The following is a 72089-nucleotide window of genomic DNA, read 5'->3' on the forward strand; positions in this document are numbered from 1 at the left end:
ACATGAAAAAAATAACATAAAAATAAAATATACTTAAAAAAAAAATTATAAAATAGAGTTATTTAAATTACAAACTTTGGTTTTAAATTTTAACAAAACGAACTTTGTAAAAATACAATTGTTTTTGTGTGGTTCTATATAAGTTTGTGTAAAATAGCAGTCTTGACTAAATTTCTCATGTAACAAATAAATTTTTTGAACACACATTGTTGCTCCGCTTGCCAGTCAAAAAAATGTTTGCTGTAATAATAGGTTGCTAAATTCAATCCTGCGACTTAGTGAATGATCTGTTAGATACCGGTACTCTATTTGTAATTCTAACACAAGTTGTCTTCTCCTGAATGTATGTATACTTGTCTCTCAGCTCAGTAGTTGCCTTGCCTCGCTTGAGCACACATATTTGTTCCTCTGTAGTATGAGTTTTAGCCAATTTTCTATTACCAGTATATAGAATCTTTTGGGCATCGATTGTGAATTTTTTACGCAATCTTGAACATTGTAGTCGTGTTTGTATCAACAATAGATTGGCCAATCTCAGGCTTCAATATAATGCTTATTTAACAATAGTAATAAGCGTAACTTAAGCATAAATAGAATAAAGAAAATTTTTTCTAAATAATTCGTAGTATATAATGTATATCTCGTCAGGATGATAGCTATCAGAACTGTCCTCGAAAACCTACTAGTGTAGTAGGCCTACTAGTACTTGACCAAATGGCCTTATCTCCTTTTGGTGAAAAGCAGTAATAGAGTTATATAATTTATCCCATCTGGCCTTTCTGGCCCGCTGCCTTTCTGATAAATAGCATAAACAGGGTAGTAATAGTTCACCCGCTTGGCCTCTCTCTCAATTTTTTATTAATTGAAAATAAATTTTTTGATTTCCATTGTTCTATTACTTTCAGAAGCTCATTTTATTCTAGCCGTTTAATAATAATAACTTCTATATGGCTTATTGTCAGCATTTTGCAAGCTGTGCAAAAGTTCTGACATTTTATAGTGCAACAGATTGGCTGTGGGGGAGATCATGAGCTCACTTTTCTGGAAAGCCTGTGATGTTTGAAACACTTAACCATTTTTCTGAGTGTAAAATTTATTTAAGTGTCTCAATCTCTTTCGTTTTTAACTTAAAAAATCTAGAAAAGTTCTGGAGTATGTATTTAGCACTATTCTTTCTATTTATCTAAATGTCATATTTTTAAATAACTCTTTTTAGCTTTGAAATATTATTTTAAAATTTAATTCTCAGAGGCTCTGCTCACTGCTTGAAGGCAGCTCCCAAGGAACTTCCATGATTAAAAAGAATACCATGGAGACATATTTAAAAAAGACTGTTTGTAATGAGTTTGATAGTTTCTGATGACCGCTTTGACATCGGTAGTGTGAAATAAAATTAGCATAGAACACAAAGGTAAAAATCAACATAAAGTAAAAAGCATTAAATACAAACATTAAAATGTAGGCTCAAGCCAAGCAATTCTTGGTTATGTGACATACTCTATATCTTTTTTGTATCTCAGGGATGTACGCTCTCTCCTACTCCGTATACGCTCTTTATGAAATTAGATAGCAGTTCTATTCTCACGTCTTTCCTTCCGATGTTTATACAATATTTTGATGTGTTGTGTTGGATTTGATTAAATATATATATAAATGCATATATTATGGTGAGATAGAGTGATTTGTGGTTTACCCATCTAGTTAGCATCTGACATCCTTTGAGTAGTCTGGTGTGTTGTGTCTAGGAGGAATAAGTAATCAAACCTCTTTTCTGCAGATATTGTTGTCATTATAAAGCATTGTAGTTAATAATTTTGTTGACAAAATAAGCCTTGTGTTTTCTTCCAGAACTGATATCTGACATACTGATGAGAAAGCGACGCTAGTAACAAGCATAAAATAACATCTAACTATTCAACAACTGATTTGACATTATCATGCTTGTCAGCTATCATTAATATGCATTTCCTAGATAATTTTGATTTTATCAATGTTGAGTGTGATACCATCGCAACTTTACTATTTCAACAATGTCTACACTTCAGGAATGGTTCAAAATTCTCACTAGCTGGTTGGCAGAATGAAACGAATTCTTGTAAAAAGGGATTATTAATTATAATGTATAATAATGCTGCTCAAAAATATTTATTGTAAGCCCTAACAAACTCCAGTGCATTTAAGTCATTCATACTAAGAACTAATTACATGTACATACACTTTAAAATTATTTCTTTATCCGAGAGAGCTATTCTTATGTTGATTGATTTATAACAATAACGAATGGTTGGCTGTAACTCTGTATGGAGAAGAAGCATTTGTTCTTGTTTTATCAGCCAGATATTAGGAATTGTTGGTAAATAATTCCCTAAAATGCTCTTGTAAGGTTAATTTTAATGCTGCAATCATTGCTATTTATATGCATGGGGAACTCAAGGTCACATAGAAGAACCAACAAGTATACTTTTACCTACTGATACAATAATTTATATATTATCACAAGGTGAATCTTTCCATGAAAACTCTATTTTCGTAAAAGGTTTGCATATAAAAAAATCAAAATAAGAGAAATTTTCAACTACTGAGATTATTAACTTATAGTCCTGTCCTACAGGGCTACTGTAATTTATTTGCTAATTGGAAGGAGAACACAAATCTCAAAGTTGTTAATGAGACACAGCCAAAGAAACAATTGGAAGGATTAATAGAATCTTAAAGGTTGACTTGCAACAAAATTCACATTACAGTTACACTGTATTTGGTATCAAAAGATTCACCATGTCTTACTCTGCTGTGTAGTAGGTGCCAAATATGTGGAAATAGAATTACAAGCTCTTAAAAGCTCAAAAACGAAAAGCCGCCGTAGATTGGAATATGTTTATTTATCTGACATAGTCATTACAGTTTGGTTATCGTCTTGTCACATGATGTTCTAACATGAAATGAAAGGCCAATAAAAAGCTCAATATAAAACTTATCGTATCACTAGTTTATGACAAACACTTCGGGTTTTACCAAAGACCCCATATCAAATATAGATGCTCGCTAATTCACCGTTTTGTTTCGGGATTATCTAATCATCTAGGCATAATCTGATCATGTGACTCAATACTTCGCAAATAATTTTTGCAGAACTTTTCGATTATCACAGGTGACCAACAGGCTCATCATGATTATTAGACAATGATATGTACTCCTTTGGGCTAAGGTTAAAAAGTTTAATGATTTTTTACGGTAAGTTATAAAATATCAGTTCTAAAAGTGACAGCATTACAATGACAATAAAACAGACGCGTAAGAACAATAGACATGGTTTTATTGAATGCATGAAGTATATTTGTGAAAATATTTCGACGAATGAGGTTGCATGAAAGTGTAAACAGAAACCTTCCTGTAACAACTATGTCACATTTGAGCCGTTTTGGAAAGCGAATCCAAACTACGACGGTCTCGTGTGGCTGCGATTAACTGTTCGTTTTTTTAGCTTTTAAGAGCTTGTAATTACATTCCCATATATTTTGCACCTATATGTACAGCACAACAGAGTAAGGCATCGCAAATTTTATGATACCAAATAACTGTAATGTGAATTTTGTAGCAAGTCAACCTTTAACTTTTGACCTTCGAGTAACCTGGGTGACTGAATAGACTGACTATTTTAACTACTTCCCATGCTTTACTACCATGCTTGTTTCGTGCAAGATGATGAGTAGGTAAATCTGCCAGCTCACCTTTGGTTGTTTGCAGGGTCATTGCAGCAATATGGTGGTTTTTAAAATGCATATACTGTAAAACCTCTAATTGATCGTTGCCTCTATTTGAATGGCATCTCTATTTGATCACCACTCTAGAGGAAGGGTAGGAAAATAGAACACCACGACATTCATTTAGAGGTTTTATGGTACATGTATAATAAAATTAGTAGTACAAAAAAGGCAATTTGACGAAATAAAAAAACAATAAATAATAAATATACGACTATAACACAAACAATATATGTGTAGCACATTTTATGTTTATGTTAGTTTTTTGTGGTTGTATTATTTGACCTGGTGCTTGTAGTTGACCAAGTTGTGATAGTTGACTTAGTCATTATGGTTGTTTTGGTTGCCATGGCTGTTTTGAAAAGTGTGGATTTATTACCAGAAATGATACTATCAGATAGTGGTGCAGCCAGACTTCATAAAAGGGTAGTCTTATTTTTGCAACCATTTGACAGTATGTTAATCAATGGCATAAGGCAACAAACAAGTTTTGATATATTCACACTAACAAGATAAACTGCTATTTCTACACTCTTATTAGCCATTCCTCAAGAAGATACATGTATAGTAAAATACAAAATGTCAGTGTTTACCATATTTATAACTGCAGCAGAGTGCTAAAAACTCAATCTGTCTGGGATGCTGCATTGCAAAATCTTCAAAATTTGTGTAGATGTCAAAGAGATTCCTTATGGTGTAATTTAGAGAAAGATGCAAGTGATAACAGAACAAGTGTTTAACAAACAATTATGGAGCTCACTATATTATCGTCTGAACATTAAACAAATAAGTAACTAGATAATAAAATCCCAAACTACCTTAGTAAAAGTAAACCAGAGTTTCCTTGCAAGCCTCTTTGAAATTCATAAGAAGAGTTGTGAGCTTGAGCATTTAAATATGATAGAGTGGACAACTTCCATTACCGAGCAGATTTTTTTCTCCATTTTTTGAAACGCTTTTGAACATGCATTCAACTTTTTAACCTGTAAAATTTGTGTCTAATTCCACAATAATGTGATTGAGAAGAGGAAGAATTATTTTGATTTTAGACTACTGGAATATAAGATCTTCCATGACATCAGACGACACTGCATTGCCTCTGTGTCATCCACGTGCAAGTTATTGTCATGATCGAAGTTGCATCAGCTAAATCAGGCAAATATTTTACCATGTGGTACTACGACTTATGATCAGTACCAGCAGTAGATTGCTTTAAGCCTTTACAGGATTACTAGCTGCATTACCCATGTTCGGGAGCAGATTTACGTAAAGCAATAGGTTTATTGAGAGTTGTCTTTCATATTGTAAAACAACTCCAAATATGCAATCTACTGAAATTTTTGTGCTGATCAGACTGCATACACATATGCAGTCGTACATGTCAAAGATGTTGGAGATAAAAATGAAAATCTGCAATGTCTTTTACAATTAGTCTACAATGCATGTCTCAAACCACTCAATACGGAGTTGTCCTATTTTTGTACATAGAACTGATACTGAAATTGTCATTGCTAGGCAAACTGAAGTTCTTCAACTGGCAGTATTGAAAAGTTTTACATATTTTAAGAAATTTCAGAAAATATTTTGCTATTGCACTGCTAAGCTATCGCCAGCATTTATTGAATTGAGACTTCTACATGCTTGAAACACTAATCATGACTCACCAGTTCTTTGTCTATAGCCTGTGTTCTGACATGGTATATACAAACTGTTCAGCAGTAATGTGGTTGTGTTGATAAAATTTATTATCAATAAAATCTACTATATAAACTACATATATGGCCTCTCGCCTTTCGAACGTAAGGCATTACATCTGGAGCATTATTGGACATTCATTTCATAAAAAATCCAGACCTATACTATGTTGCAGTATTGAAGTCAAGTGTGAAGTTTTTTGCCCATGCACGCCGCCTGGTAGCAACTGCTGCAGTTAGTGCATTTTGCTGTTGTCGCCAATTCATCTGCTCTAGAAATTCACCTCGCTGAGCAGCTGCTGTAGCTAATGCATCATGTTCTTGGCGCCGCTGCATCTGCTCAGAGGTTTCTGCACGTCTAGCCACTGTAGCTGTTATATTGTTTATACAACTGTAGCTAATTTTGATAGGGTTGCTGTTGAATATTTTTTGTAGTGGGTGCCTTGTTGTAAATTCCTTCTTGCCTAGTTTAATGAGAAGTTTACCAATGTTAGAAGAAACATTATTCCTGTAAGGTGGGTTGTACCATGTAATTATTCTGCTCCGCTTGCTTTGTCTGTTTTCAGATGTTGTTTGCTGTTGTTGATATGTTAGTTGGTGGTCACATCCACTCTTAGTTAGTGCTTCTTAGTAGATATTTGCTGTTTTATTGAAGCACTCAGCATCAGATGAAATTGTAAAGAGCCTCTTATTTATGCGTTTTTGGATGTTTTTAATTATGGCAGGTGGGTGGTTAGGTCTTTGTGGACATACACAGGCCTCTCATTGGGTTTGAAGTTTGGCATGTGCTTACCATTGTTTAGGTTGGGGGTAACATCAAGAAAGTTTACAACTATTTTATTAGCATTGATTGTAATCTTTAGTCCATATGAGCTGAATACATCATGTAAGTTTTTTTCATAGACTCTGCATTGGGTGCTGAATCTTCTAATATGCCTTGCCCAACATCTCTGTACAATTTGAAGTTGTTACTATACTTTGTTGTGATCTGGTGAAGTATGTGGTGAAACTTCCCATTGTTACGCCGACTAATATCATCAGCTGATATTTTTCCCAGTGTTCTCCTTCACTACATATGATTGACTTTTTGGAGTGTGTGATGATGTTTCTCTTTTCCTCGGTGATGTTAGCAAACTTGGCGGCAAATTCTAGTGAAGCTATTAGAAATTTCACATTTATTGATGGATAAAACTTAACCACTTCAAACTCTTGCTCATTCATTGAGTTTGACATGTTTAATGTCAAATAAAAAATAAAATATAAGCAAATAGAGCCGCATAAAACTAGACTTTTATCACTACAGCCGATATGAATATGTAAGATAGAGACAGGCTCTCCCGCTATATTCATCATTTTGAACAAGTCTGGGCACATCTTACTGAGAGCAATTTCACTGAGATCAATTTTGGTCAATTTTAATCTTCAACTATCTTGACTGTGAGATCGCCTAAAACAACAAACACCATCTCAAATGGTAGAAAACATCAATACTTATTGTTAAAATCAATTAAAGTTCGATGCAATCACATCTTTAAGTTGAGTGTTCAGTATTTAGGACTTTATCGGAGAAACAGTACCCTCGATTAGTACATCTTGACTAGCACCTGCCTCTTGCTAACTTACTATGAGTGACATTGGCTAGCAAGTGTCTATAAGTACGCAGTCTTGTTGTTAGCTCAGTGTAAATGGCTCATTCTCTAGCATATTCAACATACTTACTCAGGTCTCTAAATGGTTTCATTAGGTAATAAATGTTTGTGATTAATCATTAATGAAACAAAATATACCACATTCTACTTAGTACCCGGTTATTAATCAATGAGGGATATTTGTGTTAAGCTTTATTTAATTATAACAGCCCAAGTTTTATAAAAAAAGTATATTACTTAAAATTGTGATTTATCACGTTGCTGCCGGTGGCCAAATAGTGAATATTTATAGGGCACGAGGCTGAGCAATTCTACTCTATATAGCCTATATGTTTCATTACACAAGGCTTATATGTAATTTATGGTGCCAGACGCTATTCTGATACTAGAAATAGTAATGAAATGCTTATAATTTTATTGGATGAATTTAAAATATTTAGTTAAAGTTTATTATCAAACTGGCTGGTAATAATTTTAGTTGACTTTGCAGATGCCTCTTTTTAGTCATTCTAACAAGATAAACTTAACTTTAAATAAAACAACAGCAAGTTCAACCAGCCATATACAATGCGGTAGAACCAACCAATTATGATGCTGCTGTAACAATTAGCCCATGTTCCTTTATTCCATATATGATAAATTTATCATTAGTCTCTGTTTGAATAACTCTTATTCAGCTCAACGAATCAAGAAACAGTTGACATTATCATAACCAGCTACAACCTGTAAAAAAGCCTGTAGTAGTCCGAACATGTGACAAACAGAATAGCAACAAGTAAGTATAACATATCTATCATGTTAACATTTGTTGAGATTTTACTTACTGGGAATAAAAGGAATGGTGAGGAGAGACACTGAGTCAGTGTTATTATAATATAACTCTGACCTACTTAAACTATTACTCTCTACCTTGAAGAGACTCATTTAGTCTATCATGTAGTTAGGTTAAGGTCTAGAGGCTTTGATCTCACTCCTCAGCCATAATCAAACCAGGAAACCTTTCCTACTGCAGATATTTTATGTTTCTCAGCTCTGCCAGCGTCGGACATCTCAGGCTTCATTTTTATACTCTGTAACTATCAAAGGTTTATCTGCAGCCACTCTGTTATAGTTGGCAGCTTTCTAAGTCAGCAGTTGAGTCACATTTTGTACTCATTATTCTATAATATTTTAAGGTATGAATCAGCTAATAGAGTGCAGTCCATATGTTACAGTTGAAGATGGAAGAATTACTGAAAGATTACATTAGAGATAAAAAAATAGAGATCCGTGCATTGATGTCAGCTGTTGATAGCATCCAACCAGCTCAGTTACTAAATCTACTGCTAAATATCAGAAATAACTCATACACAGCTGTGATGATAGCCGCAGAAGAAGGTCATACAGAAGCATGTCAACTGCTTCTCTCATCAATCAAAAAAACTGCTGACGAGTTGCTCTGGATGAAAAGGAATGATGGACTGACAGCTCTACACATTGCTGTATTGAACGGAAACAGTGAGTGTGTAAAAATACTGATGGATACAGTAAGCGATGAGAAAAAATACGATTTTGTAGCTGAGAAAACTGAAGATGATAACACAGCTATAGCAGTTGCTGCAGGATGTAAAAATAGCAAGTGTATAGAGTGCCTCTTCCATAAGTTCACCTCACTACAGATAGACTCTCTATTAAACATACAGGATAACGACCTCGATACTCCACTACACTGTGCAGTATACAGTGGGGAGACGACTGTTCTGAAAGTCATATTAGGATCCACCTCTCTACTGGCTGTCGCTTCACTCCTCAAAATAAAGAATGCACTTAACAGGACCCCACTGGAGGATGCTGAGTTTATGGAAAAAAAAGAGGCATCTGAGCTGTTGAAAAGATGGAAGAAGCAGCCAGTAATAGAAGGTAGGATTTTTAAACAGCGTGATACCAGCTACTCACATGAACTGTTCTACTGCTAAAATCTTCTCCAGTCCCAGCAATACTTCACTAAAAAGCTAAACTAAATACTATCAATTTATTCAATATATACATTTACTGTTGAACGCAGGGACATAACCTGGAGAATTCCATTTCTATTTTCCTGTAAACTCGCCGAGTCTTGCATTGACAGAGCGTTGCCTGTCTCCAGCCCCTAGCTAAACAGTTTATAGCCTGAGTATTTAAATTAATAACAATATTCAAAACTAATAAGATTGAAGTGATGTTTGCAGCTCTTCAAATTTCAACTCTTTGTGGCAGACTCAGTAGTTTGGCTATTCTGCTCATTGATATTTCTGCCATTTGAAATGTTTGAGAAGTAAAAAATTTATTACAAGATATTTTTGCTCTTAGCCAACTGCAAATAATATTTTATTAACAGAGCATCTTGTGGAGCATCGAATAAATTTCTAATAAAACACAATAGTGGTGATACTGTAGTTACTGTATGCAGTGGTAGACTGGTGGGTCATTCCTTTAAGCTGAGGTTGGAGGTGAAACATTACACTCCTTTTTATGAATAGCTAATCATCTATGCAGCAGTTTTTGATGGAAAGTAAAAAGCATTATTACCATCTTTTATGCAGCTGTAGATTATCTTCAGCATTTTAAATGTTAAATATTTTAAGTTCTTAACATAACATGACTCTATTTTTGTTCATGTTTAGTAGTAAACTTAATGACTGGCTAAATTACATGTTGTAGCAGCCTCATGCTTAAACATCCAAGCTTAAAATTTGTAGCAATACAAATCTGGGATATAAAGATTTTAGTTTGATTAGCTGTTTTCAATTGATGTAAACTATAAGAGAATGTGTGTTTCCATTTTCTATGGCAGATGCTATTAAGAACAGCTAGTACGATGTTGAGTTTTGGCAAAACTTTATATACATGTAAATTTCTTAAAAGATTTCTAGGACCAATAGGACAGCTAGCAATGAGCCCTTCATGCTGCGACACAGATTGCTGTCAGGGAAAATGACTGGTGCATAATGCATGGTGATTGTCATCAGCTGCACCTAGCTGCATGCCTTCAGCAATGAGTTTGACGTAATTGCTGCTGTTCACCAACTTTTTAGGAACTCAACTCAATGCCAAGCAAGCACTTTTCCAAGAATTGAAAAGGCCTCTCAATTGGTCCAAAATGTTTCAATAGGCGCTTAAATAAACATCGTTTTTATATGACACAGCCATTAATATTATTTTTATATAATTGTTCTGTTACTCCATCAGAATATGGAAGCTTCAGGTTGTGTATTTGTTTAGCATAAACTTTGTTTTTATTAATGAGAGGTATAACTAACACTAATATTCACATAAATGGGATATATTATTAGCCGTAAATAGCCATTTGCTATGCTGCATAATCATTTGTTGAATGCCCCGATCAGCTGGACTAACTATACTTATAGTTATAATAACATATTTAATATAAGTTACCACTTCTATACTTTTAGCTCTCGTCATCGCTCAGGAGAAGATAAGTGATCTTCAGATGAGAGACAAGGAAAAAAGTAAAGGTGTGTATGATTCTTACCATAAGATACTGTATATTGACTATGGTGTTAATTTGCATTATCTGGATATTGTTATCCCGATAACATTACACCAGTCTCAAAGAATCATGCTAATACTGGTTTTGTAGCTCTGATCTTTGGTATAAAGATCAAAAGTTTATTAGCAGATTTACCATTGCTGTGGATCATTATAATTACTGTAAGACAATGTGTGCTTCAATTTTTTATGAGAGATGCCAGCGGGAACAGCTAGTATGATGGTGAGTTTTGTTGGAAATTCCTATTTGCTGATGCTGCTTAGAGATTTCCTTACCTTACCAAACAACGTCCAACTTAATTTTCACAGATGCATGTAACATTAATTCAAGTAAGACTAGTAAATGCGAAATAAGGTTTTATTTCATTCAAACCACTCTTATGTTCGAACAATGTTTTTTCTGATATTGACTCTGGTCAATAGGACAGCTAGCAACAAACCTTTCGCACTGCGGTGCATTTATCCATCATCAAACTGGCTCAGATATAGCAAGCAGCAATTGTTTATTATTGTACCAGGCTGCAGGCCTTGAGCGCTGACACTGACACGATGGCTGCTGTTCACCACTTTTTGTGTGGTCACCTGAATGCTGACCTAGCGCCTTTTAAAAAATGGGCATTCTAGGAACTCGTCAATTGTACCACATCTCAACTGTCTCAATCCTTAACTCATTGAGCTCCCGGATGGTGTGCGGCTTATTAGTTGCTACTCTAACGCCTCAATCGGCCCGCCTCCAGGAAAGCGAAGGTGCGTGTATGCAGTCAATCTCACCTTTCGGGTCCTCAAGCAAATAGGTAGCTATGACTAGTTACATAGGTTGACTGTTACTAGTATTGCACAACACCTCGCTTCTTAAGAAAAGCGGCAAGCTTAGCAGCCCACCTGCCTTTTTGCCTGCCTGTGCCTGCTTGCCACCCCTGTCTGCTGGCGCCTGCTTGCCAGCGACGCCTGCTTCTGCCTACTTGCCAATCATGTCTACTGGCACCTGTGTCTACCTGCACCTGGCTGTGTCTGCTTGGTCGTGCCAGCTCATGCTAGCTTGTCTGCGCTTGAATGCCCGCCAGCCAGTCCGCCTGCCCGCTAAAGCTGAGTAAAAGACGATCATTCAATTTGCTACCGAGTTAATGACAATTGCTTCCTTTTGCCGCCTAGCACACAATGGTCGTACATTCTGGTCGCCAAATAATTAAGTCAACCTTCTTGCCTGCAAGCAATATGCCAACTCATGCCGAGTCGACAATTGTTTACACTCTTTTGCCACTGAGCCAACAATTATTGCACATTTTTTGCAACCAAGTCGGCTATGATGGCACATTTTGGCAGTCGAGTATTTGACTTGATCACGCTCACATTGGGTCTGTGGGTCAGCCTGTGAGAATATTTCCCAGTCAGACAACCCACCTGATCAAGCAGATTATTGAAACTTGCCTCTCGAGGCTTGAGTCTGAGCTTTGCTGCCCATATCTGTCAGGCCTCTTATTTTAGGCTTGTGCCTCTGTGCAGCCCTAAATTTACACCCCTCTACCTCTACATCCCTTTGCCTCTACACCTTTCTTTTACCTCTAAGCCCCTCTGCCTTTACAGCCCTCTGCCTTTACACTTCTACTTCCGCTCGTGTCTCTATCGCTCTGTGTACTAGCTGCAGGTTTTTTCACTCTGTTGTAGCATTGGATGAGGCTAGACAACAGATAAAAACACTGCAAGAAAAATATGATCAGAAACTTTCCGCTTTACAGAAAGAAAGCGACCAGAAACTCTCATCTCTACATAAAACAACTGAGCAGCAGTCAGAAGGTAATTTTGTATGTGGATGTTTTCTTAGTTCATTGTTAGCATAGGACTATCAGAGAGAGAAATCAGTTGCTTCTGTTATTGGTAATGAATTATATCTGCTAGACTAGTATGTACCTTCTTACCTCACACTACTATTACCACTAAATTACCTGCTAGTATTATATCTGATACTAGCTTTCATATCCGCCTAGAGGTCTGCTTCTACATGACTATTATAGAGCTCCTAGTATTTTTATGAGAATAAGTTGATGGTGATTGCATTCCATAATACACGAGAGTTTACTGATTGTCAAATGTAATTAGATGGCATTCAAGCAAAATGGTCGCAGTTCAATTTTTAGACTGACTTCAATAGATTGCTAAATGTTTTTTATTGGTTTTCATCTTGCTCCTCAGTAAAAGGAACTTTTGCTTGTATATATATAATAATGATAAATATCTGTTTATTTAGATATGACTAGGATGAAGAGCAGGCTGGAAGAATTTGACAGGTATCTAAAGGCTCCAGGTGATACTCATTTCTCAAGTAATCAATGTCACGATCCAGACAGTTAATACCAACTTAGCCCTTTCATCTGGACATAAATTGTGTTTAATTATTGTACTGCTATATATGTACATAGCAAGTTTTCACTTGTATCCTCTTGCCACTTGAGTATATATCTACTCCTTGAGGTATTATTACTAATTGTGGTCAGCAACATTTTATCTCATTGTTTTTTTTGTTTGAGTATTTACTGCTATTTATTTAATTGGCAAAATTTGACTGTCTGTACTCTTTTTATTTGGGTTTGAAAATGACTTGAGCATTTTCATACCCAAATAATTACCTTCTCATACTGGACCACAGTGAATGATTTTGTAAAGCTTGAGCCAATAACTAGATGTTCTCTAACCAGAATGTTCTCTAGATGTTCAAGGACCAGCAAGACAATTTGAACCTACCAAAAGATTGACAGCATCTATATTTGAGGAATAGTGTTTCCACGGTTTTCCTACACATGCTAATTTTTCATGTGAAAGACGGAGTTAATCAGGCAAGAGGCCAGAGGAGTAAAAAACATTTCACCGTGAACATTACCTTTTCATTGAATGCACTCAAATGGCTGTCAGACTTGGCTAAATAGACTTGCATTGTTTTGCTTTAGGAAGATAAAAGTTATTGGAAGGTAACAAACCATGAAGGGCTTATAGCAACTCATAGCGGGATGACTTCATTGTTCTTATTTCTATTCTAAAGACAAAGGAATATGATTACAGTATAAACACATTCAGTATTGTAATAATGCAAAATGGTGCACCTCAGGCTTAAAACAAATGTTGCCTCCATCTCATGAATATTAAATTTCTCATAACTTAGCAACAACCAAACAAACTGGTACCCCACACGACTTGCTATTGTCCCAACAGTGTTTAAACCCGCATCATATGCCTTTTATAACTTTGTGTAAAATGTTTGATAGACAGCTAATAACCAGAACAGCTTATCAAACGAACAGTCTTAAAACAGGCAGATGATGTTTGTAGATGATGCATGCAAATGAAATAGGTGGTTGTAGGTATGAAGGTCTCACCATTATTTGGCACAAACAACATTCAGATTGATGAATTATGTGTAGATAAGTCTATAAAAAGAAGCCCAGCATCTTTTTTCAGGGCTTCTGCTGGTTTAGTTAGCTATTCATGCCATTCAAAAGCCTCATGAGTTCTTTAAAATTTGTTATCCCATATGTTTGTATATCAATACAATTGTATTTTTACAGGTAACATAATCATAAAGGTTACCTTTTTTAATAAAGGCTAACAAAGGACTATGGATAACTATTATAACTTTCCTTGTTTTTCTCTCATTGTTCATAACCTGCATACCGAACAAATGTTGGTATTTGCCTGTGTACATATCCAGTTGTTTAATTGCGTTATTATGAACTAAGAGGAAGTGGTGATTATACAGCCCAACAAAATTTAAGAGTATAAAGGCGTAAACACACTGGGCAATATTTACTATTGTACTGCATGATGCCAATTTGCGCTGGATTCTGCCGGGTGAATTGATACTGATCGATAACGATAGACTTGCTCAATCATAATTATATTGGACACAAGGTGCAGTTTGACTGATTGATTGTTTTATTTAGAATTCACTGCTCTGGCAGCTAGTCTTTTGTTTCAATGTTTACCAACGTACAGCAATTACGTTCTGCCATTTTGTTATGACTGAAACATCATCATAATAAACACTGAATCGTTCATATATTTATTAGGAGCACCCAGTCCTGTATGACACAACACACAAGTATTATAATGACAACTAGTTGAAAGCCAAAATGTGGAAGTCAAGCATTGTGCAGGTTGACCATATTGGGAACATTTATTATATTAAAAGTTTAAAACTATTTTATAGTGATTCATATGTAAACAATTATTGTAAAATATAGTCGTTATAAATGTAAAATTGTTTTTTTTCTCGTGTCTTATTGCAGTGTGCAACTCGTTAATGAGAGATAGGCCTGACAAGAGCAGATGTTGTTTACATCATTGTTTACAAAGGTGCCATATTTACTTGAATTTATTAACATAAAAGAAACTGGTTACCCATAATTTGATTGGCTGATTGTAAGCATGACCATGTTATTTTGTGTTAGTAAAACACTGAAAATGTGTTTGCACACACGCCAGCAATACCTCTTCACTCATGACACACATGATAAAATTTCCTGGTGATTTGCAACTTGAAAGCACACAATTATCTGGGCGATGGGGTTAGCTGCTTTAGACGTCTGCAGGTATTGAAGTCAGCCAATCAGAAACCGTGTACTTGCATATTAATCACAACTTCTTCAAAGTCTTTATTCTGTTCCATATTTAATGTGTCTACTAGTATTTGGCTGAGCTTTGTAAAAAGTTGAGAAATGCTTTTGAACAAAAAGACGCATTATACTAATGCGAGCTTCAAGTGAGTCTATTTACACCTCATGAGTTCACAGCATAACCGGAGAAAATAAATTTAGGTTAATTCCTATTGTCGTGGCCAGGCTTCCAACTCCACTAAACATTGAGCCTAGCTTTTCTAAGCTGCCAGTTTAATAGTATTCCCTGACTAATCACCAGTTCCAACTATAACTACTTTCTCTGGAATGAAGTTGCTGTAGGGGCTGACGATTGGTACTATTAATAACTGATAATAGTAAAAGCTTTCATAATAGTAAACAGGAGATGAATAATAGTCTTACCTCAACTTTCTGATCGTTATACCACTAGTTAAAATTAATTCCTATGTTGTAGCATTTACAAAGAGCCTAAAAGGAAAGCGTAAATACTTCAGAAGGTAAGCAGACATTTGGTAGGAATAAAACATCAGGCCATACTTCCTTTGAGAAAATTATTTGGTTGCTTTTGCAGTTTCCGGGAATGTAAATGGTTTGCTTTTTTAAACTTTAGTGTTTAATAGCGAGTCATCTTAGTAAATTATTTGTAGTTGTGTGTAATAGTTTGCATTGATAGGGTGTAGTTAAGATCTAAAATGTCAACCACAGCCGAACAGCAATTTGCTTTCATTTTAAAATGTTTTCTCTGCGCCGATATGCCGATATGCTGATATGAACACATGTTGAAAATTGATTTGAGAGCCTATAGAAACTCCAAAATTAAGGGCCAATGCAAAAACTGATGTGAAGATATGACTGTCAATATAAAATCTGACAGGAACTGTAATAGAAATAATCCAGTGAGTTATAAACCAGTGATCCGTAGTAGATTTAAGCTTTGCTATTTTTACAATCAATGAACATGCCTTCATTCTGTGAGGGATTGAGTTTATCAAGCGATAGCCCAGAAGAGAATGAACATTAGACCATGAACATTGCCTTTTTCACTGAATGTATTGAAATGGCTATCAGAATTGACTAAACACGCAAGGTATTGTTTATCTTCAAGTAGATTGAAGTTATTGTTAGACTGTGAAAGACTGAAAGTTATTCATAACAGGTTTGACTCCAATAACTTTTATTTGTAGGAAGGACAAATAAATTAGATTATTATTTAAACCATTCAAGATCATAATCATTTAACCGAGAACATTTAAAGGTTAAAACAATTACATTTTTGACAACACTACTATCAGCGTGCTCATTACCTAGAAACCAACTAACAAACCGGCACAAAAAATCTGCGCTCTTGTCCAATCGGATTAGCTCTCAAAGCTCCCTATAAGCCTCCAGCCTTTTGTAGCATATCAGTCATTTACACCCTTTGAATTAATGTCATATGGCAGGGGTGTACGGCATTACATTTGTATAAATTAGAAATACATGTAATGGTTAAAACTAGAAACAAATAGATGCTAGAATCATATTACTACATAATAAATAAAAAAGTAGACAGCAAAAAGAGAAAAAGAGGAACAAGTAATAAAAACTATGACTGGTATGTTTTTTTTCATTTATTCACATTTGCATATTAAAACAAGGCTATAGAAAGATATAATGAAAAGTTTGAGGATGGTGGTCAGAAGAGGTTGGTGCTGTATTGTTGACTTAGTTTTGTTAAAAATAAGTCATTTTAAAAACACAAGTTGAAAGCATTTTACATCGGCATAATCTGATCACAATCTGAAGTTGACCTTTCATATATGTGATATACATATATATGGTGAAGATTTTAGTCAGAAGAGATGGGAGCTGTTTTGCTGTTTTGGTTGTGTTCAGATTAAGTGTTTTTAAAAATGTGAGTATAAAGTATCTCACATTGGCACAATCTGATAAAATAACTTCATACAAAAACACAGAAATAAATTGATATAAATAAAAGTTGTTCTCTCATGTATGTGATGTATCTTATAACTCCAAATTGTCAAACGAATGAAAAAAAACATTGGTCCTCCACTGGCTCTCGCTAGCAAAAGGAATTGAGTAAGATGTTTTCTAAGTCGTAGTAACTGAAAGAAAACTGGCCAAGGAACGAAACGTCTTGAGTCTTTTATACCTGTTGTACTTCAAAGCAGATTATCAACCACAAGATGTTCACAAATTAAAAACTTTGTGTATAAAGTTTTTAGTCACTTTTAGAAGATTGACTGTAGCATCAATCAAAAATTAACCTCAGTTGATAAGATTTTGCGTGAAGCAGAGTATCCGTCACAAACATCAGTTGAAAATCGATAACTCTAATGTATTATTTTACCATTTTACTAATTAATAGGACCGCCAGTGATCTATGAGTTAGAGCAGACCCAAAGTATGCTGTGTAGAGCCTGGTTCTCATTTACGTCACAAACACTGTTGGTAGGATAGCAGGGCTATCTGAGGTGAAATAAGAACCTTTGCGTCAAGTACTGCTAGTAGTTACTGGTGGTCAAGACAAAAGTTCAATGCTGTCCAACTTGCTCAAAGAGCTGCAGGTAAAACCTTCCTAAATTGCACTCTACAGGTAAAAGTCAGAACTTTCAAAACAGAAAGGCGAGCGGCCAATTTTATGTGGTCATCAGCAACGCAGCTTTATGTAAACAGAAACCGCTGAGCATAACACTGCACGTGTCACTGCACGAGATTACTGCAAGGGCCACGCAGCCGATATGGGAACCAGGCTTTACTACGGTAAAATAATGTCAACACTCTCCATAAGATGGAGCTGATACTAGCAGAGCTGTTGGCTGTCATAATAGACCATTTATTTTCATCTTATAGTAAAGCAAGTAAATATAATTTTTTTATTGTTAACTTTGGTGAAAGATTAACAGAAATAAACTATTTATACATTATAAAAGGATAGTAATTAGTTATGTCGCCTGCTTTGTTATGATTGGCTAACAAATATTATTAAAAATGAAAATGCAAATATGCTATGCTATCTAAGCCTATAATGCGTTCTGAAGAGCTTTCATTGCAATGATTATTCTGACAGTGACAGTCTATATGCTGACTCATCTCCATGTGATCGACAAATTGATTACTTTCTCTAGTTGAGGATTCTTTAGAAGTAAATCCTTTAGGTAAATGTCTAACATACACCCTGTGTGTTAGATTTATGCCAGGCAATTGATTACCACAGCCTATTATCATTGTTAATATTAGCGACTAACCAAGATCTAGAAGGATTGGCACATAAGAATATCAGTAAAACACATCCATGGACTGACATCACACCGGCAAAGACCAATAGAAAATGGATCAATACAGTAAATGCTCTGACGACATGAATAATCCATTCCAGAAATGTATATGCATTATAGGAATGTTACATTGTCTGAACAGTAAAATACATGTAAATAACTTAATCTGTCCTAAGATCTTTCCAAACTCACTTTGTTGGCCCTTCATAGATGAAAAACTAGTTAGTATTTTAATTTAATGACTGTACCATAACTGCTGTATTATTGGTTCACATCGACAACTGTTTTTTTTTCTTATCAATTTCACTTGATTCATGCTCTATGATGTTTGAATCTAGATATATATATATATATATATATATACATGTATATAAATCTGTATATATATGTATATATATACATGTATATAAATCTCAAAGTATGTGTGTGATTTTGTGTGTCCAGCTACAGCTATTAAAATCTTGGCATGAACAATATGTATTGCAGAAGATTTGATCTCGGAATCTCTCATTTCTTAGGTGATATGCTAACCCATCGAGCTACGCAATATTGATAGATTCAGTAGGCTATATGAGTTGACATCTGGGTGAAAATACGCATGGTACTATGACTTACACAAAACCATTAAAGCTTGTTCTCACGGCTCTTGTTAGTAAGTTTAGCAAAACGAATACTAGCTTATTCAAATTAGCAATTGGCAATGTGCTAGACTAATGGCAATTGGCAGGCAACTACATTACCTTCAGCTGTTTATTAGCTGTTTTTAATACACATGCAACGCCGGAAATATGTCTAGTTTAACAATAAGTTAACTAGTTGCTTGTGCATGACAATATATGTTCCAGTGATATTGGCTATCAATCTTATCGGTCTGTAACCATTGAAGGGCCGTGTCCTTATCACTATTCAGATGATTTGTGTACAATATCTTCCTCCCAGCATGGCCTCTCAATGGTTCTCAAATCGAATGATGTTCAGATGCACGCTACTACCAACATATTCTCGCGAGACCCTGTCTTGTTTTAATATACCCTCTTTGTTTATAACTGAGGGTCAATTCTTCACATTTGATTCTTATTTATAATTTAGGTAAAACTAAAACCTAGAAATTTATGATGAGATTTATACGGCGCATTCATGTGGATGTCTTGTATTTTGTAAATACTGTAATGTAATGTATTGTATCCATTCAAATAATCACATTCTGCAAACTTCATTGATGAGGATGTTTCCTCTAAAAATGGTCGTCTAAATAATCAAGCCTGTACCATGTCACCAATCATACTCTGAGAAAATTTACTCAGTTCATCCGTTGACTGCTATTTTGAATTCAAGAACCAGTGCTGCAGCATAGTCTTGTTCTCCCACTATTGCCAAATAGATATCGAATCTATTCCTTACTATCTTGTAACTAAGGTAATCTGCCTACATTATAAATGTCCCCACCTTCCTGCTGGTTGAGTCTGCTTGCCTCCCACCATCATCAGTTTCCATCACCATTACTTGAAAGACTACTGTGGGAGCTGCTATTTCAAGCCTCGTTTTTAAATCTTTTCTAGCTTTATACTTCAATGTGCATTTTGCTGGTTTTAATTTTTCAATTCATCTTCACCTTCTCACTTACCTTTCCAAGCCCCACGCAAGCGAATTCATAGATTACCATTGTGTTTCAGTGGAACCATCAAACCTCTTACTCTGTATACCTGTAGTTTTTACTCGTGGTGACATGTAGTGTATTGTAAGGGTTTCAACTTGACTAGTTGTATGTAGCTACATGTATATTCCTTGTACTAGTATAGGCTCAATCTCATTTCTCAGTAATTTTACTAAGGTCTGTCTCTTCTATTGTTTTTCAGTTTCTTTATGTCTAAACTCTCTTTCTATTAAACATCTTCTCGATGGCTATTAGTTCAGATGGGGTCCACTTGTACACTACTGCAAGTGCATTTGCAAGCGCTGTATTAATAGCCTCTCTCCATCGATAATCTTAGGTTAACTTTTTAAACTTATTACTTGTTAATAATTTAGGAAAGACTACTACCTGGAAACTTATGATGATCTACCAGAGAGCAAACAAAAGGTCAAAATAGAGGCTGATAGATTAGACACCAATCTCTCTGCGTGTGATGTTCCTGAGTGTGGTGGGCAGGTTGCTGTGAGCTATTGCATTGACTGTGCTAAAAAGAGGTGTGACAAGCATCAGCAGGTTGGTTTCTGTTAGTGATACAAAGTAAAATGAATAGAGCCGTGTATGTGAACGTGTTCACGATAATTGTAAGTTTTTCTTCAAATGAATTATCTACATACAGGTACATCTCACATTTTTTGGTGAAAGCCAAAAAGGGATAGAGAAAGGCTCCTTCCTTGCGGCTCCAAAACAGTATGAGAAGAAATAATGTGAGGCGCACAACAGTGAACTTGTGGAACTGTGTGAAACTTGCCACAAACAGATATGCGAAAAATGTGATTCTCTCTCTGGAAGATGTAAGCTTTTACAGATGTGTTGTTAAATATAAACATTAATCTTTGTTAGCAGGGGTTCAGGTGTGTTGCGGGTGTGCTCATTTTTTTTCTCATAATTTATTTGGTTTCAAAAACACAGCTTACAGTCTAATTTAAGCCTTACTATTTATATTTCAGGTGAGGCACAGCTATCCAACTAACAACAATGATGCTTGGATGTTCTGTAATGTTACCCGCAAATAACATTTCAAGCTAAAGTTTTCATAATGTTCTGCAAAATTTATTTGGTGATCATTATTGTATTATGTTACAAAAATGTTGCAGGAACATTTTGAAGAATGATGTGCAAAGGTTTTATTGTACCGTTCTATAGAATGTTACAGAATAGATTTTGCTAATGTTACCATAGTGTTATTAGGGAACATTGTCATTGAATGTCGCAGAAATGTTCCATGTAGGTTACTTTGACATGTTTGAACGTAAGCGTCCATATAACAATGACGCGCGGTATAGCTCGAACATTATGATGCAACATCATTTTTACTTTCAAATGAATGTGCAGACAATGTTACAGGAAAATGAATTTCTAATAATTATATATGGTAAACATATATAATTATAACATTGACTTGCAATGTAAAGAGAACATTGTGGTACAAGCATCATTTCTGATTTCAATTGATTGCTCTGACAATGTTTCGGTTACCATTTAGTTTAATAACATTTTCATAGTAACATTTTACTTTTGCTAGTTAGTTAGCTCTTTTGGAACTTTTTGTGATAGTTTGAGAAATGCACTGGCAACAAATCTTTAGGAAATAATTTAGCTTAAGCTCACTACTTTTGCCAGAAATGTGTAATCTATCCATTTTTTGAAGTTGTCATCCTTCTGATATTGAAAATTATTTAAGTTTCGATAAAATGAAGCAATATAAATGTTTTATTTAATTATTTTACAAATATTGAAAAACAAAGTAATGTAGACAAATTAAGGTAGTTTTAAGTGATTACTGTAAAGGAAGATATATCAGTTCAAATTTCAATTTCGCATTTCATTAAAAATAGGGTAAAAATGACTGGGTTCGATTAGAACGAGCTTGTCATTAGCGTGTTTGTTAGGATCATGGTGAACATTTCTCAAGTGATTTTATAGCTATATTGGGATTGTGTTCTATATGACTTCTGTTATTGCTCCCATTTGTGCCTTCACCAACAGTATGGTGTGAAGAAAAAGTGTTGCGGAAAGGTTATGCTTGGTACTTTATAGTAACGTTGTACTCAGTTCATTAGAGTTGAGTACAACGTTACTATGTACAACGTTACAACATAGGACACTCTGTGAAACGTTTTCAGAATGTTTGAAAGTGGCGAGACATTTACATCCCACTAATGTTCTTCATAGAAGGTTCCTGGAATGTTAGCTAATAATTTTGAAGCAACATCATGGGAGGAATGTTTGTGAAATATTATGTAACATTCTCCCAATAATTTTGCAATGTTGTCTAAAATTATTTGCTGAACATTCACCAACGTCTTTCCCACAACCTTGCTGGAACGTTAAAAAAAGTCTGCGCAATATCCTGAGACAAATTTGCAATGAAACACTTCTGAGTTTTTTTGTAACATCCATGGAATGTTCTGGGAATGTAAAATGGCTAGTTGGATACTCACAATTTTTGGATAATGGGATTAACTCCGTAGAACTGATTTCATTTTTGTCCTATTTAGGTCTATACAGGGACCCACAAGCTCTTCACAGCACACCTGGCCACAAGTTCCGTTCTATGGTGACCCTCAAGAAGGAAATAACCACTCACTATAATGGTCTCTTACGAGCAGCCAATAACATGCTGACTGAGATCTGTAAACTGGACAAGCAACTTTGGGGAATGTATGATGATGAGGAGGTAGAGTGCAAGAAAAGAGTAGAGATGGTAGACAGGCTCCAAGAAGAACAGGTAAGTCTGGCTATAGATGTAGATCAATGCCATCATTAATCTTCATCTGCTTGTGCCTACTAAATTAGGATATTTTTTAACATATATTATGTATTTTAGTGTTTTCTGGTACATTAAAATCACTACTTACAAAACTCTACTTACTCTGCATGTGAAATGTTCAAGTTCCGACTCAATTTTTTAGCAAAAACTTTGCTTCGACTGACGAAAGATACTTCTAGTTATGAAAGGCCTTTCATATTTTGAACCATTTGGTTTTTTTGTGCTTTTGTCCGCTAGCTTTCCATTGCCACAACTTAGAACATGTTTTCATTTTTGTTGCTTGCAAGGGTCCAGTAAACGATGTGTTTTGTTTTTGTTTGTTGTATAATTGGAAGTTATCAGCTATTGTACACATGGTTGCCTGGTAGGACAACTTTCTTCTCTAGTAAGGCTGGTTCTGTGTTCTCTATATGGTGAAAGCTGGTCACCTTGGGCCGATATGAATAAACCTTTTTACTTCTGGTTGTAAAAAGATTTGTTCGGAGCAAAACGAAACCAAGAACATATTACAGCTCCCATCTTTTCTGGCTATTATTTTCTCTTCCTGTCGTATTTTGGTTGCATTGTCTAGACGACCAAAAGTAAACAAACAAACATACCTTTCATAGTTTTTATTGATTGCTTCACAGTTTATTTTGCTTCTGTTTGCTGTGTACTTTTTTATGTGTTGAAATAGCTCTAACATGGGACTTGTTAGAGGTTTTAATATTTACAACATCAGTAAACACACTTTATAATGTCAACCTCCTATAAAGTAAATGCCAGGCAATGTAAATAATTAACCACAGAACCCCCATTTAAATACTATATCACTTTATTTTTCAACCTTTACCTTATAGTGGCTGGTCTTGTATTGTCCAAACAGCTCAGCAAAATTTTTGGAAATTAAATGTAACCCTTTACAAGTGAAGCAATGTCGCCTGTACTTGGCGCTCTTCTCTTAGCGGAATAGCATTACCTTTTTGAATTCACACAATCTGTTAACTTACCTCCAACTTATCCTAGATCTCTCATTAAATATGCATTTCGATCCACTGTATTTGAATATTTTTGCCGTACCTGTAAAAGGGCTTTGTTTTGCTCCTACAAACCTCTCTTATTTCTTAAGTTGCAGCTGATGACAAAGCTGACTTGTCATTGGCTGACTGATTGATTATTTTAAAAACCTCAAACTCACCATGTTTGGGTCGTGAAAAACTTTTTTATATTGTTGTCATGCGTGACACTTGTCTACAGGTTTACAGGTTAAATGTTCAAAGAACTTTGTCATGTTTCACTGGTTTTTAAACTCTGCAAAGCACAAAATCTTATATACAAATTATCCATCTTTAAAAAATAGTTCTAACGTGTCATCTCTCTTGATTCGTAAATTAACCTCTGAACAGTAAATCATGCATTGTAATTGCAATATTTTGGATTATTGTTGTTTCATAGAGTTAATCTGATTTACAACTGGCGAATTATTGTACAGCTGACTACAGGAGTTGGTATAAAGGAATATATAATCATCTAACCAGACGTCTTCCGTTTTTAGATCAGTAAAATTACTGAAGAGAGCGAAAAGTTAAAGGATCAAATCCATAACTACGAGAGAAAACTGACAGAGGCAGTAGAGTCAAGTAACAACGATTTGATGGAAATAAAGGACAAATTAGAGCAGTGCTGTAGGAATGTACAAAAGCTGCTAAGAGACAGTGGTGTGACAGAACAAGTGCAGAATAAAGAAGAGACAACTCAAAGACTACAGACTCACACAAACACTGAACTTCCATATCAACTCTCAAAGTTTCCGCATATGATGAAAGGGGGTTAGTTGGTATGACCATTTTCTAGTATTGTGTTAAGTAATATATTGTTTTTGATAAAGATTATGTCTGCACAGGGAAGAACTGTTGAAATTTGGTTCAAAGGCCTAATTTGCCTATTAAACCGAGCAACGAGTAAAAGGTTTGGTAATCAGATGTATTAATACTGTTGATAAGTGTAGTTTTCATATTTATGACTGTGTCAATTGGTTCTGGTGTCTTATATTTGTCTCTAGAGTAGACATTCTCATGTAAGTCATAATGTATTCAACACACAAACTTTTCTGCAAGCACTTGCTTATACGTTTAACTTTTTCTTATACCTGCTTTCTCGTTAACCTTTTTAGGCAGAAACTTAACTCTGGATGTTACCCTTTTCAGCCTCCCAGTTCAGGTCAAGTTAAAATTTACCAAATCTATTCCCTCCAACTCTTTCGTTACTAACAGTTACAACTACTCAGCTGCCCATTCACCAGGTGGAGATATTCTTTTGGCTGGTAAAGAGGGAGTGACGTCCCTGGTGACAAATAATCAACTAGTTAGAGCAACTTTGGTCCGTAGCGTGTGTATACATGGGAATTGTCTTTTTTTGTGCAGCACGGCCAGGCAAAGAGTTGGGACATTTATGTATACATGTTCGATCACAAATGTGATATCAAATTATTTTCAGTTAGTAAACGACAAGACAGCAGCTATTCCTGTCTTGCAGCGAGTGACAGATATATTGCTGTGGTAGTAGGCAAAAAAGAGACTAAGGTATTGAATCTTTTCAACTTCCATGCAAAATCATTGAGTAGAAAAACTCTGAATGTCATGCCATACAAAGTTCACTTTCTAAGAGACGGTGATTTGCTTGTGATCAGCCATGCAGAACCTCGAAGTCTCACTAGATACCAAATAGATGCTTTGCAGCTCCGTAGCATTTGGACTTGTGGGGATCTAACAGGTGCATGTGGGCTTGCGACTGATGCAGACGAAACCATTTATGTCTGTACTAGCACAAAGATGATGTACCTCATTTCCCCAAAAGGTGAGATGAACACTGTAACAGATATGCTATTGCTTCAATAATTAGAATTCTCCAATAACTGAATCATTACCTATTCATCATTATTACATCAATGAGTGCTGGAAGTGGGACATAGTTATATAAATACACTAAGGAAGGGTAATGGACTTAAAACTGCAGAAGGGCTGTTTGGGCAGCTTAGCCATGACAGCTAGACTCCTTTCACGTATTTTTAGATGCGTCTACTTTTGGTCACTATCGAATAAGATAAGATCGTGGAAGAAAATGTCTCTTTAGCCGTTTTCCAACTTTAGTTCGATAGGCACAAGAGAAATGTGAGACCACCCCTCGCTTGTAATTTATCTCATAGCCAAGCTGTTGGTACAAAAATGGACTGATGACAGCTTGCCATCTACACTGAAGAGGAAAAAATTATGTGGCGGTTTAGAAGGCTTTCTGCCAATTGAGGCTATTTTGTCTGCTTAAAAAGCCAATTTCACTCAGTTTAAAAAGCTTTTGCTCCAAGTGTAAAACTACCTGAAAGATGGCTAGTATGCTATATTTAAAGTGCACATGTAAAAGCAACTATCCACTGCATAAAGGTAGCTGATTTTTTTTGTATGCAGCTTTTTGCTAGCCATGCCAACTTACTAGCCTTATAGTGTGTTTGTTTAACCGACAGGAATGAAGCTGCAGGTAATACAGGTTGATGCATTACCACTTAACCCAGGAGAAATTAGCATCAAAGACGACGAGATCGTTGTGCCCGACAGGTTGGGAAGAAGTGTTTCATTGTTTCAAATTTGTCATTGACTCTGTTCGCCATTACTCCATCTTTGGAAGCAACAATAGCCTAATGGTCTAGAGGGCCAGACCTGTTGACAGAGAGGATAGAGTTCAATTCCATTGATGGTAACAAAATGGCTGGTGACAAAATGGCTGGTGACAAAATGGCTGGTGACAAAATGGCTGGTGACAAAATGGCTGGTGAAAAAATGGCTGGTGACAAAATGGCTGGTGACAAAATGGCCGGAAGGCTGTTGGTGGTGAGAGGAATGGCATCCAATCCTAAACTATTCAATGTAAACGGGCACAGCTTTAGTTATTAAGGCTCCCTCTGCGACTGGGCACATCTCCAGTTATTCAGGCTTGTTTGGCAACTGGGCGCATCTCAAGTTAGTAAAGTTTTCTTTGCACTGGATTCAGACATGCTCATAGGAACCAACACAGCTTTCTCTGGCAGCAAGTAAAACAGACTTAACACTCTATATTGGAAAGATTTGCCTTCATTCAAAACCTCAGTTTCTGATTTATTACTAGTTGGATTCTGACAGTTAGGAAACAACTTATCGTTTGCCCTACCTCACATCATCCGTTTATTGCAAGCTGACTAGGCGTTACCAATAGTCAAGGTTATTTGGGTCACTACTATTTTTAGTAACACAGTTCGTATCGATACCGAGCTGGTATCATATATTCGCTGAGCATGTTCATGCTTTCCATCACTAACTGCAAGAGGCATTTATTACAGCTCTGCATGTTTGTATTCCTAATGTTATTTTTTCATTTTAAGGACATTATATCCATTTTTTGCTATGTCTGCTGTTTTACTAATAAGAAGAAATAATGATTTTTAATTCTGTAAGGTCAGACACCAATATTCCTATATTGTATTTTCTTCTGTGGGACTTTCTCGCATATATTAAATGTGTCATCTTAAATATGGCATAGTTAATATGACATATTAAACATGTCGTCTTAAATATGACATATTAAATAATGCTTTATTCATTCGAACTATTTAGAGATGATTTTTTTCTTTTTGGATGTAAAAATATAACCCCTTGAATCAGAATTGATGACAAACTTTGAATATATTTAATAACAAGCATGTTTGTAACATGTCTATGTTCTTTTGATGATTTTCACGAGTAAAAGCTGAGAGAAGTAATTGTGTTATACACAAATAGCAAACAACTAAAAGATGTTTGTAGCAGCAAGTTTACAACAACAATATCACACAAAAAGTGAAAGCTGTGTATGACAAAACAGGTTTTTAAGTCTGGCCTATAACTGATGGGAAGAAATAATGCACATTTGCCTTCAATTTCTCAGCAATAATAAAAATATGTGGTAAAATGTCAAATGTACAAGAAAATTTACAATACATGGTAAGAAAGTTGGGAATTGTCAAACAGAACATTAGCTTTGCTTGTACCAGTGGTAAAACTGATCATGGCAGCAAAACGTATAAAAGGAAGCATTAACTTAATGGGTACATTTCAAAGTAAATGTAATTGCACAAGTAGTTAATGCGCAAAATTCCATTGCCCTATCAAACCTATCACTTGGTTTTGTCAGCAACGAAATTAGTGAGACTTCATGATCATGGCTAGTAGATTCTTCTTTAAAGGGTGAAAAACTTGGATTAATCACGATTAAGTTTTGGCAAAAATTATCCCACGACCAAACACGAGCAAAGCAATTGTTTGAGAGATTTATGATAAATGCACATGCGCACACAACCCCCGAAAAATTATCCGTCAACGGCTGAGACAAAACCCTTGTACCGAAATTTCTTCAACAAAATTAACCATTTTTTTGTAGAGTCATTCAAGTATAATAACGATAAAAAACACATATAAACCTATTTAAACATGTTACCAATTCTCGGAAAAGTTACCGCAATATCCTAAAACTAACCCATCTGATTGGATGATACATAAATAGACAGAATAATGCGGCCTAAAATCAAAATAGAAATTTGCGACGCTTTTTTTAATCAAAATTAAGACCGGCCAACGAAACGCCAATAAGGCCGTGCGACAGATGATGTAACTATTATATAATTATTAAAAAAGTGCACATTTCACCAGTCTATGGAATTGCTCAATTGTCGAAGGTTTCTGTAATTAACTTAGAAATACTGAAAAGTGATTGTTTCTTTTTTGTCGATTTCATTATTCAAATTAATTAATTGACTTTATAAAAAAAATATTATATTATTTAATTATAAGAATAATCATTAGAATTTACCACATCGAAGTATGTAAGGATTGCCTTGTCTAATTACCGAGGGTTTCTTTAATTAACGTAGACCGTTTGAGGCGTAGACAGATGTACAGGTATGAAAACGTGGTACACAGTTTATCAGCCTGTTTGTTGTCCAACTACCGAAGGTTTCATTAAACTATCTAGAACATTAGCCAAATTTCTTTACATCTTATCTACAAGCCAGGGCCGAACTACAATGCCCCTTTGTAACAAGAATATTTTTTTATTTTGCTCTAGTTTGCAGAAAACATCCAGACGCGTTAATGCTAATGCTTGCTTTCTGTTACATATGGCTGTCAAAACAATTCTACATTCAACACAACCAATTTTTAACTTTCCAACACAACTTTCAAACTGTGTATATTTCTCGGCAGCTTGCCATTTTACTTTTAATATTGCATTTCAGGGATATAATAAACAAATTTCATTATTGCTGTTGTTAGTTAAATTACGTACAGTAGGTTAGGTCTACAGCTTGAATTAATATTTATTTCATTGTTGTAAAACATAGGTTTGAGATAGTAATAGATTAGGTCTGATTTTTATACAACCTTTTGTTTTGCGTAATTGACCTTTTGAATTTAATTTCAAAACAACTTGACAGCTACCATGGATATGCAACCTCCCAGAACACCATCAGGACAGAGAAGGGACAGAGATCGATATTTTTTAGTGCAATGAAATTATATAATAAATTTTTGAGTGATTGTGCGGGCTCTGCTCCGGGTCAGCTGAAGGCGAAGTTGGTAGAGCGCCTGTGGGCGTCCTGGGACTGTCCTTCCTGACTCTGGTGCTCCGGAGTGTGCGCTTATCGCTGATTCTGTTTCTTTTCCTACTGCTTGCTGGGGCTGCCTTGACTCTAGCCTCTGGCTATCTGGCATGTCCTATTGCTACTCTGTGTATTTTTTTACTCATATTGTCATGTTATTATTACGCAATAAAAATCAAATCAAATCAAATAAAAAAAAAACCATGTCGTCGCAGTGGCAGTCCACATTTCTCCCAATTATTACGGAGGAAGAGAACTGGAAGGTCCTTATCGCAAACAACAACATCATATGCTAATTTTCAACAACACGCTACTCAAAATAATAGCAACTCATCTGATTCAGAGAATTCTTTAGTAGATGTTGTAGGCGAAGCCTACAAAGCCTACAACGTCTAACTAAAGAATTCTACTTTTGTAGAAATCTGACCTTTTTTAACTACTTTTTCATCAACCAGCAGTACCCTTTCTTTTTTCCATTATCACTTCGGTCGTGGGCTGTATGACAGAGGAATTTCTAGTAATTTCTTTTTGTATTACATTTCCAAGTAAAAATATTAAAGGACTGTGCATCCGATTTCTTAACAAACTTTGTTTCCACTGTAGAAATCTCAGATATATTTTGGCTAATATGTGATTCAATGATAACTAAAAAAATTATTTTTGGATTGTCTTTCTTTCAAACAAAATAATGAAACCGAATACCTTATTCATTCTGATGACGTCCAACTGCAGTTTTGATTAGGCCAGTGCATTTTATTGACTATATGAAACATAAATGCTTATATTTAATGTTTCAAAACGTGATAGTTTGAAGTTTTAAATGACGAATACAGATTTTAGGCTCTCTATAATTCACTAAAATTATTTTATGCTAAATGGTCTCTCATTCATAGAACTATGTATATATACATATACATAGAGCTATGTCCCGCACGAGTTCTTCGCACTATTTTTTATTTCTAGAATTACTACAACATGCACTAAATGAGCTGACAGCATTATTATTTATCACATTAATTATAGCAGAAAACATTGCATGTTAGTGTTTAGGCCTACATATATTTGTGTATCCCTAGAAAAGTCCTGATTCAAAACGTTAGTGTTTTAATACGAATCTTAAGCCTGCTGCTAGGATCTGTTTTGCGCCAGTATTGAGCAGATTTTTTAGAAAATGGCAGGAATGAGAGCAGTATAAGAAATTATTTAGCATTTAATGATTTAATAAATAATTTAGAAGGCTTGTTTGAAGATTTGTATCGAATATTTAACATATGTTTATAAAGGTAGCATAGCTCAATTGTGGTCTAATGAAATAGTAAGACATGTAAAGAAAGTTAACAAAATCTATACCTATATACAAATGTGAACACTTTCCGTCGTCTGTTGTTATCTGTTCAGATGTTTGCCTGTCCAGTTATAGGTATTATGGTCTTGAAATGAACAGCATTTAACCACTGAGCTACACAGTTCATAGAATAATGTCGCTCCTATTATATATTGTATACCCTTTTCTCGAATGCACAGACTAAATGACGTATTAATTGATACATTGTGCCCAGATGTTACGAAGCCCCTGATATAAAATGTACTTCACATAGCTCTATTAACCACCATGCTTTTTGTCCTTGCCGTACTCTGGCAAATTTGTTATCCTCCAAATGATATAAACAACAATTTCTCTTGAAATTAAAAATTTGTGATTTTATCTTAGTTTAGCATCATCTGCTAGGATAAAAATGGATTTGAAAACAGATATGCAATGAAATTTTAGTTAAAACTTTAAAATTTACTAAATTACTCACTAAAACTTTTTTCAAGTATGTGTTATTAAACTAAATTCATTTAAGTCAGATTCAATGTTTATCTTATGCGTCTGTCGTAAAGCTAATACCTCTGCACATAGTACATCACGGTGTTTCATTTTTTGAATGCACTAAAGTTATTGTAGGTAACTTAGGTCATAAGGATAAAATATTGTTTTGTTACTAGTTTTAATGATGATGATTTTGATGATATTTACAAGGAGATAATTGCATTAGGTAAGTAAAATGGGTGTGTATACCACTTCATATGTCTATATGATGTTTTCGCCTAACGATGCAAACATTGAAATGACTAAAATCGTATAATTGTGTATCAATTAATTCTTTATTGCAAGAGAACCAAAACAGACTATATTGAGCCAATACTTGCTAATGATTTTACATTTACAAGTGAATATTTTCAGTGTTAATTTCCTCATATTTTCCTCTTAAACAAAACACTCATTTCATGATATAAGTTTAAAAGGTTCAGTTTTTTGAAAGAGAATGAAAACCTTCACAATTGTTGTATTTTTTCTCTTAATTCATTCGAACTGCACAAAAGTATTCTTCTCACGATATGAAGTTTAAAAGTTGGAAGGGTAAATGTTGGTTACGTTAAAAAAATAATTTTTCTTGTTCAAAGACTTTTTTTATTACCAGGGAACCCCTGGGCATTCACCTCGTACTAATATAAAATCCAGAGGTACTAAAATTTGCTGTTACATTACCAATATGTATTGACACAAAGTTATCAAACCCCTAACAAGCTCTTCATCTCATAAAGCGATAACAATGATTTTGGTGAAGAGATAATATGCAAACTATATAAAAACAGGTTTGCAACGTTATGGTCTAAAAGTTTTTGACAGTGGTAAGGGAAGAGTAAAACACCAGGATTTTCTAATTCAACTGTCTCAAAAAAATAAGTATAAAGATTCAAACCCATCATTAATCGGCACAGATGAAGGCGTAGCTTACCATATGGAGTCCCACAACCACAGCATATACGGAAAAAAGTATAAACATAAGGAATGCTAACATAGCATATATATATATATATATATATATATATATATATATATATATATATATATATATATATATATATATATATATATAGATATATATATATATATATATGTATATATATGTATATATATGTATATATATATATATATAAATGTTTCCACACCCCGGTTAATCCGTATGGGTGGTATTTTCTGCTCTAACTCGGTTCTCCTACCAGAAACCTAGGAGTTTGAGCACTCGCCTCAATAGCGCACTTTTCTGCAACTCACCTGAGTTGATTGCTGTTGGTATCTGGGCAAGCCAAAAGTTATGCGCTGGTGTTATTGCGCCCAGTGCCCCAATGATTACTGGGAATACCGTTGTTCTTACATTCCAGCATTTTTCAATCTCTTCTCCAAGAAGGAGATATTTCTCTACCTTTTCTTTTTCTTTGCTGGCTATATTGTAGTCAATGGCTACTGCTATATCTATTATAGTAGCTCTCTTGTTCTCCTTGTCCACCACCACTATACCTGGTTGATTTGCCAAGAAATGCTTGTCATTTCGGATGTAGAAGTCCCAGAGGATCTTAGCGCTCCACTTTCATTGACCTTACCAGGAGCTTCCCACCAGTGTTGTGGTTTATTAACGCCATACGCGTCACATAGACTTCTATACACAACACCTGCGACATGATTATGCCGCTCAGTGTGTGCGTTTCCTGCTAGCTGCTTGCATCCACTGATGATGTGTTGGATGGTCTGAGGTGCATCTTTGCACAGTCTGCATCTAGGATCGTCTCTAGTGTGATAGATTTTGGTCTGGAGTTGCCTTGTTGGGAGCATTTGCTCCTGGGCTGCCATGATTAGCGACTCTGTATTGGCTGTTAGGTTTCCTTTGTTTCAGCCACATATATGTCTGGTGAAGTCGTTAACCTTAGATATTTGTCAGTGGTAAGCACCATGAAGAGGTTTCATGTGCCAGTCAATTTCCTCATGATCAGGGTGAAGGTCCATTGTTAGAGCAGCCAATTGAAATTCAGCTAACAACTTATCTGAAGTGGCCATGGAGGCTGCATAGGCTTTGATGTTTTGCTCTTCCGCTTTCACTGTCTGCTGTACATTTTTGAGTCCCCTACCGCCATCTTTCCTATCGAGATACAATCTAGCAGTATCGGATTTTGGGTGGAGTGCTCTATGCATAGTCAGCAGTTTACGAGTTGCTATATCTGTTTCCTTTAAGGCTTCCTCAGTCCACTTTATTATGCTTGCTGGATATCTTATTACTGACAGTGCGTAGGTATTTATTGCCATGACTTGGTTCTTGGCATTGAGCTGGCTCCGTAGGACCTGCCGAAGGTGTTTCTTGTATTCAGTAATGGCTTTGTGACGTACTTCGGCTTCGTGGTTGATGTTGCTTTGCATAATCCCCAAGTACTTGTATCCTTCTTCTATATCTTTGATGGTACCATTTGGCATTCTTAGGACATCTGTGAGCATAGAATGGTTTTTCTTAAAAATTAGCCGTCCACATTTCTCAATACTGAAGGTCATTCCGATGTCCTTGCTGTATACCTGAGTGAGGTGTATTAGTGAATCAATGTCCCTTTCTTTGTTAGCGTACAGCTTGATGTCATCCATGTAGAAGAGGTGGTTTATCTTGGTGCCACTGTTAAACTGGTATCCATATTGAGTCTTCTCCAGCATATTGCTTAGAGGGTTTAGGCATATGCAGAAGAACAGCGGTGATAAGGAGTCACCTTGATAGATGCCTCGCTTAAATTTTACGCTTGCCAGCTTTTTGCCATTAGCCTCCAGTTCTGTCTTCTATTTGGTCATTGACATCTTGATGAATGCCACAAGAGCAGGGTGAACATCGTACATACTGAGGCACTCAAGTATCCAACTATGGGGGATTGAGTCATACGCCTTTTTGTAGTCGATCCAAGCCATGGCAAGATTGCTATGCCTTCTCCTGCTGTCTTGACAGACCGTCCGATCCACCAGTAACTGATGTTTGGCTCTTCGGGTGTTGCGCCCGATTCCTTATTGAGCACTGGTCATATAGTGACTCATGTGCTCTTCCAGTTTGTCTGCAACTATTCCTGAGAGCAGTTTCCAGGTGGTGGGCAAGCACGTTATTGGTCGTTAGTTTTTGGGAATTGGCCCCTGCTGTGGATCTTTCATCAGAAGTACAGTTTGTCCTTTGGTCAGCCATTCTGGATGGTCACCTTCTTCTATTAGGCATTCCATCTGCTTAGCCATTCTAGTGTGAAGTGATGTCAATTTCTTCAACCTGAAGGCATGAATCATGTCATGGCCAGGTGCTGCCCAGTTCTTCATACGCTGCACTATGCACTTGATGTCCACTTCTCTGATGGTGGGTCCATGCTGAGCCACAGTGTGTTGGTGGCTCTCTTTAAGCCTCTTCAGCCAATTTGCAGTGGCGTTAGGAGTAGTCTCTTTCTCCCAGATGTCCTTCCAGAACTTTGAGGTGCTGGATCGGGGAGGAGCTGACATTGGCCATCGCAGTTCACCTTTGAACTGAGAATACAGTTTAGATGAATTATTAATGAACAGTTTGTTTATTGTCTTGTTATCTCGCTCTTTGGTGTACCGCTTCAGTCGTGCCGAGAGTGCCACTAGCTGCTCTTTGACAGATTCTAGAGCATTTATCGTGGCTTCCCTTTTTGGATGCTCCAAACTGTAGTTAGATCTCTCACTGAGCCTACTAACTTTCTTGCGCAAGTCTTTGATCTTATTTTGTAGCCTCAGCTGCCAGGATGGAATGTCTTGAAGATTTTTTGACCGTTGCTTAATACCCATCTCCTCCAAGACGACGGTTGCCATACTGTAGATTAAGGCATTAGTTTCACTGATCGACTCCAGTGCTAAGTTAAGGTCTTTTAACAGCTTATTGGGTATGGCTTTGCTAACTCTTCATAATGGTACCCTGCTTCCATAATCATTAGCAGCTAGCATCTTGTTGATGATATTTTCCGCAAGCTCCTTCACCTTTGGGTCAAGGTCAAAGTGCATGTCTTCTTCAACTTTTGAGTCAACACAAGATCGTGTTTGTGTGACGGTGTGTGTTGATATGCATTCCTCATTGATCGCGGTTACTTGGATGAACTGTTCTCTAATTTCATCTACATGTACCTCAAGTTCTGATATGAGGTGCCGCTTGATTATGTTACTCCTCTAAGCTACAAGTTGCTTAGCAGTTAGTGGCAATTCAGGGCGCATGTTTATCCACAGTTGATGCATCCTTCCCATATAGCCCCACTTTTGAGGTTTACTCATAAAGTAGCCCTGCATTAGGTCTGTGTTATCAGTCCGAGTCTATTTAATCTGTTTTGAACCAGTAGCCCATTTTCCACTGCCTTGTCCTGGTTCAGCTACAGGCAGCGCGGACCTTGTTTGACCAGGCGACGTCCGAACCGGCATGGCTTTGGTTATTGCACTCATCATGGAGGTTGTAGACGATGGACAAGTATGGGTCTTGTCTAAGGATCGCCAGAATGGTGCAGTTGTTGGGGTTTGCACTTTGGACCTAATGATCACTGTCCCGACACCTTACCAACTGCACTATTCGTTCGGTATAGGACGGATAGCGCAGTTGTTAGGTGTCGATTTATATAAATATATATATATATATATATGTGTGTATAGATAGATCATTCTCTTGTTATACCTTTCTTTGGTATACCACTTCAGTCGTGCCGAGAGTGCTACTAGCTGCTGTTTGGCAGATTCTAGAGCTTCTATTGTGGCTTCCCTTTTTGGGCGCTCCAAACTGTGGTTAGATCTCGCACTGAGCCTACTAACATTCTTGCGCAAGTTCTTGATCTTATTTTGTAGCCTCAGCTGCCAAGATGGAATAGCTTGAAGCCTTGTTGACAGTGGCCTAATACCTATCTCCTCCAAAACGATGGTTGCCGTACTGTAGATCAAGGCATTAGTCTCACTGATTGATCTAGTTGAGATCAACTCCAGTGCCAAGTTACTGTCTTCTAACAGCTTCTTGAGTATGGTCTTGCTAAGTCTCCGTAGTGGTACCCTGCTTCCATAATCATTAGCAGCTGGCATCTTGTTGATGATATTTTCCACAAGCTCCTTCACTCTTGGGTCAAGGTCAAAGTGCATGTCTTCTTCAACTTTTGAGTCAACACAAGATCGTGTTTGTGTGACAGTGTGTGTTGATATGCACTCCTCATTGATCGCGGTTACTTGGATGAACTGTTCTCTAATTTCATCCACCTCAAGTTCTGATATGAAGTGGCGTTTGACTATGTTACTCCTCTGAGCTACAAGTTGCTTAGCGTTTAGTGGCAATTCAGGGCGCATTTTTATCTACAGTTGACACATCCTTTCCATATAGCCTCACTTTTGAGGTTCACTCATAATGTAGCACTCATAATGTAGCAATTTATCTTCTTGATTCACGAGATCTGAACAAGTTGCAAGAACTTTGAAGCTAAGGATAGGTTATTCGCTTAATTTTTTTGAAATACACAGATCCTGCCTAGGGGTCTTTTCTTTAGGTCAGAATTTTTCATATTTCAGGACTCCATGATATCTGTATATTTAAAAAAGTCGATCTTTGTTTAAACGAAACCGGCCTGAATTTCATTCAGCTCTTATTATTTGCATTGTAAATTTCAACACTTGAAATTTTCAATTTGAACTATTTTTATTTGTACACTTATAGTTCCAAAAATGACTCTGATACTACTTTATGTCTCCAACAAGTCTTGAGTCTGCTATTAAACAATTGCCTAAATACCTGATAGCTCGATATCGATATAAGTTGTGAGGCTTTAAAAATGTTGAAAGTTTGAAAGTTCTTTTGTCCTTACAAATTATTCATCTACAATATACTTTTTTATGATGTTTCAATGTACTTCGCAAAGAACTAAGCATATATTTCCAAGATAAAATTGCTATAATTTGCTATGGCGCTTTTCAATGTGCTTCTATAAAACTAATGTTTTCTTGCTAAGTATTAAAGACAAATTGTTAGCAAATCATTGCGTATATAAATAAAAATATTTTTATCATCTTATACTGCATAAACTGTTACCCAATAATGAATACAAGTATTTGAGAGAAATATAGCGCATAGCAATTAAAAATTTTTCTGACAAATTAATCAAAAGTAGTTTACCAACAGTTAGCTGATTGGTCATATCAAAAGCCAAACTTTGAATGGATGATATTCAGAAATACTTGTGCATGATGACTTAATACAATCCAGAAACCATTAATTTTAAATTTACATGATAAAAAAAATAAGTTGTGTGGAACCATTCATATTTAACAATTTGCTGCTTATCTTTTGTGAATGAAACATTATTGATTTAAATTTTGAAGAGCTTACAAAGTGATTGTAACTCAAAACCTTTGGACTATTGAAAATGCTAGGAGATTACCAACGTTAAGTTTTTTATACCCTATCCGCTGTGAATAATGAGTTTCCTCTATTGAGACGTATCCAGCTTACAAACTTTGTACAGCCGGTGTCTTTTGTGCTCTAAATCAAAGTAATATATTTTCTAATTTTAAACTATATTACAGTTTGTGCTAGCAAAGTTAAAATAAAGTTTGTGCTCTAAATCAAAGTAATATATTTTCTAATTTTAAACTATATTACAGCTTCTGTTAGCAAAGTTAAAATAAATCTACATCAAATATGGTTTGAAGAAAAAGTTAAAACACTAGTTAATATCGCAGCGGTTTATAAACTGATTGGGGAGTTCCTTTAAAGTAACGGTTAAAATTCTAATACACTAGACAGCGCTAGAGATTATCAGAGTCAAGTTCTTGTGGTCCCTCACATATAGTCTTTGAAAGTTTAAGTTAATCAACACAATTTAAAATATGTTTTATTATTTGATTGCTTAGTTTTCTTCTATTCAACTTTATCTCACTAAATTTAACCCTTTAAACTCTGAGTGTCACTATTTCGGCATTCAGAAAAATGTATAAAACCCTCGTGAACAGAATACTGGCATAGAAATGTTTCTGTTTACAAATAATGTTTCAAATAAACATCATCAATCAGTAAACTAAATTGTGCGCAAGTCATTAAAAAAAATTTTAACATCTATTTTAGCTGTTTTCAAATACCTTAATCTACTAAATTTGTTATAATAAATTTTTACAGACACGATATTGCAAAAAACAATAATACGACTGGTTTGTTGGTAAGTTATAGATGGTTGTGATGCAGATGAAAAATTATAAGATATTAACCATAATTTTGAACAATGATTTGAGTAAAAAAATAATGATGAACAAGTGTTTGTTGAGTAAAAATCACAATAAAATTTTTATATAAGTTGTTAAAATTGTTTGAGTTTAACGTTGTATTCCGAAAGGTTGTAGAAAGTTTTTTTTTCCATTTGGGACATTTCATGTGCGTTGCTGGACTTTTCTACAAGTGTTATACTGAATATAATTGTATTAGGAGCATGTTTAGATATATTTGATTAAAGTTTCAAAACTTCCTATTGTTGGACAAGTTCCCAAAGGATATTGACACACAGTTAAAAAAACAGCAGGTGTTCAAAATTTTAATACATTCGATAAATTCATTATTTGAAACTATCCTATTTTGAATTGATCAATTGTTGATGATGACCGTTGAAACTAACTTGAAGCAAATATAATTGATCTTTTTGATGCACGAGGTATGAACAATTTGCAAGAACCTTGAAGCTCAGGATAGGTTCTTCGCTCAAATTTTTAAAATACACAGATCCTGCCTAGAGGTCTTTTTTGTAGGTCAGATTTTTTTATATCTCAGGGCTCCATAATATCTGTATTTTTAAAAAATCTGATCTTGTTTTAAACGAAATCGGCACAGTTTCATTCAGCTCCTATTATTTGCATTGTAAATTTCAGCACTTGCCATTTTTAAATTGAATTTTTTTATTTGTACACCTATAGTTCCAAAAATGACTCTGATACTACTTTAAGTCTCCAACAAGTCTTGAGTCTGCTATTAAACAATTGCCTGATAACTTGATAGTTCGATATCTTAAGTTGTGAGGTTTTGAAATTTTGAAAGTTCTTTTGTCTTTACAAAATGCTCATCTGCAATATACTTTTTTTAGGAAGTTTCAGTTTACTACACAAAAAACTAAGCATGTATTTCCAAAATAAATTTGCCATATGTTGCTATGGCGCTTTTCAACACTCTTTTATAAAACCAATGTTTTTAGCTATGTATTGAAGCCGAATTGTTAGCAAACCTTTGAGTATATAAATAGGATATTTTTATTATACTTTACTGCATTCACTGTTATGCAATAATGAATACAAGTATTTGAGAGAAATAAAGCACGGAGCAATCTTAAATCTTTCTGACAAATCAATAAAAAGCAGTTTACAAACAGTCAACTGATTGGTCATATCAAAAGTCAACTTTTCAATAGATGATTTTGAGAAATACTCGTACATGATAACTTAATACAATCCAAAAAACATTTAAGTTTAAATTTACATGATAAAAAAATAAGTTGTGTGGAACCATTCATATTTAGCAATTTACTGTGTATTATTTGAGAATGAAACATTATTGATGTAAATTTTAAAAAGCTTACAAAGTGATTGTAACTCAAATCTTTTGGACTATTGAAAGTGCTAAGGGACTACCAAGGTTAAGTTTGTCATACCCTCTCTGCTGTGAATAAGAAGGAGTTTCCTCTATTGAGTTGTATCCAGCATGCAAACTTTGTACAGCCTGTGTCTTTTGTACTCTAAATCAAAATAATATATTTACTAACTTTGCACTTTATATTTAAAGTTTCTGTTAGCAAAGTTAAAATAACTCTACATTAAATATGGTTGAAAGAAGACGTTAAAACACTAGTTAATATTGTAGTGGTTTATAAACTGATTGGGGAGTTCCTTTAAAGTGACAACTAACATTCTAATACACTAGATAGCGCTTAGGAGTAACACAGTCAAGTTCTTGTTATCCCTCAAGTATAAGTTTTTAAAGGTTAAATTAATCAAAACAATTTAAAATAAGTTTTATTTTTTTATTGCTTAGTTTTTCTCTATTCAACTTTAGCTCGCTAAATTTAACCATTTAAACTCTGAGTGTCAATATTCCACCATTCAGAAAAATGTATCCAACCCCCGAAAATAGAATACTGGCATAAAAATGTTTCTGTTTACAAATAATGTTTCGAAGTGACAGCATCAATAAGTAAACTTAATCTTGCGCAAAACATTTAACAGTTTTAAACTTCTATTTTAGCTGTTTTCAAATACCTTCATCTACTAATTTTGTTACAATAAATATTTACAGACATGATATTGCACAAAACGTTAATACGACTTGCAGCACAATTTAAACATGGCGCTACAAATTGTGACTATGCTACCATTCATCTTGCATCATGGAGCATCAACGACTAGGTATACATGCTCCATGATGCAAGATTATGTACAATAATAATATGCTCAGTTAGAAATAAAGGCGTTTAGAAAGCTATTTTCCAACGTAACAATAAATAACTCACTTTTAGAAAAGCTCTTGACATTTCTATGAAAATGGAAAAAACAGGTAAGGTAGCAAAAGAAACAGGTTACCTCCTTGCTAACACTTCTGTAATCATAGATCAACTTGTTCTGTAAGAAAACGATTGAAAAGCCTAACTTTGCTTTTGAAGATACAAAAGTATGCAATATACGAAGAAAGCCAATTCACAAGTTAAACGATTGCAGATACAATAATATTACAGGTAATTTCAGTAAGCTAACAACACATCTAGAAAGGGTATGCAAGAGAAACAGAAAAGTGGTAAGCCTTTAAAATTGGTAAAGGCAGCACAAGCTGTTAATGGCTTATACACAGATACAATTGGACCTCAATTTACAAAGACATCTGATGACTTTGGAAGTGGGAGAAGGAGCTGTACTTTTTAACCGATACAAAGATGGCATTAAAAAATCATTTTTCATGCTAGCAAGACACAAAAAGACACAAAAAAGATATAGTCAAATCCAAAAGAAGGCTCCTTTAATTATCTAAGTATTAAATAAGTTTCAATTGTTCATCTATAGTAAAACAATTGTCTTGGTGACTGATCACAAGCATTTACAAGCACCATTCGAACCCAACAAATCGACATCAGCCATGGCAGCAAATAGGTTGGCAAATGGCAATTACAATGAAAGAGTATGACTGCATCATAGAATATCGGAAGACTTCTGATTGTGGAAATGCATATGCACTCAGGCACTTACTGTTTGGCATTGATGAAAACTGTGATATAGAGGAACAAGGTAATAATTTTGATACAGTCTGCCTAATTAGACAGATTGAAAACTTTTTGAATTCAACAGATCCTGGTAGTCCAAAGAAAGAGACAGCAAATGATCATATGATAAGCTCTGTGATAAGATATCTGGGAGATTGATAGTCTAATTATGCAGCAGCAACCCATCTGATACCATTACAAAGGTTTCTCCATAAAGAAAAACTTCAATATCCTGGAGGGGTCATTATCAATAGTTTGTGACCGCTTGAGTACTTTTGATAATACGGTAGATATCTACTGTACAGAACATGTATTTTCATTCTTATATCTTTACATAAAAAAGTATCCAAATCCAACAACTTGCGTATTTTGACATGCAAATGATAAACATATAGCAAAAGCTGTGGTATATTGACCTGGAATTGATTAGGGTATTGCTGATACTTAAAATCATCGCACTCTTTGCAACGGTCATTGAAACAAGCTGGAATTGCCACCTGACCACCTTTGGATGATGCCACATAACCATGAAGCAAAGTACACATATATCATGCAATCAACCTAATTGGAACAAATTGGTTGGTGGTAGTGAATGCCTACACTAAGTATTTGTGAATACACGCTACCACATCAGTATCGACTAAAGCTCTCAATTAACCTTACAAAAAAACCAAGATTACCTCCTTGCTACCACTTTTAGTTTACATGGCCTAGAGCTAACAGATGGAAGATAAACAAACTACCAAGACCCTATGCCGTTACACAGTTGAAAGACCTCTGTCAGCCAATAAAGACCAACAGCTTAAATGGGTAGGAGCTGGCATAGTTAAGGTAAATGAGAGCAAAGCAGTAAATGTACAAATGCACCCTGAAGGAAAAAATTTGAAGAAACATTTAGATCAGCTCTGCCTAAGATATTTAACCACAAAAGATGCAGCCCCATCTTTTGCCATTAATTCAAACAGCGATGAGCCCGAACCACAAACAGTACCAGAACTTAAACTATTTAAACTATGACCTAGAGACCCTATATTACCTTATCACAATAAAACAACAGGGAAACTCTCAAATGCTCAAACAAGACTAAAAAATAGCTGGAGTACCAAGAAAACCTCAAGCTAGCAAGAAAGTGTTAGGAAATTACAATGTTATTTAAATATTTACTTAAATTTGTTAACTCTGCATATTTTGTTGCTGGGAACCTAAAGTGTAGGCAGAACATTTTGACTATGTTCCATGTTAACTTTTTAGCTAAGAAATCTCCAATGTAATTAATCCCATGTACTCACGCATGTGCTATTCTGTGAGATGCATACATGGTTTGCTCGTCTGCTCTAAATCTTTTCTTTTTACTGCAGAAAAGAGAATTGGTTAAAATTGAAACTGCTGATGGCTAAGAAATTATTTGCTAAAATGATTTTAAAAGAACTCAGATTATTGGTTATGTTAAAAAACTAGAATCAGACAAATTCAAGTTTGAAATTTTTGTCTAAACTTTAGTTTTTGAGCAGTTTGTCAGTTTCTGTGGATCTAATGTATGTTTACATAAATCTCAAAGTTGGTCAATTGTCTGTAGAAATCTCTGAGAAATCACTGAGAAATCTCTGATAGATCTCTGAGAAATCTTTGAGGTTCACCAGCAAATGCAGTTTATTTAAGGTAAATTGACCTTTTTGATCATTTTCAGCTTCTTATCAGGTTTTTTTTTGAAAAAAATGGAACTCAAATTTTTATTTGTATAATTGCTCAAATGCCGTATTTTGAATAAAAGTTTTCAGTACAAATTAAGTTAAAATGGATGCTTAATTTTGGAAATCTCTATAGATCAAAAGAATTTTTCAATCTTTTCAACAGTATGTATAATTTATTTAAACATACATTATTTATACATACATATCAGGTATTAATCCTGCTAAGTTCTTAATATCTAGCAATGAAAAATCTTTATCGCATAAAACTTGATTTTAGAACATCCTGTTTACAAGGTTATAAGCAAACCATTAAGCTACATAAGATGCTATTGATTCGTCAGACAATGTGAGTTGTTTTCTGAGTTGAAATACGCTTAGTGACTCTGCTTTAAGCGTAACATCACTACAACTTGCGCTCACGGCTTTTATTAGAAAATTTGGCAATACTGATAGGCTACTCAAATTAGCCATTAGCAATGTGTCAGGCTAATGGTAATTGGCAGGCTGCTACAGTACCTACCACTGTTTATAAGCTGTTTTTCATAACCATGCAGTGTCGGGCAGGCACCTAGCAAAAAATATGTTTCACAAACATGGAATTTTTTTGAGACAACAATAATGTTTTTAAATGTTTAAACATAAACAGTGATTAGAACATGTAGATCATTCACAAATAATGAAATGAAAACGCAAAGTCTATTTTTCTGTCTAAAAACTACCTTCATTGGTCTATTTCAGTTCATATTTAGTTCCATGCAATAATGTGTGTATCTTGTTGACATTGTATGCAAATTAGTACTTTATGAGTTTTTATTCCAATTATCTAACTTTTTTGCTTTAACTAGACGACACCATCGTTGGCAGCCAAAATAACAGAGTATGGTAACTTTTTGATAAGGAAAAAATGGGACCTTGAAAATCGCAAAACAATTTTCTTTTGATTCCATATTACTGAACAGAAGATTTTTACAGGTTCATGTTTGGAATCTTACTATAAACTTACTATTTTTGCTAGCTAGATATGTCTAAATATGAATATATTGCAACAGTAAACAAGCACCAGAAAACATTGCTTGTTTGAAGACTTTTTAATTTATACTGTTTTTTCATTAGTTCAATTATTGTTTGGTAATATGATCAAACTATACACAAGAATAACAATATTCTGTAATTATATGTAAGGCTCAGCAAAGAGCAAACAAACCTAATACTGCAAAACCTGCAAAACAATGAACCAAAGTAAAATGGTTAAACAATGAAAAGTGCAAAAAATTATTGTGAGTTAGTAGTCACGTGGTGCTCGACGGTAGCTCGGAAGGGTTTGTGGGCATGCGCCATCGGATGAGCGAAAACGGCCATGTTGTAATTGGAAATCAGAGCTCCTATCACGTAGCTCATGACTCTGTGCTCTTCGTGTGTTGTGTCACGTCTCGAGGATTATTCAAGTCTGTCTGAGTCTTGGTGACTTGTGAGTAAACTTACTGGTGTAGTCTGGCACTACAGTGTTTTCTGGGAAAACATGCTGGTGAAGTAGGAGTGACATAAGGGGTGGTTTGGAGTATCACGGCTGGCAGTCTGGTACTGCGTAATCTTTGCTTAGAAGCTTACAATTACTATTTCTAGATAAGGAAATGCAACTAATTTTTATGGTAAAGAACCAAAATATTGTGAGAAAGAAAGTTTTTATATTTAGTTTTGACACATCAGCATGTCACCTTCTGTACTTTGATAATTTGCCGTCTCGTTCACAAATATATAATACTTTTGAGCCTTATATTGGCCTTTAAAAGCTTTCAATCAAACACTTTTAATGGTTGGCTCAAACAAATAACAATTAACGTTACCTGTTTAATGGTGTTTGGTTTGTATCATTCTTTTTCTGGAGCACAAATGATATCACAACACCAAGTAGCACACCAACACCTAGGCAGGTTGCTATGAATATTGACAAGTCTGTAACAAGATAATACGCATTTATGTTACAAAACAAAGTGTTATTTGACCTTGCAGAAAGTTTTCTTGTTCTGTAACTAAATATATATTTCTTGAGTTGAAATTATAATATACCTTGTCCATTGTATGTAGAATAATTGTATAAAATATTTTGTTTTGATAGCCCTGAAACAGCGAAAATATTACAAACAGGTTTTATCAACTTATGTACATTGTTTTTATCACAATAATCAATACCAAATTTGAAAAGAAAATGCATAACACAAAAAAGATAACTATATAAAGCTTCATACCAATTTATTTCTTTGAAAAATGTTGCTTACAAGCAAGCAACTTTCAAATGACATGCTTTAAACATAACTGGCATATGTTAACATTTAAACCACTTTCATTAGAATAACTGCCTTGATAAAAAAGGTTAAAAGTCAAATGACTAAAAGTTTTATCAAGCTAGTTTATATTTAGACTGAAACTTTCAAACATCCTAACCAAATTTTTTTAGCTTTTGTCTATTTTACTAACTCTAATAATATTTCTTAGTTGTTAAAAGTATATTTAGCAAAGAAATATATATAATAAACTTCAAATCAATTTGTTCATTTGAAATGTTTCTAACCTGCAAAAAAATGAAGCGTCAAATAATATGGTATGACTATGATTTTTAACTTGACTCCGTTAACATAGAATTTATTTTTATTCAATGAAGTGTATTTATAAAGCGCAAAACCAGAAAAAGCTTTCATATAATTTATATTGTAAGTTTATCCAAGTTTAAAAGTGTATGATCAGCATCGCTGCTGCTAGGGTAAAGTTGATCCAAGTTTAAAAATCCAGTTATTGATACGGGAAGTATTACAATTAATGTGAAGTGGAGATAAAATAAAACAATCACCATGATTTTACTAATATATGTATAAAAAAATTCTAAAAGTGTTAGAGAGCAATGAGATTACCGAACTTGCTTTTCGACAAAACTAATTAATTTTCAATGTGATGTACAAGTTACATTGTAATGTATTACTGTTCTTCATAGGGGTTAGAAAAACTGATTAGGTTTTAGCTATTAAATTAAAATATGGTTAATATGGTAGATGACTTGTGTTACCTTTGACAAAAAGTTATTTTTTTGGCTGTACCAATACTGCATCTAAAAAATAGAACACAAGGTGTATGAGTTGGTTGTCAGTTAATATCCCTTTTCTGGCATTTCTCTTGCTTGCTTCAGGAACGGTTTCCCTCTTTACTGTTTTAGCGGCCTAGACATTTGTAAAACGTGTTTATCAATAAACAGCATGGCTACAGTTTACAGGTATATTGTGAAAAAGCTAAACAGATGGACATATGCTTATTTGAATTTTAAGTATCATTCTTATTATTACTTTTTGGAAAAGTTGGATTACAGTAATTGCTTCAAAAACGCTAATAAGCTCTGGTAAGCTAATCTATCAAAATCAAGTTTTCCTGTGCAGCACTTTACAACTTTTCGTGTATAATGCATAGTGATAGTTTTACATAAATAATGTGGTATGCTGATTTCGTAAGCTCCTTGGAATTTAGTTTTATTATATGATTATGCAAACTCACTGAAGGTGTGAAGAGATAGATAGTTATAACGCAAATATGTTTTTTTCTCAATAATCAAACTTTAGAATATTGCAAATTTTTGAAATTATCAAATATTTTCTTTTTCTTCATAACCATCTAATTACTGACTGAAGCGTTGTACAAAAATATTTAATTTAAGCAAACTACTACTTAAAAGTCAATTTATAACTTATACTTTTATTTAGTCTTTTTGTTACACTAACTGTTTTACTAGCATGGTAGCACAAAAATGATACGGCTTGTTTTTTGATGTGTAGTACATGTTTAAATTTTACATTCATGACATTTGCCGTGTGTGGCAGAACTATTTTATCAGTGTTTTACTAAATAAATTTAGATTGTGAGCATATTTAAAAAAGTTTTAGTGAAATTTCAAAACTTCCCATGTTTGGTCCAAATTCCTAAGGTTACTAATGCATATTGGAAACAATAGTCAAAATTCAAAATGTTTGAAAACACTTAGAATTGTCAAATATTCTACTTTTTACGCTTTTAAAAAAGTGAAATTCAAATATTTTTTAAAGAAAGTTTACGCCATATTTATTAAATATTTTATTCAATATGTTGGTCCCATAAACTAAAATCCTACTATTTGACTTTTACTAAGAACATTCTTCGAGACTCTTTGAATAACTCAAATAATTAAAAATCTACGCTGATACAACCTTTCTCAGATGTTAAAGCTATCCATTAAAGCACAAAACCTGCAAGAAGTCCATTGAAAGATATTTAAGCACTCCAGTCAATTATCATAAAAAACTATGCAGAAAAACGTATTACCATGATAGCACCTAGCTTGGATAATTTACGCATACATGAGATGCAGAAACATGGTACAGTAACCAGCATCCTTTTTCGAATCAGGTACTTTTTGGTCCAACAAATAAAAAACTTTGCCAAACTATTTAGTGTGTATAATAATAATTTTATGAGCTAACCCTACTTTATTAACATGATAGCACTTAAAGAACAAAATAAACATCTCATTAATCAAAGTTAATCTTAAGATCCATGAAAACATGTTCTAATTCAGAAGATAACTAAACTGAATTTTATTATAGTTTGACCTTAATCTTACCAAATTTGAAAAGTGCTGAAAGATGCGGTGAGTTTTGATTGCTGACAGATGCCTTGATGAAAATCAAATAGGAGCCTATTGCGAAAGCATCAGTTAATCCTAAATTTTCTGTATATGAGAATTTTCTAGCCGCTGATGTTTCGTTCCATTTTTCAATTGGACTTTTCCCAACTGGCTCCTTTTTGCATAACCAAAGATAAAAATTCTCCTGAAATGTCCACTTTACTATCTTCCATGCAACTTGGACTCTAACCGAGTCTTATCTCACTTCTTCTAATATTGTCAGTTTTTTTGGAGTCATCGGTCCTGTAAAACATCACATTTATGAGCAATTTTTGTGACTATCGCCAAAAACATTCACTAAAATATAATACTTTGATGCTAAAATTAAACAATGCAAAATAATATTTTTTGGAATGTTGCATGTGAAAATTGGTACAATGAAAACAGTACTTCCCTGTTGCATAACAATGATCAACTATGCTGATCAAGATTTACTCTGTTGAAAAGTGTTCTTTTCATGATTTCCGATCATAACCCATCTTAATGCTGTCATAGAAACTTTTATCAAAAACGAAAAAATCCATGAACTAAGTGAAAATCTAGCAACAAAAATCTGAATTATTGCAATTGAAAAATTACTCCAATTTGGAACCATACTGCACAAAACAAAACCTTTTTTTGCATTTTTGTCAATAAAACCTCTATTAACTCAACAATTTTGTATGCAAATTAACGTAAAATTATATAAATTTTTTAGGCAAAACAAGAAATAATTTTTTCTCAATTTCTTTACTGTCTAACATCTTTATACTAAGCATCTTATGTGATGGGTACATTAATAGTGGGTTGCTGGGTTGATTATACAAAAGACTTTTCATTATGCTCGTTTAACCAACACTGACATTCTAGATTTCAATTATGTACGTTTGAATCTAATTTAATGGCAGTGAAATAAAAAGATATAGCAGGGGTCAAATATTGTTTAGCTAAAGGTTTAGCTCCATGCCACACACACTTGTCACCAACCCTTGTTTGTATGGCCTTGCTAAGCTATTTCCAGCTGACTTCTGTTTTAATTTGGGGAAATACTTTATGCCAGGGTAGGTGTGGTCACTGTATATAAGTGTTACCGCATATACAGTTGGATCAAAACCTCTACTTAGCCGTGTTTGTTTACTGCGGATGTGATAAATTGTCACATGTCACTCAGAGAAGTTACTCCATCTTTGCAAAATACTTTGTGGGCTCTCCTCTACATGTTACTCAGCTAGGCTGATCATGCTGGAGAAACTAATCAAACTGAGTTGGAAGCTCATCAAACTAGGTTTCTCCCCAGTCATTCTGGACACAACACGCAGGCCTACACTTTTAATGTCTTCAACAGTCAAAGCTACTTACGAAATAATTCACGTTTTCAGTTTCAGTTTCACTTTAAATTAATAGGCTGGCTCTATGTCTTAGCCATCAACTTTAACTACTAAAAAAATTAGCTAGACAGACCTTGTTTTGCTACTCACTTTGGGCTATTTTAGTCGATATACCAATAGTTTTTTGCTTTCTGAGCAAGGTCTAGCAAATTCGCAAAGACCTGGGTTCTATTTTTACGCTCTTTTGGTCTCTATCAAACAGAATACTGCCTTACTTCAGCACTATATTTTTTTTGAGTTTCTTATTTTTTGTTACTTCAAAGATTGCGCTTAGAAAGCCATTCACCGATTTACTTGTTTGTTTTTGGAGGAGCTTTGAGTAATAATCCTGCTATCATTGTAAAGAATCAAACTTTACCTTTTAATTCTGTGTACTTGAGTGAGCTAGCCATTTTGTGCTGGACATATTTGTGCAGTTAATCAAAAAATATTTATGAGATAAAAATAAAGTCTTTTACTGCGAAGCAATGTAACTGATGATCACTTCTGTGCATGTATGATCTGTGAAACTCCGGTTTGTAATTTTATGCAAGATCAACTGCTTCTTCAATTTGACGAAAATTTATTGTCAGTCGTCCCATGGCTCACAAACTCACACAGCACAATTATTTATAAGTTTTGTCCAAATTTATATATACGTGTAGATGGGAAGAAAAAATATCTGTCTGTTTAGTGTTGAAACTATGTTTGTTGCTTTTAATAAATTTCATAAAAAGTTTAATTAGGCGGCAGATATTGAATAAATAAGATACCCTTAACTGCATGTAAACTTACCCAACTGCTGATAAGTGGTTTCATATGCAGAATTCTCGCACTTTTTTCAAAAAAACTTCCGATAGAACTTGTCATAATAGATTAACAAAGGTATTAATAGTTATTTATTGATTAATTTAAATAAAATAATAGTTGAAGAAATTAGGCAATTTAATTTTGCTCAAACTAAATTATTAAAGCAAAATTAATCAGCTGCATTGAAAAAAATCATATTTAAGTGAGATGATTGGTTTTAACAGCAGAGGGCAGTATTGTGCACACATGAAGAGATATATGTAGTTTGAAAATGTTTGTAAACTGGTAATATTGATATTATCATGATGATTATTATTACTATTGTTGCTAACAATGCGGTGGTACTGCGCACTGTGACAGATCATTGTGTGTAACTAGTGTGTGTACAGTTATAATGGGGTAATTCAAAGTGATTCAGTGGTACATTTGTTAGCCTGTCTGCCTGCAGAATACATTATCCGCATTTAATTATTTTATTGTATAACTTTTTCATTGTTCTTATCAGTAGAAAAACCGAATGCACAACTCAGCTTAAAATAGTTCTCCCAATGTTTCTCTCCTCGAGTAGCGTTCTGACCAGATTTTAGAGTTTTTTATGCACTCAAAAAATTTAATATTTAGCATTAACTTCGCAATTGTTTTATGAACTGTGATTATCACTAGTAGTATTATTGGCTTCCTCTTTAATATAAGTTGCATAAATATGATCAACTGATTAAAGTGATCTCATCTTTGTTATTGGCACCTTTATTGTTGCTTTGTTGAATGGAAAAGCCAACCAACATTACTTTTAATATAGTAAAAGTACTCATTAATGTAATCCACTTGCTTGTTATTTGTAGGTGGTCATTAAATTCGCTACATTAGCACCAAATTTTGTGCTTCATCAACGGGGTTAATGCTTTTACCCATTAATACAGTTAATGCTTCAACAAATAATACTTTATCTATAACTCACTGCTCCACCATATTTCTTCCGTTTCTTTGTACTTCTTCTACTTCCTCTAGATTTCACAACATACTAATATGCTAGTTGAAACATTGCTGGGGGAAAGCTTAAGTTTCATCTGATCTGCCAGTTGCAGTTCTTGACAAGGTACCGACAGGCTGACCGTCTTTCCTGTAGCTGACTAGTATGCATCTCTGCATATCTTTATCATTAGAAGAGGATCGTCTCTCGCTATTCCTGGCTTTATGTCAGCAGCATTGAAATCAGTTGCCCAGCTGCTAGTCATTCTTTTCCACTACTCCGTTAGCTCGCAGCTGGAAGTAGGGAGTGTTTCTGCACACACCAGAACTTTTACAGCTTCATCATTAGGTGACTGTCACACTGTGATTTTTGGCCTGTGCGGATCTGCTTTGGCAAGCCCATGTAGCAGGAAATTCACTCATGTAGCGCACTAGCCACTACTGGTGTCGTTGCTTTGAGCAACACCAACGAATTTTGGCATCGGTCAACGCCAGGGTCCACATGTTTCCGTTTGGCGTCATCATTAGTTGTCCACCCCAGAGCCTCCAAGATTCAGTTTTTTGATCATTTGTTTGCCAAAGGTGTCTGGCCTAGAGCCTCTTTTTACTATTAACCAAGTTTTTCCTCATATGCTTTGCTGCATGCCATGCTTTAAAGCTCATGACAGGTCTGTTTATAGCAGCTATCATCACTAGACAGAACATGACAGGTGGACTTTGTTGGGTGTCCTTTCCACTCAAGAGCTGGCAAAAGTATATGTCTACCACACAGTAATATTTATGATAATCAGTGAGTAGGCCACATACAACCGGGCTGACTGTGTATAATATCTGGCCTTCTAGCACCTGATCTGGTCACTGTCAGAAAATATGTTTGAGTACTGTGCAATTGTGGGAGTTTCTGGTCTCTCAGCTGCAGCTGACATTTAGTCAACTCTTCTATTCAAGAGATTGCTTGAATGTAGGTCAGCTCATTGACCGCATCATTTTGAATATTCACCTGTGTCACAAAGTTCCAGATTAGACACTGTAAGATCTGAAGGAGTAATATACTGTCAGTAGTCTGACCAATGCATCAAACTGTATTACATGCACTCCTGATAAGCCCTTTCCTAAATTTACATAAAATAGCCTGGCTTTCAATGGCTACATATTTTTTGTGGGTAAACCATGCTTCAACTCGTTGAGTTTGCACTTTCAGCAGTGCTCAGAGGCTGTTTTGTTCACTTATTTGGCAATATGTGGTGTACAACGACTTTATGGCTAAGGATACGCTAGAACTTAGCTAGGATTTCCAATCTTCTAGTAATCTGATTTGCCAGATTTTTTTCTGTTTTGGTATACAGTAGATAGAAAGTAAGCAGTTTATAGTGTGGAGAAGAAACTGTTTTTTTGTGGAGGTATCGTCAAAAGCGTTTTACAGCATTGGTCACGGCAAACTGCTCGTTCTGGTTGACACAATAGTTTTTGTTGCTGGTGCCAGTATCTCTTTAGGTGCTTTACCCCCAGTCCACATCTTTTTACATTTATGTTAAGAGTTTATGGCTGACTCGGGTTTGAATAGTCGAGAACAAGTGCCAAAGAAATATGTCTCTTCAGCTCCTCAAAGGCTGAGTTTAGTGCAATTAAAAGCACTTTTTTCTTTTTTTGTCAACTAGGGCAGAGACAATTATTTAGCAAAAAAGCTCGTAAGGTATTTACAATAGTTTGCTAGCGTTCCCAAAAAAGTGGCAGTTTTGTGAGTTCCTGTGAGAATGAGAATTCTCAAAGAGCTATCTGTTTTTTTCAGACTCAGTAGCCACTCACTCATTTGCTATTGTTCACATAGTCCAGGTAGACTAGCTATGAATGAAAAATCTTACTTGTCCGTCATTTTGCTTGAGTCTGAATGTCTTTGTTTGCTCAAACACATTCTCCACTCAATGGGGGTGTGTGTGTCAAAATTTTAGCAATTATGGTTTTGTGTCAAAAGCAGCAGCATTAAGAGCAGCATGTCATTCAGTGCAATCCAAGCAACATGCCCTCCATCAACATCTAACAGGAAACTGGGGTAGAGGCAAGTTTGAAAAACAAAATGTTGTTTTTCAACAGAACAGAGTAAGTAGCAGATGTGGATTTAGCCTGTGCATCATCACACAAGGACCCCTCCCAATATCCACTAACCAGGTCCAATGCAATAAAAAATATGTTACTGAAAAGGTTTTAAGCCTATGGTAAGTCCGAAGAAGGAGGTAGTTATCCTGTTTGGTGACTGGGTTCAACCAACAGTCGTCTACACAGAACCATAATGTTTTATCATTTTTGCTAGACTAACCCTACTAAGGAGCTCACATGTTCTCGATCAGATGTTTGCTAAGAAGCCTTTGTACTTGCAACTATGTTAGACATCCTTCTTTATGTCAGTTTATCTATCAAAATGGCAAGGTGGCAGATGAAGACTAGCAATATGTGGAAGTTGCCGCATGGAAACCCATCCTATGTGCCAACTGCCACAGATGGCCAATGTTGCAGTTGCCACAAGGGCTGGGTTTCTTCAATTGGTGAAAAAAAGTGTTACACTTCAAAGGTCAGTCAAGCATTTTTATCACCAGTTCTGTGTGTGCTCTGGTAATTTGTCAGTAACTTTGCCAGCTGCTCAGCTTGTCTCGGATCTATACAACGTATTTTTGTGGCCGGGAACTAGTAGTAGACTTGGGCTTCAATGGTTGCATTTTGTGTTGGGAGACCCGATCTAGAGAGGAATATTTAATCATCCACACTTTTCGATTGCGAACGTAATGACTACATGTATGATGCTTACTGAAAGATGTAAAAAGTGGTTAGTAAATTTTAGTCACCACATAGATATAATTTCTTTCAGCACAGGAACGTTCAATCTCATAACCAGCAAAGGATCGCTGGACCACCCTTTAGTAGCCCCAACTGGCAATTATCGTAGGTAATGATCATGGCTAACAAAACAGGTTGAAGGTCAAGCACCGATTGAAACCACAAGCTGCTGAGACTCTGCACAGCACATTGCTAAACAAACATAACATACTGCTAAGCTACCAATAAAGGCAACAATAAGATGGTGTCTTTTCTGATGGGGCTGATCACCACAATCTCATTGTTCTTATATCCTGGAGCAAAATAGTTAGACACGAAACTTTGTAGAATGGCAGTCAAGTTACTTTGATCATGACACCATAACTGTAAGTCTCTGTGAGCCGGTTCTTCATGCTTTGAAGTAATTTCTGAAACATTTGCTTACTAACGTAGTATGCTGCACAACCATTGTCAAACAGAAATGAAAAAGACAACGCTTCTAATTCCACAATTCCCTGGAGGCATTAGGGGAGAAAGCGTTAAGATGAAAATAATTTCACAGTTTACAGTTGGTGCATTGGCTTAGCCCCATAATGGGTTACTGAGCAAACCAGCTTTCTTTTGTTTAAGAGGCAGGCTTTTGAATATACACAGGCCAGAGTCTTTTAACTCTTTCACTGCTATCTATATACAAGTTTAGCTATCGGCCTAATGCCAGCCATTTTACCCAATATTGCCAATTTTGCTTCATGATATGTATACAATGTTTTTTAGCTTTAAATTCTCTGTAGAACATTTTCGCTTCATATTTTATTTTTTCAACGTATTAAAAAGTAGTGCTATGCAAGAAATATCATATATCTATACTTTGCGCATTGCTAAAGATACATGAAGCTACACGATTGCTACAAAGCTAAAACGACCTTCTATAATTTTCTTTGCTCTTACAAAACCATTACTCGCACTACCATTAGAGTCAGTGCTGCTACTTTAATTATCTGTGTAATCACAAAAATCTGAATTTGATTGGCTATAATGTGATCAACATAAGGAATTATCTGTTTTCTAACTCAAGAGGTGTTTACAAAAGTCATAATAACACTAAAACTTAGAATGAATGAAAGAAAAAATGTTTGTTTTCAAGTTGGAAAATCTCAAACAAAAGTTTAAAATTGCTTAATGATTTTAATCTAATTTTATGAAAAAATCTTTGAACAAAATGGTCAATACCATAAAAGTTTTAAAAATCTTTGGTAAGTTTGTCAACAATTAATAGAGTTAAGTTACTACGCAATTGCTGAGAAAATCGCAAAAAATGTGTCTACGACAGCAAACAGTAGAATACGCTTAAATTCATCTACGACAGTGAAAGAGTTAAGCCAGTCTTTGACTAGACTCCTATCATTACAGCCTAGTGTGACTTGCTGCATTTTGTGCTGGCTCGTTATCTGGCCTCCAGCCTTCTTAAGGCCTTGTAGTAAATATGAACTGCTATATGTATGTCAAGAGGGTACTTTACTGCAACCTGTCTAGCTTGGTAGGGATAGACTTCTTCCATGTCGTCTTTTCATTTTCCCTTAGGTTTTTTCAGGCTGGAATTTGTTTTGGAGGATGCTTCGACAAGTGGATCGGAAAAATTCTTGTTAGGGTTGTATTGGTTTGGAGCATCAGTTTAACCAGCACTTAAAGCTACAGTTCAGGCATTGGCAGTTTCTAACATTCTGTCACTTTTCTCTGGGTTCTATTTGTGGATGCGCCTCTGGCCTTAACCCTCCCAGCAATGGAAGGCTTTTTTTGCTGTGAACTCTCGAAACATCATTCTTTTTTCATTTTAGTTGCTGAAATGTTTCGTTGGTTGATGTACAAGTCGTGCCTGCTAGTTGACCATCTAGGTCTGCAGTTTTCTCTAATTGCCTGCTGTACACAAACCAGAATGCTTTTGACTAGTTTTGCATAAAAATGACCAAAAAAAAAGTCTGTGTCAGCCTTAAATAAATATGTCAATATGAGTTTGAGAACCGCCAACAAGTTTCTCTTGAAACTGGCATTGTTCAAGGTGTTGCAAAACGGCTTCTCAGCCATGTCTGTTTAGTAAGAAAATGGCAAATATCTGTATCCCACTAAGCTGAGCCATTTCATCTGGCATGCATGCGTTTAGAGGGTAGTTGCTGTTTCTCTCTTCAGAGTACTCATTTCACACTGTGGCTGTTACGGGGGTGATACAAAACCGAGCTCACAATGCGACAAAGATGGCTTCCACTCAATCTGTTTGATCACAGCGCACTAACTTATCTAGCACAGTGTTTTTAAGATGAAGTAAACTGGTTAACTCAGTTCATTTATTGTCATGAACCACTTTCTGGATTCAACTGACAAAGTACTCCACTCCTTCAGAGCCAGAATACTGATGTGATTTAAACTAATGAACCATGTTATGGGGCGCAATCATCATCCTCTCAAGTACCTCGGCCAGACAGCTTGTATTTTTGTTTATGCCCCTATAACACTCTATAGAAAACTTGATTTAAACCTCTCAAGAGTAACTCTTAGACCTTCAGAGACAAACTACCCTTAGCATACCTAATGTTTTTATGTGATCAATAGATGGTTCTGCCTTGGAGCACTCATTTCCTCTAAAGATCTCATCTTACTATAGCTAGGACATTTTTCGTTAGAGTATCAGAAAGTGCAGAGATTTTCTGCAAAGTTGGAATTGACAATCCTAATGTTACCACCAGTTTAAAAAAATTGGATTCAGTTCCTCTATTTGCTCCACAAAAAACCAAATCATTCAAGGGCAAGTGAAATGAATGCATACATTTCCCAGGAAATATATAATAATACATGCGAGTATGCAACAAGCATATGAGTGTAAGGCTTTCATGTTCTCCACCTTGTGTCATTTATAGGGCCTTTTGTATAGTTCATGAATCTGACTTGTCTCCGCACTGTGGTGGAAAGGTCAACTCAAAAGCCAACCTTCAACTGAGTGAGAGTGCTACTGACGATTGTCTTGTTCACTGAGTTGGTGCTTGATTCATTCGTTGCTCCAATCCCCTTAACAGTTGCTAAATTATCTGGCTTGACCTTAGCCCCAGCAATTGATCACCATGCTAGGTAAAATTATGTTATGAACATAATTGTACATATCTTTATAATAGTTCCTTTATCACAAAATCATGTTGTCACAGCGATTTATCTAATCGTGACAATTTGGTAAACAATTATAGTCTTCAGTTTATGTTAAATGTAAGTGCAAATTTTTGCTAGTAAGGCAGCATGACTAGATCTTTTTTATTGTACATGATACACACCTAACTTATATCAAAACATGGCTAATAGAATGTATTTAATTAAAAAAAATGTTTTTTTGAAAATTGTGTCAATATCGGCAGAATTTAAAAAGTATTACAATTGTCGACAACTTTCAAAGTCAGGAAGTAGGAAATGGTTTGAAAATGAAAAGTAAAACCTAAATTAGCACCTGACTTTAACAACCAATCAGGTGCAACGAAACACCTAATCTAGATCATATAAAAATTGTTTCTGCATTCCAATACAGTCAACCTCACTTTTCCAAACACAGTATAACTGTGGCTCGCCTATGTATGTAACTATCTCAAGGCATTTCTAGCAATTATAAAACTTACTTTGGTATTCAGTGTAATTAAACGTATATGGATGAGAGGTCAAGTTGCCATTGTGTGTGTAAGCACTGAAGGTAAATATCTCTCCATGTTTAACTGGTATCTCACATTGAGTGCTGTACAAGGATGCATCTAATTATATCCAACAGTTCATTACTTTTGTACACATAATAACCAGGGGTATAGAAAAACTGGTGATGGTCATAATACTGCTTTCAATAACTCTATCTATGACAAAGATCAAATTTCTTAACTGAAACATGTAAAAATCTTTTTGAAGTTTTTGGTTAAAGGCTAGCATTAGCTTTTTAACACAACATTCGAGCAATCTATAAAACAAACTTATAAGGGTCATCATTGTGGACCTAAACTAAGTTTAACTTTTTCAAAAAAAAAGAAAAATCTCAATCTCCATAATATTGCTTAACTAACAAAAACACAATTAGGACATTCTACGCATTTTATGCATGAAATTACGCTAGACACAAATGTTTTGGTAATGTTCTAAAACGCCATCTGGTAATTATTATTGTATTATGTTACAACGAAATTTGTTCCTGAGTTTTAATAAGTTGACTATAGATAAAATTGAGACAACGTTGCAATGAACCATTTTTTGGGATTTTTAAAAACATATTTAAGTTGTCTACCTAATATAAAATTTTAGCTGTGTAAATTTTGTGCGGAACAAAACCTTGAAAATAAAACCATAAAATGACTTACAAAATACAATTGCTTTAGTTAAATTAAATTTGATTTACTTTAAAAAAAAGTTTCCTTACCTAATTGTGTTTCACATATGTGCTCTCCTTTGTAATCATAACCAGAAAAATGGCCAGTGCATCGAATAGAAGATTCTATAAAGTTGTAGTTATCGTGGGTAAGTTGAATACTACCCTAGGACACTTATATTTCGCTAGTATTTAGTTTCGTGAGTAGCACACAGAGTAAAATTTCGCTGCAACTTAATTTCGTGGCTCTGATGAGTGCGAAAATATAGTGGTGTGAAAATAAATGCAGTGAAAAAAACATTACATTCCTCAGGTCCAGTTCACTAATAAGAAAAAAATCCAATTTGGGAATAGTTCGTATTTGTAAACCACAGGTTGAAATGTGTGGGTGAGATCGACAATTCAATTTGATCACTTGCTGCCATTTGTTTCTTAGACTATCAATGACGTCTAGGTCCCTCCTGCCGTGACTTTCACACTCTAATCCCAAGAAGAAGAAAATAGATAGGTAACAACCAACTTCCCAACCAAAACTGTATAACCCTTACGTTGCCATAAACGCATTTATGCGTTTTCTAGGGGTCACTGACATAAACGCATTTTCTGACTTTCTCAGCAATTGTCTGGTAACCTGATTTTATTATTTGTTGACCACATAACCCACGGTCTTCAAGTGTTTTATGAAATTGACTGTGTTGTCCGAAGATTTCTTTATAAAATCAGCCTAAAACAACGAAGCAATTTTAAACTTTTGTTTGAGAATTTCTAATCTAAAACGAACATCTTTCTGTGAGTTCATTAACTACCCCGCGCGAGTCATAAAACAGGTAATTAGTTGTTGATGACATAATAGCCAGTTTATATTTTCGTGATTATACAGATAATTAAAGTAGAACTTGAAAAATACTGTATACATATCATGAAGCAATATCAGCAATTTCGGTAAAATGGCTGGCACTAGGCCGGTAACGAATTTGTACATGATTGGCAGTGAAAGAGATAATGTGGTTGGACATGATGAGGGTTGATATTGTTTTTGGATGGTAATAAAATTCATCACTGCAATAATTATTCTTCAATTTTACGACTTCACCTACCAGACTTTCATTCTCACCAGTTATAAATTCGGTGACTAAACTGGTATTGCTTTGCCATGCTGCTCAGTTGGTGTATTAGCTATAATGAGTTTACCAGAAATTTCCCATTTATCCTAACCACAGACGAAAGTTGCCTGCATTTCTAATATTACGATTTTATTGTGGATATCAATGAACAAAGCTATTTAACTTCGCGTTTTCGCTCGTTCATTATGATAGTTTAGTTTCGCTCATTAAATTTTCGCAAAAGGAATACACCGCGAAAACGCGAAAGTTAGATGCCGCGAATACATAAGTGTCCTAGGGTATGAACTCCTCTGTTTTGAGCAGGAATGATTTTGGCACCTGTGACAGATTCTGGAGCTGCGAATATTATGTCAATACCTGAAAAATTTTAAATATGTTTGGCAACAAGTTGTATTAAAAGTAGTTAGCTGCTATACTCTAGATCAATTTTAAAATCTGATACTTTGTTGTTCAAACTGGTAAAAGTCCAACTACCAAAAATATCCATTGGTTTTGATACTTTATCCTCCTGAGTTGTTTATTGCAACTAGGCATGCGTTGATTTAAAAAAGTTTCATTACCATCAGGGCGAGAAATGTTTCTGACAAAGTCACACAGCCATTTTTGTGATACAATTATGAAAAAGGCCAAGTTTTTTGTTCACCTTCTTTTATGGTAAAAGTATCGCGTTCAGCTGAAGCCAATGTTGCTACAAAAAACTATTTCTGTGAACTATTCGAAATTCCTTTGTTTGATAGTGAGATCTAAGCCCATATTTTTCAAGGCACTGAAAACAGTAAAAAAGTATATCATTCAAAAAATTCAAAAAAAATCCAAAGTTACATAGATGGTGAACTATTATAGTTATCCATTAGGTGAAAGCCCAGCGTTGGCTTGGCAATAAAAATCTTTATGCAGCAAAAATTGTTTTCATTTCAATTATAATACTAGTTACCATTTTAACCTTCAAAATTTATATTATAAAAAAGTTTTTTGTGCAGTTTAAACAAATTAAGATAAAAGATAAAACAAAGCTAAAGCTTTTACAACTTTGTCAAACTTTGTCAACTTTGTAACTGTCAATCTTCATATCATGAAGAAAAAATTTTTGAACGTCAAATAAATCAAGAAAGAAAATAAAACGGCTATATAAGTGTTTAAAGTGAAATGAACTATCAAGTCATAGCTAAAATAAATCTGTTTTGCTGCAACTACAATAATATATACAGTGAAACATGGATAACTCAAACTTCAGGGGACCGAGCGAAAGTGTTTGAGTTATCAGAGCATTCAAGTTATCAGAGCACAATCACAAGTGAATGTATTTATGAGTAGATACATATACAAACTACATGTATATATAAAACTAAAGTATAGGTTGTTTGTTGTAAATTAAAGGGCATCTGATGTAGAGTTTTAAAGTATTTATCAGAAAGTATAGACATTTTTATACACTTGAGATTTGTGTGTTGTTTTAGGTGATGTGACTGCCAGAACTTTTTCAGATTAAAATTGGCAAAACCTAATCGCAGTTAAAACGCTCAGAAGACATTTTTTCTTCTAAGTGTTTTACTCGAGATCAATTTTGCAAATTTTAATCTTAAAACCTCTTGTCAGTCACATCACCTAAAACTGCAAACCAATCTCAGCCCAATAGAAAAATACCTATTCTTTCTGATAATTTTTAAAACTGGACATGAGTAAACATTTATGACCAATGCAAAAAAGCATGCTTTACATCTGATCAGTTGTTTCATTTAAAAAACTTATCGAGTGCAGTCTGTGACAAGGTATTTTTTTGACAAAAATCAACAGTGTGACTTATTTTAGAAATAGATTTTAAACAGCTATTATAGTCCTTGCACTCTCTCATATCTATAAAACGTCTGAGGACATCTAAAGCGTTGTTTGCATCAGCCTAGGTAGGTGGATCGGGTTCAACAATCTCAGCCTCATTCTCTCTATCGGACTCATCGAGAGTACCACAATATGTCACGGACTGCACAATCTCTGCATCACTCAAATGCTCAGCAACAGTAATGTCTGCATCAACCACTAAAAGCTCATCTGCAAAACCAAACTTGAATTTAAGCTAAAGTAACACTATTTTTAAAACAATTGTTAGGCACCTTAGACAGTCATAAATTTAGCCCTTTATCGGGTCGAGTTCATAATAACGTAACAGCATTGGCTATTTCAAGATTACTTACTTGCTGTCACATTTGATGTAGAATCTATGGTGTGTAGTAGAAGATTTAGATTTCTCACAGTGTCACCTTCTTCATTATCATCAGCAGTTGAAGTCGCATCTGTTTGATCAAGGTTGGTATGACCAAACCCGTGGTGAAAACAGTTGGCAATTGTTTTTTTTGTGACACGGCTTCATGCTCTGTCCACCCAGCGTATTGCTTGCAAAACATTGATAGAAGCATATGGCTTCTTTCCATGAGTCTCAATGTAATCAACAGTGAATTGCAAAACTTGCTGACGATAGTAAGATTTAAAAGTTCGAATGATTCCTTGGTCCATAGGTTGCAGCACGCTTGTGGTATTGGGTGGTGTAAATAGAAGCCTGATTGAAATAAGCCCATTCATAGTTGGGTGTGCTGGACAGTTGTCAATGATGAGAAGCACTTTTCTGTTTTTTCTGGTCATCCGGCGATCAAAATCTCTTACCCATGTTTGAAAGATTTCGCTCACCATCCAAGCCTTCTCGTTGTGGTAATACTGACATGGAAGGTTAGTAACATTTTTAAAACAGCGGTGATTTTTGAACTTTCCTATTACAATAGGAACTTCCTTCTGGGTGCCCGACATATTAGCGCAAAGTGCCACAGTCAGTCTTTCTTTTGACAACTTCCCTCTACTACACTTCTCCCCTTTAAAGTGCAACATTTTGCCGACCATGAGCTTGTAAAACAACCCGGTTTCGTCCATATTGAATATGTCATCATAAGTGTACGTTTGAAGTAATGGAGTAAGCACCTCTTCTTTCTACTTTTCCACTTTTCCAACATTAACCGCAGCTGACTCTCCAACAACTATCTGACTGCCAATAGAATGCCTTTTCTTCTACCTGTCGATTCAACCGCGAGAAACAGTAGTATCCTTTCCTAAATCCTGTAAAAACTTGTTAGCCTTTTCTAACAAAATTAGCCCATTGATAGGTAAGCCTTCACTACGCACTTGTCTAAACCAAGTCAATAATACACCATCCAAATCATCGTGCGACGTTGAACGATCTTTTAGCCTTGATGAATTTTGGTCACATAACGATCTTATTCTTTCTTTTTGTTTAATCCATGTTGACACTGTACTTTTTGGAAGATTTTCTCTTTTTGATGATGCTGATAGCTTTTGTTCTGCTTCAATTTCTTTGAGTACTTCAAGTTTGTCAGAAGGTTTCCACGCTTTTCTTTGCTTGCGTGATGCCATCGTAAAGCGGATGTCTGTTGTAGAGGACGCCAAGCAACGAGCCTATTTGTGACATTTTATCTTTATGTATCCGCATATAATCATTGTTACAATATGTATTTTGCATGCTGTGTCTATCTTTAATAAATTTTTATCGCTAATACCTTTTGACGTTTATAGCTTGGCCGTAACTAAGCGAACGTCTTAGCAACCCTATTAATCACTTTTATACGATTTCTTTTTTGGTTCCATTATACGGTACGGGGGAAATTATATGTAAACTATCTGCGTATAAAAAGCGCTTTCGTTAAGAAAGCAGAGTAGTCTCAGCTCCGCGACTAGTGGAAACTCCTTCGAAATAAATTGAACAGAAACCATGTTTGTGAATTCGCCAAAAAATCTGTTCGAGTTAACGGTTCCGAGGTCGAGTTATATAAAGCCATTTGTTATTGCGCGGAAACGGACCAAGCAAATCCATTTGAGTTAACCATGTGTTCGATATATCTATGGGCGAGTTATCCGAGTTTCACTGTAGTTAGGTAATGATTCAGTTAATATGAACTGAAAAAACGATAGAAATCCTAAATCTTTTTAATTAAGAATAACGATTTTTTGACAAAAGTGTGTAGGTGTATAAATTGCATTTACTGATTTATCAACAAAACATTTGTGAAAAAAACAGAACTAAAGATGTAAAGGCACATTTGAAATTAAAACGCCACATTTAAAAATTATCAAATAAAAAAGGGTAATGGTAGCAGAAATTATTTTTAAAAAACTTCTAAAATGACAAATAGTAGAGCAGGAACATAAACTTATCTTTCAGCCTTTTCCTTCGGAGGGTGGGCTACTCAAACTAAGATGTTTTATAGTCAGAAATTTATGCTGAATTCAATTATAATGTTTCTACACCTATGTGTTTGCACATTTTTGAGCTAGAGAGCACTTTCGAAATGGGAGGGGGCAACTCCAAGTTTGGTTGGAAAACCTTACATATCAGACAGAGAAAACTATTTTATAATATCGAAAATTAATAAATGATTTTATTTGAGATTTGGTGAGTCAACTCTCAGTATTTTTAATCCCTGCCAAGGATGCAGCAAGACTGCTTGTTTCACTGTCTTGAACAGTCTGTGAATGAAACCCTAGTCAGAGTGACTAAACTTCAATATGAGACAGCCAAACAGTATTCAAACAGATGGTTGATATTGGAAGAAGAGAGCATTCAATGTGAAACTGCTCAAAAAGTGCTATGCATTGAGAACTTCGATGAGAGTTCAGACTTGTTGTCATTGTGCCTGTTATAAAAAATATTGTAACAAACTCATTATGGAAAGAGCTGAGAAAAGACATGAGAAGAGACATAAAAAATGTGATACAGCAGAAGAGGTGAGATTAGATATTTATAACTTTACAAATTCATGGTGATTTCTCCATGATGATGGTACTTTGGTGGGCGAAAAAGAAAATATTTTCATTTTTGTCTGCACATTTTGTGAGCAGCAAAACTAACTTTTTGCAGTTTACATGACGTGTTATAGCCTACAATTTGGATATAGATTTATAGATAAATTACATGTATGATTCTTCCTTGTTTTTTTGCATAGGACCACACAAACTACGCTAGATATGGCATGCTGTACTATGCAGAGATGACTAATCTTAAAGTATAGCGTAACAAGGTGTATGAGGCTCTTATGAAGAAGGGGTACTTTACTTATTAATCATGACATCACTGTCCATTCAGCTCTATCGCTTGTGATCAATCTATTGAGCAAACAGTTAAAAGAGACTCAAAGTCTCACGGTGTAATCATAGGGTTTACCAGGAATTATCGGCCTCTCAATGCTGGACTCTATCTCACCCAGAACAAACAGCTGTATATACAGACACGAAGAAGGTGCTAGTGCCTGGTGATTCGGATGCAGCAAGTTATGAGATGCGTGAAAAGGCATGAAAGGCTGATGAGAAAATGAGGGAAGTCATGAAAGACTCATAACAGCAATAATAAATCCGCTTGCGTTTCAGACCACCAAGCTAGTACATATTACCAGTGGTGCAAAAGCCTCCATTGAAGTGAAGCAGGATCTTGAAATGGCAAATGTGATAGGAGAGAAACAGCTTTCAGAATTTGTCCAGAGGAGGTTAAGCACCCAAGAGATTAATTTCAATGCATCCATCAAATCAGACAAGCTCAAAACCTTTCCCACATTACCATCAGCTAAGAAAAAATCAAAAGAAAAAGTCTTAGAGTGTTCGCACAGACTGTTTGAGAATTTGTTAGTGATCAACCAACAGCGTAACTTGGATTTGAGAAAAGTGTTATCATTCTCTCTTGGCAACGTCAGCTGCTCCCTGACTAGCTCTGATGGCTCTATATTGAAGACTGCCAAGTCGGCTCTGATGGCTTCTGTTGAGGAAGATGTTGATGATCAACCATCAATTTATGTTAACCAGGATCAGCAGCCAGTCTTGACGCTGTTGGGGTTGATGCTATGGCTGAAATTCAGAGCCTGAAAGCTCCTCCAACTTTTGGCATGGTTGCAAGTCAGCGTTTGCAACGGATAGTTAGTACTGCAAACGTATATCACACATGTTGTGTGGATTTTGTTTGTGACACATACCCTGATATCAGCATTAAAGGAGGTGAGAGAAGTCATAGAAGTGTGAAAGGAAGGCAGAGGTTGCTGTGTTTAGTCCGAACTAATCAGTGCCAAAAAGGTCTGAATTCTTAGCAGACGGCTCAAACAAGACTTTCCAAGTGAAATATTTAAAGGATACATGGAGGAAGTCAACTGTAAAGCAGAAACTAGATCTTGTAGCAGCTTTTTCTCAAGAATGCCACATGATCAGCTATGACCTTGATAGATCAATCGCTGTAAGCCCAATAGATAGTTTGACACCAGACCACGAGGAAGCAGATACGCCCATGTTATCACATATCGCAAAGATAATGGAAGACAAACCCAGCTCAAAAGTTCTAGCCAAGTGCCAGGACACAGATGTTTTCGTAAGCTGTCTATCTCTAGTGAATGAGCTGCCATCACAAAAACTCATTTACTGCCGTGGTAAGAAGCAGTTGATCTATGTAAACAGGCTGTCTGTCTACTGTCCTCACACCCGAACGATGCAAAGCACTGCTCGGGCTCCATGCTCTAAGTGCATGCGACAGTGTAAGCGCATTCTATTTCAACAGGAAGATAACTTTCTTCAAGCTGCTAAAGAACAATCTTGAATTCTGTAACACACTGAAATCATTGGGAACAGATTTTGAAGTTGATGGTGCAATAAGATAATCTATTGAGACATTCGTATGGAGATTATATGATGAAGAGACAAATTTCATCAATGAAGCAAGGTATACGATCTTCTGCTCACCGTCTCGCACATCACAACCAAACCTACCACCCACACTAGATGAATTAAATCTCCATATATTTAAGGCTGCCTATCAGGCCGCGATATGGAGAAGAGCCAAGCAAATCATCATCAATGCTCCATCCCCCAGCAATGTGGATGGTTTATGGAAGATGGAGAGCTTAAAACTAGATGAATACCACAACAACCAGCACCTCCTGATGTGCTCGTGGACATGTTTTTTCAATGCAAAACTAGGTGCCAGTCTTGTCGCTGTCAGTGCAACAATACAGATCTCAAGTGTAGGGACATGTGCAGAAGCAGCTGCTGTAGCAATAGAAATAAAGAGGATGGAGATGAAAGTAGTGATGCAGAAGACTCAGATGACTGTGAATTAGAAGGTTAGTATTCGAGTGGTGTTGTAATCAAAGGTGCACTTTATGTTTGATTAGAATACATAATTATGTGTCACACCGTATAAAAGACTGACTAATTGCGACTTCACTTGCATAATCAAGTAAACGGTTCAACATAATAAGCATTAATGATGAATATATTTATATTAAAATGTTATATACATGGTCTGAGTCTTTAAAAATACTTTTCATTTTGTTTTACAGATCTGTAATGATATATGAGTTGCGGAATAACAAGGACAAACTGTAAAGCTGCCACAATATTAACCAAACTGGGAATACATAATATTATATAATACAATTCTAATATTATAATATTTGAAGAATAAATATTTTAATGTTATCAGAATTGATTCCAACTTAGGTTATTGCTAATTATTTAGTATTTATATGCCATTTTCATTATTACATTGTTGGTAGAAGCACATGAAACATTAGACTTTTATTTAATTAAAATAATATATTAATTAAATTACTTAAAAATGAACAATCTGAGAGGTGTAGAAACCAAATATTTGAAATCAGATCAAAATTCTGATATAGATGCCACTCTTATCACATAGCCCACCTCCAAAAGGAATAAATCACTTTTTTTGACAGCTTTTTGATGCACTCCTGCTCTACTAAAATGCAAAATGTTATATTAGTTAATATTCGAAGGTGCACAATTACCATCTACACACAATATACTGTGTATGATAGGAGAAATGGAGTCGTAACAACAGCGTTGCTTAGTGTCTAAATGCACAATCTGAAACTTACGGTTGCCAAAGTATGAGTTCAAATAAAGAATAATGTGAGCTTTTAATTCCAACATTTTAATAGCTATAATAGCCGAACATACTGAAGGACATTTATATAGACACACAAACTTTGAGAGTTATCCAACGACCAAACACGAGCGAAGTGGGTGTTTGGGAGCTTTATGATAAATACATATGTGCACACAACTCCCGAAAATGTCCACCAACGGTCTTACCCAAACCCTTGTACCAAAATCCCATCAAAAAATTTAACCATTTTTCTGTAAAGTTTTTAAGTATAATAATGATACAAAGCACATAAACACCTATCTAAATATGTTACACAGTTTTTAAAAATTCTTGAATACACCCCAAAACTTACTCATCTGGTCGGATGATACATAACTAGAAAGATTAATTTGGCTTAAAATCGCCATTAAAACCTGACAAGCCTTTTTAATTAAAATTAAAACCAGCCAACAAAACGGCCATCAAGCCGTGTGATAGATAGTACCACCATAAAGCTGTGCGCATTTCACGAGAAAAGCGTGCACACTTCACCAGTCTATGGCATTGTCCAATTGCCGAAGATTTCTGTAATAAACGTAGACCGTTGGAGGCAAAAACGATTTACAGGTATGAAAATGTGGTACACAGTTTATCAGCCTATATTTTTTTTTGACCAATTACCATGGTTTCATTGAACTATCTAGAACATTAGCCAAATTTCTTTACATCTTACGTACAAGCTAGTGCCAAACTACAAAGCCCTTTATGACAACAAGATTTCTTTATTTTGTTATAGTTTGCAGAAAACTTACAGACACACGTGAATGTAAAATCTTGCTTTCGTTAAAGATCGCTGTCAAAACCATTCTACATTCAACACAACCAACTTTCAAACTGTGTATATTACACAGCAGCTTGCCATCTTACTTGTAATATGGCATTTCTTCTATTGCAGGGGCGAGATATAAACATATAATCTTTTCCTTTCATTATTGCTGTTCGTTGTACATAATAACACCCAGTACATTACAGCTACCATTGCAGTTCTCCTCTTGCGCTGCAGTGCCATTTGACCGCTAATATTAAATTTCTCTTATTACAGTGGGAAGATATAAACATATCATCTTTTCCTTTCATTATTGCTGTGTATTTCATAACATCCAGTGCAGTAGGCCTACAGCTACCATTGCAATGGGGTTGCAGTTCTCCTATTGCAGTGCAGATATGTAATAAATATATTTCATTGTTGCTGTTTTTAGTTAAATTACAGTACAGTATGTTAAGCCTACAACATTAATTAATGTTTGTTTTATTGTTGTAAAACATAGGTTTAAGATAGTAGTAGAATAGGTCTGACTTTTATACAACTTTTTGTTTTGCAAAATTGACATTTTGAATTTAATTTCAAACAACTTGACTACTACCATATACATACAACCTTCCAGAACACCACGTCGTCACAATGGCCATCCACGTGTCTCCCAATTATTACAGCGCAATAGGAGGGGAAATAGAAGTTCTTCACAGCAACCATCAACATCAAATGCTAATTTTCATCAACACGCTTCTCAAAATAATAACAACAACAACTCATCTGATTCAGATATATAGATATATTTCATATATAGATATATTTCAGATATATATATATATATTCAGACAAATGTACTGGTTATTTTATGTATTACTGAATGCAGTTTACTTTATTTTTCATATAGGTTTTTTCTTGTGATATTTTCTATGTATTTTGAAAAGTCACAAAGTAGTTAGCAAACAGGCATATTGCATACCTACATAATTTTGTTGAACACAATAAAAGTCAGTTCATCTTTAAGGCTTCTTAGTATATCTAACACATTATACTATTTCAGTATTTTTAGGATTATAAGTATTAACTTTGCCAAATAGCATATACATGTAGTTATGTCTCTAAAAAACCTTGCAAATTTCATTTTTATGACTTTAACAAAAGCCTATAATAATTACCATTTATCTACTATTTTATAATAGAAACATTGGCAACCAAGTTTAACCCTTTTGTAAGCGGAGCCACGTTAATGTCGCCAGTAGTTTTGAGCACAACTACATTTATGTTAATTGGTAAATCCCAAAAACAGTTTTTATTTTTCAGACGCTCTGTTATTGGCAGTTTTATGTTGAGCTCATTGAACTGTGCAATTGCTGTAGCTTTATATTTATCAGCATAATGTTATTGGGTTCGCTCTAGTAGGTAATTATATCCAACAAAACAACAAAGTTTTATTGACTACTACTACGGCGATCAACTACCACAAACCTGAGACTAACAAAATGTTTTAAAACAACAAATAGCCTGTCAATCGCAGAGACCATGTCAAAGAATTTCTACCAGAACTAACTACGAGGAAGATATTGCTGACTATGTTGTTGAAAGTTACGAATCTGATTCCAATGGTAGCGACATTGATGCCAATGGCTTCGATGTAGGGTCAAAAACAGGTAGCCTAGTCATAGTGATGAATCTGGACATGACGATGGCCATGATTTAACTACTAATAGTGCGACACCATGGGTGAGGGTAAATGACCTAGATGCTGGCTCAGTCACTTAGAGTAATTTTACCTAAACAAGTGGTCATGTTTTCAATACTGGCAGCAAAATGAACCTGTAAAGTATTTTGTCAAGTTTTTTGCCCTTGTTACTGAAGGTGGATGAATTTTGTGGGAGCTCATAGTAGATAAAACAAATCAGTGTTACCGCAATTATTTGTCACAAAACTACAAAATCAAAGTGAATTGTAAAGTATAGTTGTGAAAATACATTGATGTAGAAGCTATGTGGGTTTTTATTGGCATACTTTTGAACATGATCTATGTGTGTATGCATTCGTTTAATTCATATTGGGATACCACTCATATCTCATAAGAAATGCTAGTGTTTAAACAAAACGTTCAAACTTGAAGCAATCAAACCCATTTTTAATTTCTTTCATGTGTCAGACCATAACTAAGAACCAAAACACAGTTTTTCAGAGTGTGACTAGATATACGAATATCGCCCAGTGTTTGACCATCTAAATGCTACATTTTCACAGCAGTACAAACTGCCATATACAATGTTGAATGTTGAATATATTGTTAAATTCAAGGGCCGCCATAACCTTGTCAAGTTCATACAAATAAAGAAACACCTCCCTTAAGGTCTAAGAGAATATAACCATTGCAATGCAAAAACAACCTACACTATCCGAAACCTCTACCACACAAGTGAAATGCTCACATCAGTTCACAGTCTGCCTTACAAGGTTTGTGAAATGCTTATGTGTTGGTAAAAATTATTGTCTTGTTGTAAACAATTATTACCTCAGTGTTTTGCTCTGTCAAGAAATGTAGAAAAAAAGAGTGTACATCACTGGAACAATATTAACAGACATTATTGCATGCAGAAAAATAAGCATGCTAGCAATAAAACAGACAGGTCGCGAACTGGTACCGTAACCAACTACTTCTTCGCGTGCTAAACAAGTGGACAGTGGTGTGACGACGAATCGTTGACACCTAAAAGTTCCACCAGGAGGTACAAGAATGCAACTCAGAAATGGGTGGCGTTGACCTGAGTGATCAAATGACAGAGGCGTATGCGAGTAAATTTCGAACAGAAAAATGCAGGACAAAAGTAGCGTTTCCCTTGATTGATCAAACTTTCACAAATGCATATATGTTACAAAAAAAATTGAAATAGGACTAGAAAATCACTGACTCAACACCAATTCATTATCGGCGTTGTAGAAGGCTTGATTAGAAACTACCAAGAGCCACACAGTCAAGTCGGAACAGCTAGTATCGGCACACCTGCTAGCAGAAATACTGATAAACACTTTCTAGAAAGACTTCTAGACATGAATCGACAAAACATGTGCAGTATGTGCTAGCAAACGAGGTGATGACAACCACAAAGGCACCAGAACTACTACATGATGCAGGTACTGTGGCTGTGGTGGTTGTGCAAAGATGAATGCTTTAAAAAGATTTCAAGTAGAGAATTATGTGTGTATGAGTTACATTTAATTCAAATTCCTATAGTTGTCCTTGTAAACAAAAAGATGTTATGGATCTTTATATAAGAATTGTTTGTCGTTGCACAAATACATTACCTCTGTACACAAAGTTTTATTTATATAGTTATTTAATTAATATTTCTGCAAAATGTTAAATAAGTTTATGTACCAAGAAATGAAATTTACATTATGTGATTCCTTTTATTTGAATAACAATTCAATTCTGAATATTTTTTTTTAATATTGTCTTTTTACTGGCATAAAATGTATTCTGGCTGTCAAACATATTTACCTTGACCAGCAAGCTGCTGCGTATATCAATAAATAAATAAATACCTTCACGGGAACATCACATTATTAGTTAGGCAGTACTGTTGTAATTGTAAGTTTTGTTAACCGGAAGAAAATAACTCGTTGATTCAAGTCATTTGATGAACAAAGTTTGCTTCAGAAACCCTATCCACATGTAGGTTTTTGAAAAAAACACGAGGGCTTGAAACCACTTAGTTTCTTCCCTGAAAATTGTTGAGTAGAATACAAAACAGATATGTTTACTATCCGAGTGCAGCTTTTTTAAATTGAATATAC

The 72089-nt window shown here is 35.1% G+C and overlaps 1 protein-coding gene across 3 annotated transcripts; it reads left to right on the forward strand.

The window, feature by feature from the left end:
• The first annotated feature begins 20569 nt into the window (after positions 1-20569).
• Positions 20570-27705, forward strand: LOC137398565 (uncharacterized). 3 transcript variants are annotated; one of them, XM_068084703.1, is made up of 6 exons: positions 20570-20741; positions 20845-21019; positions 22727-22956; positions 24533-24814; positions 25151-25833; positions 26495-27705. In XM_068084703.1, the coding sequence occupies exons 3-4, from the start codon at positions 22783-22785 to the stop codon at positions 24809-24811; spliced, it is 453 nt and encodes a 150-aa protein (XP_067940804.1). In that variant the 5' UTR covers positions 20570-20741; positions 20845-21019; positions 22727-22782; the 3' UTR covers positions 24812-24814; positions 25151-25833; positions 26495-27705. The 3 variants fall into 3 exon arrangements, with proteins under 3 accessions (XP_067940804.1, XP_067940802.1, XP_067940803.1); XM_068084701.1 differs by having other exon boundaries at positions 24533-24806; XM_068084702.1 differs by lacking the exon at positions 20845-21019 and having other exon boundaries at positions 24533-24806.
• Positions 27706-72089: the final 44384 nt, after the last annotated feature.

Source organism: Watersipora subatra, chromosome 6 (genome assembly GCF_963576615.1).
Source record: "Watersipora subatra chromosome 6, tzWatSuba1.1, whole genome shotgun sequence".
In the NCBI taxonomy this organism is placed as follows: Eukaryota; Metazoa; Bryozoa; class Gymnolaemata; order Cheilostomatida; family Watersiporidae; genus Watersipora; species Watersipora subatra.

What these genes read in the sequence shown, in the direction of transcription:
- LOC137398565 (XM_068084701.1), top strand. Translation starts at nt 22,783, where the DNA reads ATGGTGACCCTCAAGAAGGAAATAACCACTCACTATAATGGTCTCTTA. An exon ending in ACAGGCTCCAAGAAGAACAG is followed by an intron (nt 22,957 to 24,532) that starts GTAAGTCTGGCT and finishes TTCCGTTTTTAG; the next exon opens with ATCAGTAAAATTACTGAAGA. An exon ending in TCCGCATATGATGAAAGGGG is followed by an intron (nt 24,807 to 25,150) that starts GTTAGTTGGTAT and finishes TAACCTTTTTAG; the next exon opens with GCAGAAACTTAACTCTGGAT.